Source organism: Callospermophilus lateralis, chromosome X, assembly GCF_048772815.1.
Source record: "Callospermophilus lateralis isolate mCalLat2 chromosome X, mCalLat2.hap1, whole genome shotgun sequence".
In the NCBI taxonomy this organism is placed as follows: Eukaryota; Metazoa; Chordata; class Mammalia; order Rodentia; family Sciuridae; genus Callospermophilus; species Callospermophilus lateralis.
This window is the reverse complement of record NC_135325.1, coordinates 92,620,936-92,693,024: the sequence shown is the minus strand read 5'-3', so window position 1 is coordinate 92,693,024 and position 72,089 is coordinate 92,620,936. Positions and strand designations below refer to the sequence as shown.

The window sequence follows — 72,089 nt, the reverse complement described above, 5'->3', positions numbered from 1 at the left end:
AGTTACTCGGGAGGCTGAGGCAAGAGGATTGCAAGTTGGAGGCCAGCCTCAGCAACTTAGTGGGAGGCTCTATGTAACTTAGTGAGACCCTGACTCTAAATAAAAAAATAAAAAGGGCTGGGGATGTAGCTCAGTGGTACAGTGCCTCTGGATTTAATCCCCAGTACTACAAAACAAAACAAAACACCCTTGGAATCTTAAAAGTAGACATTTACATGAATGTTTCAAAACTGCTATCAAATTTAAAATTTTGTTAAAAATCATGTGTGTACATATATACATACATATACACTAAATAATCAATGGTTGTTTATTTTTCTTGTTTTTGTCTATGTAATACTCTTTAATCTTACAAAGGAAATAATGATACCTGTAGGGTATCCAGTTGGAGTTCAGGTTCCATGTTTCCCTAATGACATCAAGAACAAGAACCAGTCCTGAGGAACACACCTGTGATCCCAGAGGCTCAAGAGGCTGAGGCAGGAGGATCCCAAGTTCAAAGCCAGCCTCAGCAACTTATCAAGGCCCTAAGCAACTTGGTGAGACCCTGTCTCTAAATAAAAAATAAAAAGGATTTGAATTATGGCTCAGTGGTTAAGTCCCTCTGGGTTCATTCCCTGATACAGAAGAAGGAGAAGGAGAAGGAGAAGGAGAAGAAGAACTGAGCAAGATAAGCACAACTAAGAGACAGAGCATAGATTTATTGAAAGTAAAAAAGACAGCTACACTCTGTAAAGCAGATTGGGGGAGGGGGAAAAGGAGGGGCCCTCAAGGACCCAAGTATATCTTTTATATGCTGAGCTGTGATTGAAGACCTAGCTGCATTTGTTCCCATTGGTTAATTTATTTTCACCTAACTAGAATATAGTTTCCATTGGTTACTTAATTTTCATCTGATTAGAATACAAAATTTATGGCACACCTGTCATGGTGTTAAGCCAAACCCTTGTGTGGGGGGGACTCTCATGGTAATAGGACTTATCTTTTTTGTGTGGTGCTGGGGATTGAACGCAGGGCCGTGTTCATGGAAGGCAAACACTCTACCAACTGAGCTATATCCCCGGCCCATAGGGCTTATCTTAAACAGAAATATGATGACTCATCTACAACTTGTACTCCAGCTGGCCTTATTCTTGGATCCTGCCTCCACCATCTTGCTATCCCTAAACTCCTACTTCAATAACAGTTTGAGGAATTAAATACAGTGGTCCCTGCTCCCTTATCTTGGGTTCCACATCTATGGATTCAAACAAACATGGATAGAAAATATATTTTTTAAATTTAATTTTGGGTCTGTGCTGCACATATACAAACTTATTTTTCTTATCATTGTTCCATATACAGCACTGTATAAGAACTATTTGCATAGATTTATATTGCACTAGGTATTATAAGCAATCTAGAGATGATCTAAAGTATTAGGGAGGATATACATAGATTTTATACAAATACTATGCTATTTTATGTAAGGGATTTGAGCACCTTCGATTTTGGTATGAGGGATGTCCTGGAACCAGTCTCCATGGATACAAAGAAACAACTATATTGACTCTGCTGATTTCCTCATTTGAACAACAGTTCAGAAATACTTATTTCCTGTTCTGATGGTCAACAGAGTACTTAGTGTTACAGAGCTTTTACACAATGAAAGAGATGTCATGACCCCTGATAGTCAATGATTTTAGCTATTGAGAGGTCAGAAAATTTTGGCAGTGGAGTGACTTTGTTAAAAAAGCACAAAACTAGGTGTCAAATCTAGGTGACCTGGATTTTATGTCTTCTGAATTTTGACTTTTGGAGAGTAACTTAACCTATGGAAACATTTTTTTTGGGGGGTAGGGGTACCAGGGATTGAACTCAGAGGCACTTGGCCACTGAACCACATCCCCAGCCGTATTTTGTATTTTATTTAGAGACAGGGTCTCACTGAGTTGCTTAGCACCGTGCTGCTGCTGAGGCTGACTTTGAACTTGCGATCCTCCTGCCTCAGCCTCCCTAGCCGCTGGGACTACAGGCATGCGCCAACACCCAGCTTTTTTTTTTTTTTTTTTTTTGAATGATACTAAGGTCTTGTATTTGGTGGGCAAGTGATCTACCACTTAGCTATTTTGAGACTTGAGTTATGCCCATTTGTAAAAATGAAATAGTATCTACTTGGTTATATGAGGGGGATAATGGATAAAATAGTTTTGATGTCCTTGCTAGAGAAGCCATGGAAGGTACTTGTTTACCCCAGCCCTACCCTAACTGCATTTAATGATGTCTGACTAGGAAGTATCAGCACCAATCTGATCCATTCTTTGTAAGCAGATAGAAATCTGAAAATGGCCTAATGTGTGCTCTGCCTTTGGATTTGATTTAAGCCCATGGGAACCTTCATGAGCATCATGCTTTAACTCTGATCCATTGACCCACCATTGTTTTAATTGACTCTGATCTGAAATTGGGGCTTAGGTCTAAATCTTTTTGCCTAGTTTCTGCTGGCCCCTTTCCAGGAACTGCTGACTACTTTCAGAACAATTTGTATCATCTTGCCCAGTTTTCCCAAAAGAATGACTTGGCCCTAATTGTCCTGGAGAATTTCCCTCCCCTGAGGCTTTTATATATCTCTTCACTGTGTCCCTTGGGTGACACTGACCCTGTTGTGCATCAAATTTAGGTTTATACTCTCTCCCAATTTTGCGGTAGACCAGCCTCCAGCTAAGGAGGGGGCTTTCCCAACTAGTCTTGCCCAGCCTCTTTTGTCTGCCTCATTCATGTTTACTCCTAGAGCTTTTTCTTAGGAGTTACAACATGCCCATTGTCTCCAGCAGAGATTACAGAATGACAAGGACCAAGTATAGAAGGATCATTGGCAATTCCAAAGCTAAGAGTATATTTTTGTTGATTCCACTAGAAAGCATTCAAATAAATCAAAATGAATTGTCTTTTTAGTGTATTTCTCTCACCAAGGAACAAAGTTTAGCTTATGCTTTCACTGAGTTAACAAATCAAGAAGAGACTATCTAGGGCTGGGATTGTGGCTCAGTGGTAGAGCGCCTGCCTAGCACGGGCGGGACCTGGGTTTGATCCTCAAGCACCACATAAAAAGAGAAAATAAAGGCATTGTGTTGTGTCCATCTACACCTAAAAAATAAATATTAAAAAAAAGAAGAGACTATTTAATGAACTTTAACAACTGAGACATGGTGCATAATTAAATTGTATTTTATTAACTAAATTGAAGTTACGGCTTGCATATCTACAAACAAAGGCACTGTATCTTTCCAAGATATTATGCTTGTATTATTTTGAATGGTTTCTCTCTAATATTATGGATATAATAAGAATACCTTGAAACTGGATCCATAGCATTGAAAGTTAAGTTATAGTATGGTAAAATATTTGCAAGTGATAGAAGATTCAGGGAAAACAAGAAGCTTGAAAAAAATTTCCTGGAGTTTTTCTTGTTTGTTTTTAATAAAGAAGACAAATGAGTTCATTGGAATTGCAATTTCAGGAAAAGGAAAAAACATTTTGAATCTAGATCTCCTTTTTCTTACTATGGTGTCAGCAAATTCTGATAATAAAATCCTCTATGTAGGTCTGATAAATACTTTCTGACAAAAATGATTACAAAAGAGCCAAAGTAGCTGATATCTGAAAGCAAATGCTAAATTCCCTAAACAATTAGTTTCTTCCTGTCTTTCCAAGTTCAATTCAGGGAGAAGCATTAACTATAGAAATGAATACAAATGAAAAGACAGGGTAAGAAATATCTTGGGGGTAAAACATAAAGTTCACATTGGAGAAAAGAATATATGCATTCCCCTTCTTCATTCAGACTTCTTGCTTTTTACTTGTTTATGTATTTAATGTAAAATACATCTTTAGAATCTGAAAGACTCTGTTAGGTCTGAACCTGTGTTCTGAAGCAAAGGAGATGATTTTTATCCTTTGGAATATTAGGTGCTATAGAAACTGGATCTAATCTTGTCATTCTTATTTTGGAATGAATAACTGACATTTCATCTATTCTAGAAAAGCATCCAAGGGCTGGGGATGTGGCTCAAGCAGTAGCGCGCTTGCCTGGCATGTGTGCGGCCCGGGTTCGATCCTCAGCACCACATACAAACAAGATGTTGTGTCTGCCGAAAACTAAAAATGTATATGTGACACTGAATTTTAACATCAAGGATTTGGGAAAATCAGAAGAAATTTAGACATCATCTAGTTCTTCTGGCTCATTTTACATATGAGAAAACTGACCATTTCTTTTTTTTGGTACCGGGAATTTATTTTATTTAGATACAGGTTCTCACTGTGTTGCATAGCACCTCACCATTGCTGAGGCTGGCTTTGAACTCATGATCCTCCTGTCTCAGCTTCCCAAGCCACTGGGATTACAGGCATGCGCCACCGCGCCCAGCAAAACTGACCATTTCTTAGGGAAAGTACAGAGTCAACTTTTGTTTGGGAACAGAAGGTTAGAATGGATGACTTCTGCGATTTCATTCAAAAATTTTTACGATTATAATTATTTTATGTGGTGGTGTTAGAGATTAGAACCCAGGTCCTTGAGCATGCTAAGTGTCCACTCTACCACTGAGGTACATCACCTGTCCCTACAATATAAATAAATATTTTTTCAAACAGAGTCCGTGGGAGCCAGAGCCTAGAGGAGAATTTAGGTTTGGGGACTTGTCTATTTATGACTCTTTTCGTACTTAAAGATATTTGAAACTTAAAATGATGATGCCTTTGGGTAGTATATTCTGAAGAAAACATAAATCTGCCACTCATATACTTACCTTTGGATTATCTTTTAGTTCCCAGTGTGGTGAGTCATATAGTAAAATAACATTGGCATACTAAGAGGCCATATCAGGAACTAATTAAAAGAGAAAGAAAGTCAGTCAGATGAACTTTATATTTTCCTCTGAATTTTTTGCAAATATAACCTTGAATGGTGATCTGCTTTAAATGCAAATTTTTTCATGACAGTTGCTACTTTTCCTGGATAAAGCAGAGCTCCTCCTACATAAAATCAAAGCTTAAGTTCTAGGGTCATTTAAAACCCATTCAGTAAAGAAGCTGTTTGTTGAGTTAGACTTTAGTGCTATTGCAGAAGAATTTGATTACAACTGGACACATTATTCACATAGAGTAAGTCTGAAACTTTAAATTGGGGAGGAATTTTGGGGTGAGAGGTAATTTGTTTTGAATAATTATTTTGTTTTCTTTATCTTTGCTTTATAGGTTCATGAATCTTTTTTGAGGCAAAAATTCTTTGATTTGATATAAAAATATTTTGGGGAAATATTGCCCTTTTGCATTAAGCTATTTTAATGGTTGCTAGATCATCATGTATAGACAGCAGTATTGCTTTAATTTTTATTTTTTAATTAGTCTTTCTTTACTATGAAATGTATACTTTTTGTAAGCAAGTCTGGTCCATTTTAGATGGTAAGGTTAGTTGCATTTTACAGTTCTCTGAGATTATTTTCTGTGTGATTTTTTTTCCCCTATAAATGGGAATGTTCCACTTTGTAATAACTTTTCTCCCTTAAGCCTAGAGATAACCACAGAGCTCTTCTAAAATAAATGATTTCATTTATCTTTGCATGATGTTTTGATTTAACTTACAGAACATACATGTCCTCTATATACATGATTTCATTTGTTTATATATTATGATTATGTATATAGTAGGGTTATTAAAGTAACAGTTCCAATTTTCACTGCTTTTACTCTGAAATGTTCTAGCACCTTATACCTTTGATACTTGTTTCCCCCTGAAAGAACACATAGTTAACACTTGAATATGAATGTCACTTTTACACACTACACTCACTTTGGGTGCTTCCAGATTAGTTTTCTTCTATTAATATGTAAGAAGGTACATGAAACAAAGACATCATCACCAAGGACTTACTGCCTATTTTTGATTGAAATATTATTTAACTATAGAATGTTATAAAGAGTTCAAGACAAGTAAGTAACACGGATGATTTATTATTATTATTATTATTTTTAATTTTACGTGGGAAAAGTACTAAAATCAGGACCAAGATATCTGTTTGCCAGGTCTCCTCCATATAGCTCTGCTAGCTTAGAACAGACACCCCACTCTTCCCTATCTTACTTTCTTCAGCTGTAAAAGAAGCCTGAGTCCTGACTGTGCCTAATGTTATGAAAGACAATAAAACTGTTAGAAATGACTAAATAGTGGGAACAAACAAAGGAGAGGCGAAATACATACAGGATTGATTTATTTCTTTTTGATGCTAAAATCTTACCTTTTGACCAAAAGATGATTTGGGGGTTAGTTTTTGAAAATCAGAGGAATATATCACCTGTTGTAACTTGGAGGAGCTGAGCGGGGATGGGTAGTTCGTTCCTCCTGATGTATTTTTCAGGGTCTTCAAGAAATTCATTAGGAGGTGGCTCCTGGCTATGGAAGCAGAAGGCACCTACCAAAGACATTCCTATGTGCTTCCTTAGCTGTATGATGGCAAGTGTTACTGCTTTCATTCTATTGATAAGAAAAGTGAGAGTTAGAAAGCTGAAGTGTCTTGCCCAGATCTATGTGGCTCTTTCCATCATTCCATGCAGCTTCTACAGTCACTTTGAGGTAATCATGAGAAGATAAGCTCTGTGGAATTATGTTTCAAATCTGTGTGTGGGTTCAAGATTTATGCTGGAGAGAAGGCTTGGTCTTTGTCCCCATGCCAATCCACAGTTTTGAGAAAAAGGAAAAAGAAGTTTTATTGCTTTGCTAGTAAAGGAGAAACAAGTTTTATTGCTTTGCTAGCAAAGAAGAAACAACAGGGGACTCCTGTTTCAGAGGCTGGGATTCAGCCCATCCTGGAAAACAGAGGGCTTTTAAAAAAGCTATTCAAGGGCTACATTCCAGGTGTGCCTGGCAGGGGGTCCCAGGTGCTCCCAGATGGTGTGTTAGGATTCACTTGTTGTGGAGGACAGATAAGGTAATCTTGTTCCCTGCCCCCAGGTTAGGGAGAAAGAAAGGGAGGAGAGAAAAAGAAAAACAGGTCCCTTTTAAAATAAGCAGCAAGGGCTGTATTCAAAAATGGACCTCTGTTAAAAAATTAAGAGTTGAATGGTACATAGTGAGCAAAATATATGATCCCTGAACTCACGGAGTATTATCTATTGGAGCAGAACTTAATCAGATAATCTCATGGTAAGTCTCTAAAGGGAAGGTAGTCAGTGCTTTGAAAGCATGTGACAAGGCCTCACTACACAGGTGGCAGCTCATCTGAGGTCTGAAGAATGAGTCACTGTTAACCAAGTCATCCTTCTACATGTTCCTACTTAGATTCTTCTTCTTCTTCTTCTTCTTCTTCTTCTTCTTCTTCTTCTTCTTCTTCTTCTTCTTCTTCTTCTTTTTTTTTTTTTTTTTGTGCTGGTGGTGGGGTGTCTTTTGGCGGTGCTGGGGAATTGAACCTTAGGGCCTTGTTAGGCTAGCATACTGACACTGAGCCACATGCCCAGCCCCCTCTGTTTACTTCTTAAGCCTCCTACTTACTGCTCCCATTTATTCTCAGGAAGTGGGCTAATCTCCTATTTTGCATAGAAAATAAAAGCCACCAGGTGTGCCTGAACCTTTTGTTCTTCCACCTTGTGTTTTAATACCTTGATTTGCACCTTCACCCATGTTTTTGTCCTATCTCAGAGGAAAACATATCCCTCCACCAGTCCAAGTTTAATCTCTGTTTCTGAACTCATGCCCTTTCTGGTTTTCTCAAGTATCTTTTTCATAATTACTCCCTTACTCTTCAAAATATTGTACCTCTTCCTCTGAGTTCTTTCCTCAGCAAAGAAAGAGGGGAGAGAGAGACACCTTTTCTTGACCTTGACTATACAACAAACTCCTTTACAACCCATATAACCAAGGTTCTATAGAAAAAGAGTCCAAGGCACCTCACAGAAGAAATATGAATGGTCAACAAATATATTAAAAAATGCTCAACATCACTAGCAATTAGAGCAATGCAAATTAAAACTACACTAAGATTTCATCTCACTCCAGTCAGAATGGCATTTATTAAGAATACAAGTAGCAATAAATGTTGGTGAGGATGTGGGGGAAAAGGTACAATCATATATTGCTGGTGGGACTGCAAACTGGCACAACCACTCCTTAGAAAACTTGAAATGGAACCATCATTTGACCCAGTTATTCCACTCCTCAGCATAAACTTAAAGGACTTAAAATCAGCACACTATAGTGACACAGCCAATCAATATTCAGAGCAGCTCAATTCACCGTAGTTAAGCTATGGAAGCAATGGAGGTGCTCTTCAATAGATGAATGGATAAAGAAAATGTGGTACCTATATACACGGAATTTTACTCAGCCATAAAGAAGAATGAAAATATGGCATTTGCCCGTAAATAGATGGAACTGGAGATTATCATGCTATGTGTGAAATAAGTCAATCCCAAAAGAAACCAAAGGTCGAATGTTCTCTCTGATATGTGGATGATAACATACAATAGATGTATTGCGGGGTGAGGAGTGAAGATTCACTGCATTGAATGAAATAGGAATGACAGTAGAATGAATTGGACGTAACTTTCCTATGTTCATATATGAATACCCGACCAGTGAAACTCCACATCATGTACAACCACAAGAATGGGAAGTTAGACTCTATATGTATGATGTGTCAAAATGGATTCTACTGTCATGTATATCTAAAAAGAGCAAATAAAAAAAGGGGTCCATGGGGCTGGGGATGTGGTTCAGTGGTAGAGCACTTGCCTGGTATGCATGAGACCCTGGGTTTGATGTCAGTGCTGCCAAAGGAACAGAAAACTGGTCTATAATTCAACCAACCGCCTTTACTGAGGCCACCAATTACTTCTTATTTTCAAAGGCAACAGACACATTTCAATTTTTGTCTTACTTTCCCCCATGCACTCTCCCCACTGTTTCACATTGCCAAGTACTCAGCTTTTTAAAAAATTTTCTAAAAATTTTTTCATAGTTGTAGATGGACAGAATGGCTTTATTTTATTTATTTATTTATTTTGATGTGGTGCGGAGGATCAAACCCAGGGCCTCATGCATGCTAGGCAAGCGCTCTACCACTGAGCCACAACCCCAGTCCAGTATTCAGCTTTTTAATATTCTCTCCTTGAAATGTTTTGCTTTATTAGTCTTCATGATATCAGCCTGTCCTGTCTTTCTGCTTTTCTGGTCACTAGTCTCATTCCTGAGTGAATTCAACTGCCCAAACATCTCTGTAGCTCTCCAGTTGTCTTCTCCATTTTCAATTGATCACTAAGGCCTGTTTTACCTTCTTACAATGTATATATTCTTTTTATTTATTCATTTTTTGGTGGTACAGAAGACTGAGTCTAGGGGAGCTCTACCACTGAGCTACATCTCCAGCCATTTTTATTTTTTATTTTGAGAGAAGGCCTTGCCAAATTGTTGAGGCTAGCCTCAAACATGCAATCCTCCTGGCTCAGAACTTGCTATCCTCTGCCTCAACCTCCTAAATTGCTAGGATTATGGGTGTGGTCCACTGCTCCCCACTGTGTTCCATCTTTTTTAAAAAGCATTATTGTTATCATAGTATGGGCCTTCATCTTCTCTATCCTGAACTGTTGAAAAAGCCTCCTAAGTTGTTTCTCTCTTTTTGCCCCTCTCAGATCTGTTCTCCTAAGGGTGGCAAAAACCATATTCCTAAAATTTGTATGTTTTAAACTGAGCTATTAGACATAACCCTCAGGTTTAAAACACCTTTAGTATGTATTTATTTTGTGTTTTCTTTTATAAATGTTTTTGGTTGTCAATTGACCTTTGTTTTATTTGTTTGTTTGTTTATTAATTGATTTTTATGTGGTGCTGAGAATCGAACTCAGGGCCTCACACATGCTAGGCAAGCACTCGACCACTGAGCCACAACCCCAGCCCTTCAGTACCTTTTTATAACCTTCATGATAAAGTCCAAAATCTTTTAACATGGCTCAGAAAGCATTCCTTCCTATGTACATCTCACACTCAGTGGCCAACACAAATGACTTGTAGATCCCTGAATGAGTTAAGCTTTATCAATTCTCTGTATTTGTTCAGTTGATTCTCACTGAGGAAAAAGCCTTCCCTCATCACCTTCTTTGACAAATAAATACCACGTCCTCATCTTTGAGATAGCATAGGTCTTGCTTTTCATAAGGACTCTTACGTGACCACGATTCCCAAGACCCAAGAGTACCTGTCCTCTGTGCTTCTAATTGCTTGCCTCCTTCCTGGAATTTAACCACATCTTATAATTGACATTAGTGTCAATCTAGTCCACAACTTGGGTCTGGCAGAAATTCCACACAATGTTCTTTAAACTATCTTCTATTCAATGTTCTTCCAGGAAAAGTAAGATATACAATTTTAGTCAACATTGGAGCAGCCTGTTGGGTTATACAAATATTTGAGGTCTTAGGCAACCCCAAAATACCAAGGAGTCCCTTTTGGTTTTGATCATTAATCTTCTGTCAACTTCCTAATATACTCTTTGATATGCCATTTTGTCTTAACCTTCTAATGGTCCTTTCATATTTGCGGTTCCTCTTCCTGTGCTATGCTTGGGGCACTGGATCATTACTAAGATGGAATTCCCCGAGGCTAGGGCACAGAACATCCACTGAGCTTTTGAAGCCTCTGAGCTTCCTCTCCCGTCCTCTCCCTTTCCTGTGTTCTTATGTGAATACATGACCAGTGTAACTCCACATCATGTTCAACACAAGAATAAGAAGTTACACTTCATGTATACATGATACGTTAAAGTACATTCTACTGTCATGTATAACTAAAAAGAACAAATAAAAAAGTGGGGGGATCCATTTGATTTGGTGGTAGAGTGCTTGCCTGGCATGCGTGAGACCCTGGGTTTGATCCCCAGTGCTGTCAAAGGAACAGAAAACTGGTCTACACATAAAACCGCCTTTACTGGGGTCACCAATTACTTCTTATTTTCAAATGCAACAGACACATGTCAACTTTTGTCTTATAAACTCTTATCTTGGGTCATCAAATGTTGAGCTTTTCCCTATTTTCCCTGTCACCTCTTGAATTCTTTTTGTCTGAAGTGTGTGTCCCTTTCTTTCTTTTCAGTACCCTAAAAGGAATTTTATCTGTTCTCTTGAGACACTTACTGACATTCCTAAGCATCATCTCTCCCATGAGCTTGAGTTTGTGAATTTTTGCATTTGGTCCTGGCAACAGGGGAAAAGGGATCCCATTATGTAAGGAATAATAAAATGGCTCAGCAATCTTTTTGAAATGAGGAGAAAAAGAGAAAAAACTTACAGCAAAACACAAGGCTTAGCTCAAAATGTTTCCTTATACTTGTTTTTTGAGATTGTCCTCTTTACTAAGTGGTGAGTACCTTTTATTTTATTTATTTATTTGGTACCAGAAATTGAACTCAGGGTAGCTTCACTTCTGAGCCATATCCCCAGCCCTTTTTATTTTGAGACAGGGTCTCACTAAGTTGCTGATGCTGGCTTCAAACTCGTGATCCTCCTACCTCAGGCTCCCAAGCAGCTGGGATTACAGGTATGCACTATTGTACAAGTTGATGAATACCTTTTAAAATATTAGTTTGATTCCCTAAGATTTCAGTAGAGGGTACAGAGGAGACTCACACAATCCAGTCTGGAGGAGCTAGCACAGAGAATATATAGAAGGAAACACCATCTGAACAAAATCTCAATGACAAGAAGTGATCTTAATGATTAGGCTGTGTAAAGCTTTGATTGGTATCAAGGCTTAGGACTTAAACAGGGTCCCACTTTTGAAGACCTATAAGGAAGAGATGAGTGTGAAAGTGTTAGTGGGTCCAGAGAGTGGGAAGCATTGAGTGCCATACAAAAGTGTTTGCATGATATTTTATAAGAGATAGTACAGCATGGAGGTTAAAGTCACAGAGTCTTAAAAGACACCATCTGGCTTTGAATCTTGGCTTGCTCATTTGTAGTCTCTCTGTGCTTCAGTGATTTATAGGTAAAATGTGATACCAGTATGTATCTCATGATCTCATGATATATATATATATATATATATATATATATATATATATATATATATATATATATATATAGAGAGAGAGAGAGAGAGAGAGAGAGAGAGAGAAAGAGAAAAGATTAAGTGATTTAATACCATGGGGTGTTAGAGAGTCACTGGCATTCTTTGAGTACATTTAATTGTGAGTTGTCATTAAATTATTCTCTAGAGGAATGGGAAGCCAGTGACTACATTTGGACATATTTGAGTTTTTAAAGGTTATGCCAGCTACAGTGGAGAAAATGGTTGGGCCCTGCTTATGGTAAGGTGGAAAATGCATCTGGAGGTTATTGCAGTTAATCCATCAAGAGATGTTGGTGAGTGGAGCGCAGTGTAATCCCAGAGACTCTGGAGGCTGAGACAGGAGAATCGCAAGTTCAAAGCCAGCCTCAGCAAGTTAGCGAGACCCTAAACAACTTAGTGAGATACTGTCTCAAAATGAAAAAGCAAAAGGGTTGGGGATGTGGCTCAGTGGTTAAGTGCACCTGGGTTCAATCCCTGATACCCACCCACCTCCCCCCCCCAAAAAAAAGAGAGGAAGAGATGGTGATGGCTAGGATAAAAGTAGTTGCAGTAAAGATGGAATGCTTAATCAGAAGGAATGGATGTTAGTCTAATAACTACAAGATTTAATAAATAATTGTCAACTCTACTATGAAGGAAAGTTTCCCGGTGGCAATATATTATAATGTTTAAAATCACAGGCTATAGAATCAGACTGTGTTTGAATCCTGTTTCTTTCCTTTCAGTACCTGTGTCATCTTGGGCCAGTTACTTGTCTGTGTCTCAGTTTCTTGTGTAAAATGGAGATAATAACATGAGTAGGTATTAACTGTTCCAAGGGGAACAACAAGAGATAAGAATACTCCAAGTAGATGAAGAACAGCATGTACATGAGCACTGTGGTCAGAGTACAGAACAGAAACAGGACAGCTTCTAAGAAGCAGCTGAAGGAAGAATAGGTGCTATAATATTTATAGCCTTGAGGACCAAGCCAAGGATTTTGATCTTTATCCTATGATAAGGAAGCCATAATCAATTTTTACCATGGAAATTGCATAATTAGATTTGCACTTTAAACACCAAGATATATACTCTGCCTGCAATGTGGAAATAGATGAAGCGGGGCTGGAGTGAATTCAGGGAGATGTATTAAGATGCTGTTGTAGGGGGCTGGGGTTGTGGCTCAGCAGTAGAGCGCTAGCCTAACATGTGTGAGACGCTCGATTCCATCCTCAGCATCACATAAAAATAAATTAAAAAAAAAAAAAAAGCTACTGTAGGGCTGGGGCTGTAGCTCAGTGGCAGAGTGCTTGCCTAGCATGTGTGAGGCACTGGGTTTCATCCTTAGCACCATGTAAAAATAAATAAATAAAATAAAAGCATGCTGTTCATCTACACCTACAAAAAACATTTTTTTTTGTTTTTAAAAAGAAGCTATTATAATAGTCTAGGCAATTATGAAATGATGGTGGAGATTCGGGTTAGAATTGAGGAGAAATTGGACATAAGTAGTTTCAAGGGATATTTGACAAATGGACAGGATTTGATTATGGATCAGATATGAAGGATGTAGATGTCGAGGGAGACTCTGGCTTTTGGCTTATACTGGTGCATGGATGCTGCAAGAGCACTTATTTTCAGATGGAAGGTCATAATTTTTAAAAAATTGTTCTTATTAGTTATACATGATAGTAGAATGTATTTGGACATATTATACATATATGGAGTGTAACTTCTCATTCTTCTGGTTGTACATGATGTAAAATTATATTGGTCATGTAATCATATGCACATAGGATAGTAATGACCTATTCATTCTACTGTCTTTCCTATTCCCATCTCCCCTCCCTTCCCTTCATTCCCCTTTGTCAAATCCAAAGTACTTCTATTCTTCCTTACCCACTTCCTTATTGTGAGTTAGCATCTGCATAACAAAGAAAACATTTGGCCTTTGATTTTGGGGGGATTGGTTTATTTCACTTAGCATGATAGTCTCCAGTTCCACCTATTTACCACAAAAGCCATAATTTCATTCTTTTTACGGCTGAGTAATATTCCATTGTGTATATATACCACATTTTCTTTATCCATTCATCTGTCAAAGGGTACCTAGGTTGGTTCCATAGTTTAGCTTATTGTGAATTGAGCTGCTATGAACATTGATGTGGCTACGTCACTGTAATATGCTGATTTTAAGTCCTTTGGGTATAAAATTAGGAGTGGGAAAACTGGGTCAAATGGTGGTTCCATTCCAAGTTTTCTGAGGAATCTCCATACTGCTTTCCAGATTGCACCAATTTGCAGTCCCACCAGCAATATATGAGTGTACCTTTTCCCCCACATCCTCACCAACATTTATTGTTATTTATATTCTTAACAGTTTCCATTCTGACTGGAGTAAGATGAAATATCAATATAGTTTTAATTTGCATTTCTCTAATTGCTAGATATGTTGAATATTTTTATATGCTTGTTGACCATTCTTGTTTCTTCTTCTGTGAAGTATCTGATTCCTTTGCCCATTTGATTGGGTTGTTTATTTTTATTTTTTTTTGTATTAAGTTTTTTGAGTTCTTTATACATTGTGGAGATTAATGCTCTATCTGAGGTGCAAGTGGCAAAGATTTCTCCCATTCTGTAGGCTCTCTCTTCACATTCTTGATTATTTACTTTGCTGTGAAGAAGCTTTTAAGTTTGATTCCATCACATTTGTTGATTCTTGATTTTGCTTCTTGTGTTTTAGGAGTCTTGTTAAGGAAGTCAAGTCCTAAGCCAACATGGTAAAGATTTGGGCCACTTTTTCTTCTATTAGGCACAGGGTCTCTGGTCTAATTCCTAGGTCCCTTGATCTACTTTGAGTTGAGTTTTGTGCAGGGTGAGAGTTAGGGGTTTCATTTCATTTTGCTACATACAGATTTCCAGTTTTCCCAGCACCATTTGTTGAAGAGGCTATCTTTTATCCAATGTATGTTTTTGGTGTCTTTGTCTAGTATGAGATAACTGTATTTATGTGGATTGGTCTCTGTGTCTTGTATTCTGTAGAAGGTCATGATTTTGGTATTTGGCATTTTGCATTTGAGGTGTGATTGAGATTTCCAATTAAAATGTTGAGAAAACAATGGAATATATAAGTCTGGCACTGAGGATAGTAGTTCAGGTGAGAGACAAACATTGGAAAGTCACTGGCACACAGATGATAGTGGAAACTATACGATGGATAAAATCACCTAGGGAGAATGTAGAATCAGAAGAGATGAACATCTTGGACCAAACTTCAGAAGTCTGTAATTCACTATTAGGTAAGTAAAGAATGAGTCTGAAAATTAAATGAAAAGAACGGCCAGAGAAGTAGAAGGAAAACCAAGGGAAGAGTGTTTCAAAAAGGGTAATAGAAAACAGGTGGGTGCTGTGAGAGATTACACAAGATTGGAATGGAAAATCTCGTTGGATTCATCACTGTCATTAGTTATACTGGTGAGAACTGTTTCACAAGAGTCATGGATTCTGGTTAGATGAGGGAATGGAGTGATGAAGAACAAGAGGGAAGCTTTAATAAAAATAGCAAGGACAACTCTTTCTGGAAATTAGGCTCTCAAGAAGATGGGAGCACTAGAACAATAGTTGAAGGTAAATATGTGGGTAAGGTAGTTTGTTTTTATTTTTAAGATTGGGGAGAAATGAGCACATTTCAATGTTAAGGGGAGGTCTCCTGAGATGTGTATATTCAAACATGCATTTTATGTATGTTGAAAATACAGAAGAAAAGAAGAAAAACAGTGTAAGATCCCTGGAAATGTGACCAGGGTTAGAATTCAAAATACATATGAGGATATAGATGATAGAAAATATACCTCCTTTATTATAGCAAGAGGGAAGAAAGAGTGGATGTGGGAAGTTTCTTGCTTCAAATCAGAAAGATGAGGGAATTTCCATCTATTAATTTCAGTTTGTTTTTAAAATGAGAGGCAAGGTCATGCACTGAGTTGCGGGAGAAGGAATGAGATGTTAAAAGAGGAGGAGAGGTTTGTCATTTTCAGGAATGGGATGAATTTCCAGTCTCAACAACTTAGTGAGGCTCTAAGCAACTTAACAAGACCCTGTCTCAAAATAAAAAAGGTCTGGGGATGTGGTTCAATGGTTAAGCGCCCCTGGGTTCAATCCCTGGTACCCCCCCGCCCCGCGCCAAAAAAAAGTATGAAAAGTATATGAATTTAAGTAGAGCTATGTAATAGGGCTTTTGAGTAGTACTGTAGGCTTATTTAAAATGGAATGTTATGACTTTAGCATAGAATTAATGTCTTGTGATATTTCTTTTTCTTTTATTTTTTGGTGGTGCTGGGGACTGAACCCCAAGCCTTGTGCATGCTAGGCAAGCACTCTACCAACTGAGACATATCCCCAGCCCTTGTGATAATTCTTTTATCAGCAATCACCTGGTGAGGTACTGGCATAAAGAAAGTCTAAGAGATTCATGCAGGGTGGGGATTTTTTTTTTTTTTTTTAGGAAGTTATGATATAAAATAGGCAGAAGAGCTGGGTGTGATGGTGCATGCCTACAAACCCAGCAATTCTGGAGGCTGAGGCAGGAGGATTGCAAGTTCAAGGCCAGCCTCAGCAACTTATCGAGGCGCTATGTAACTTTGGGAGACCCTGTCTCAAACTAAAACATAAAAAGGGCTGGGAATGTGCCTCAGTGCTTAAGCATCCCTGAGTTCAATTCCCCGTACCAAAATACAAAACAAACCAAAAATAGGCAAAGAGGCAAATTCAGTAATGTAGTTTGGGTTGAATAGAGAAGGGAAGAAGGCAAAATCTGGTTGATGGATTTTAAAAACAAGAGACAAGTCTGTGAATTGAAAGTTTCGCAAAGCAGGAAGATGTTCATAATGGCAATATTTGCAAAACAGCAGCCAGGAGGAAAGGAAGTTGTGGGAACATCATTTACCTTCCTTGGCTCTGTGTCTGCATCTGCAGATAAGTCATGGCAATAGATGATGAAGGCCAAGTACATGTTTGGGTTTGTAAATTTGTATATATATCTCATTATCTTTGGGTGGTAAGTATCAAGAAAACTAGTGGGGGTAAAATTGTGGAGTATGGGTCACTGTGGCGCACACCTGCAATCCCAGTAGCTTGGGAGGCTGAGGCAGGAGGATCATGAGTTCAAAGCCAGCCTCAGCAACTTAGTGAGGCCCTGTCTCTAAATAAAATACAAAAAAGATTGGGGATGTGGCTCAGTGGATAAGTGCCCCTGAGTTCGATCTCTGGTACCAAAAAGAAAAAAAAAAAAAAGAGTGGTGTGGTTCTAGAGGGTAGGAGATACGACATTCTGAGAACCCTGTGGATACTCAGTCAAAGGGAGCCAAAGCCCTGCTTTATAGCTGTGATACTACAAACACTTCTCTTCTCCCTTGGCATGATTATCTTGTTCATCCAGCAGAGGTCAAACTAATTCTGGAAGCTTCTTTAGCACTTTTGGAAGAACAGTGTTCACTGTTGACACAATTAGCATTGATTTAGTGCAAGAAAACTGGAACTCCAGGGCATTCTGATAATAGCCAAAACATGTGGGGTGAGCTGTCAACCACTGGAAAAGGTGGATACAGCATAGGATTCAAAGTGTTTCAGTACAATATCACAATGTCATTCAGAAAACTGTGGCAATAGCTGTTGATGGTAGAAGTGCTGCGACGCTGGTGAGCAGCTCATAGTAGCAGAACCACCAGAAGGTTCTCCAGCACATAGATACACTTTTTTTTTTTTTTTTTTTTTAACAACAGTAAGCACTTTAAAGGCCTCACAGGAGGATATTGAAGTAATATCACATTGTATTTTATCCCCTTGGCCTTTTGTGTTTATAATATTTACAAATAGGGTGGTTTGATATGTTTTATTTCCCAGGTACTTGGTCAGAGCTTTAGCCAAGGAGGTGCTGTAGAGGCTATTAATGTGACCTTGTGCAGATAGGCTACAGGAGCTTTAGACTCAAAGGTTATGTAGATGCTGGGGGCGGGCTGAGGCAGAAGGACTGCAAGTTCAAAGTCAGCCTCAGCAATTTAGGGAGGCCCTAAGCAATTAGCAAGACCTTGTCTCTAAATAAAATATAAGAAGGGCTGGGGATGTGGCTCAGTGGTTAATCACCCCTGGGCTTAATCCCTGGTACCAAAATGAGAGAGAGAAAAAAAAAAAAGATTATGTAGAAAAAGACAAGTTGGACCACAGAAGTGTATTCTTCTATTAGAAATTGGGGGGCAAAAGGATAAGAACTTTTAAAAGATTTTGGTACACAATGCTACATACTCCTCCAATTAGTTTTAAGTGACAGGTTCTGTTTTGATGAGAGAGCAGGTTATTTTTTTCTCACTTAACTGCCTGGGGACACGCTGATCTAGGGCTGCATGAAGAGCTTGCAGTTTACTGCACAAGGTCAACAGGGGCCATGCGCTGCTCTGAACTTGTTGTTCTGCCATGCCTAGGGTGTTTCCCTCATCTGCTTGATCAAAGGTGGCTCAGTACCAAGACTACATTCTAACAAGTAGGATGGAGAAAAGGGGAAAATGGGAAGGGGAGAAAAGATCCATTCTCTAGACCAAACTCACGAGATGAGTGATAACACTTTCATTTGTATATCTTAGGCTAGAACTTATTCATATGCCATGTATATCCAAAAGGACACTCAGAAACCTGGTGATCATTTTATGTGGCTATGTGCCCAGTTAAAACCTGGCAGTTCCATTACTACTGGAGGAGAGGAGAATAAATACCAGGGGGCAGCTAGTAATTTCAGTTATGCCATCTCCCAAAGTGATTGCATCGGTTTACATTACTACCAGTCACCTGACAGCAGACACACACTTTATAATAACTGTTTTTCGGTCTGCCCTGTCAGAGAATATTGGGTTTTGCCTGTTTTCCTATCTGCAGCATTGGATTCAAAATGCAAGGTTAGGAAATGCCTGAGAAACGAAGATCTGCACGAATGCTTGTGTGACCACATCAGCACTAATACAGTAAGCAAAGGTGAAGTTAGGCCCAGATTATAAAAATAGACTCTGAGGCTCCATTTTGCTAAGACTCTAAAGTCACTTTAGGAAGCATTGTCTGACTAGACTCAAAAACAGCTATCAAAACCAGTGAGAAAAGAGCTGGGGCTGTAGCTCAGTGTAGAGCAATTGCACATGTGAGGTGCTTGGTTCAATCCTCAGCACCACATAAAAATAAATAAATAAAGTTATTGTACCAACTGCAATTAAATTTTTTTTAAAAAAAACAAAACAAAACCAGTGAGAAAGTGGGTTGACGTTTTAAGAAGTTATAAAGCATCAAGCCTCTCCAAGCAGGAAATCCATTTCTATGACAGATGATAAGTCTGCTGAAAAACAGTGAAGCTCTGTCCACATATGAATAGGAAAGAACTTTTTCATAATCACTTTAAGAAAGTAAGCTTATGAGCCTGGGCGTGGTGGCACACACCTATAATCCCAACGGCTCAGGAGGCTGAGGCAGGAGGATCATGAGTTCAAAGCCAGCCTCAGCAAAAGTAAGGTGCTAAGCAACTCAGTGAGACCCTGTCCCTAAATAAAATATGAAAAGGGCTGAGGATGTGGCTTGGTGGTCAAGTGCCCCTGAGTTCAATGTCCAGTACACCCCCACCCCCTACAAAAAAAAAAAAAATGCTGGGTTTAGTCTTCAAGCAATGTATGGAAAATATTGTTGGAAAACCAAGAACAAATGAAAAATATTTTGAGAAGAGAAATTGCCTTGGTATTTAAAAAAATAAAAACAGCTAGTAATCCAAAATATATTAATTTCTGCTTAGTGGAAAAGAGAAGAATAGGTTAATTTCTTAAGGAAAAGAGAGAGAAAAAGCAAAAAGAAATTAGAAATAAAAAAAGACGAGAAATAGGCCTGGAGAAAGAGGGGCAGAAAGGAGAAGCAAAGAGCAAGAGACTGAAATCATGCTACTCTCCATGGTCTCCATTCCAAACAGCCTGCCTCTCTAAACCAAAATAAAAAAAAAAAAAAATTTGCCTGCAGATAAGCACTTACTGAAACTCTTTAGGGGTATGTTCAGCCATATTGTTTGATCCCTTAAAGTTTTAAAAATGCAATAAAGATTATATGTTCCTATCCTGCATTTTGAAATCAGAACTAGACCCAGAATTTCTCAGAATACAGTTAAAGTTGTTTCTGATGACTTTTGCTGCAGAACACAAATTTAGAAAAAAAAAAAAAGAAGAAGTGAAACTTCATATTATAAGGAGAAAGGAATGGTAGAGTCTGGAGAAATGACAGGGTTTCAAAAGTAATATTTTTTTAGAAATGCAAGAAGCTGAAGATAGCTTTGCAAAACAATTTGAACAGATGGGAAGTATTTATTTAAATAATTATTGGTGAAAGTAAACTTTGGTAGTTTCTAATTTCCCCAGACAAATACTTTCCTTGGCATGATACTCTTTTTATAAAGTACTCTGACATGTTTCCCTCAAATTAAAGAGGAATGGCAACAATCCAAGTATGGGCAGAATTGGGACTTCGTGTGAAACATTGTCCATACAGACATATATATTTTGTGGTGCTGGGGATGAAACCCAGGTTCTTGCACCTGCAGGAAAATTGCTCTACCACTGAGCTACATCCCCAGCATATCATTCCTTCATTAAAGAGGGAAGAACCCAGAGATATTTTTTTCCCAAGCTATAGCTCCTTATGTCCCTTCATAGAAAATTTCTCAAGGGAGATAGAATATGGTTTGGAAGCCTGCAAACCCGAATGCCCTCCCCTGGGAGACATTTTCATATGATGTGATGTTGGACTGAACTCTATTAATGACTGAGTTGGGATTATAGTAACGTGCCAGTATCTTTTGATTTATGTAATCCTTTTTTTTTGCTATCAGGGATTTGAACTCAGGGGCACAATCATTTTGATGTAAGATATCTGTGTTCAAAAACTGGTGGCTAATGCCTGTGATCCCAACAACTCAAGAGGCTGAGGCAGGAGGATGGCAAGTTTGAGGCCAGCCCCAGAAACTCAGCGAGGTCCTAAGCAACTTAGCAAGACCCTGTTTAAAAACAAAACAAAACACAATTAAAAAGGCATGGGGAATGTATCTCAGCAGTGAAGCATCCCTGGGTTCAATCCCCAGTACTAAAAAACAAAAAACAAAGATAGGGGTGAACTGTGATATTGTGATTTATAAGATTTTTATTTGTAAGTTTGACCTTTGTCCAGTTTCCTGGCACAGAGCTCCTAAGACCCTTCAAATCTCTTGAACAATAAGTATCTATGTTAATGGTATGGCTACTGATGATTGGGGGCTTCTAATTAGCCTCAACGTTGGGGCTATAGGAAACAAATTTGTTATAGAAACCAAATATATGATTAGAAATTTGGAACTTCCAGCCTTTCTCCCACAATGCCCCACCTTAAGGGAGGGGAAAGAAGCTAAGATTGAGTCCATTAACAATGGCCAATGATTTAATCAACCTTGCCTTCTTATTAAAGCCTCCATAAAATCCAAAGGTCTGGGTTTAGGAGCTTCTGGATAGCTGAACAGGTTTAAGTGCCTGGAGAGGGCATGAAAACTCAGCCCTTCTTCTCACACGCCTCGCTCGCTTGTCTTTTCCATCTGGCTATTTGTTTATATCCTTTGTAATATCATTTATATTAAATGAAGGAAAGTAAAGTGTTTCCCTGAGTTCTGTGAGCCATTCTAAAAAATGAATCAAACTCAAGGAGGGGATTGTGGCAACACTGATTTATAGCAGTTCTGTCCAACACAGGTCATTACCAAGGGCTTGTGATTGGCATGTGAAGTGGAGGGGCAGTCTTGGGGACTCAGCCCTCAACCTGTAGCATCTGACGCTATCTTCAGGTTGGTAATGCCAAAGTTAACTGGATTCAAGATACCTAGCTGGTATCTGCTGGAAAACTGAGTGGTTCCCACACATTTTGATGACCAGAGATGAAGTAATCTGTATTGTGCTGACTGTGTGGAAATAGGAAACACGTTTTGGCTTTTGTATATTCATTCTCTTCAGTTTTTACCTCTTCATTCTTTTTTTTTTTTGGTGGGGAGGTACTGGGGATTGAATTCAGGGACACTTGACCACAGAGCCACATCCCCAGCTCTATATTTTATTTAGAATCAGGGTCTCACTGAGCTGCTTAGTACCTTGCCTTTGCTGAGACTGGCTTTGAACTTGCCATCCTTCTTCCTTAACCTCCCGAACCACTGGGATTACAGGCATGCACCATGGTGCCTAGCCTCCATTCTTTTTTAAAAATATATATGTATTTTTAGTTGTAGATGAATGTAATACATTTTATTTATTCATTCATTCATTCATTTATATGTGGTGCTGAGAATCTCAAACCCAGTGCCTCACATGTTCTAGGTAAGGGCTCTACCACTGAGCCACAACCCCAGTCCCCATCCATTTTTTCTTGAACTCACTTGACTCTTAGTTTAACCCCTGATATCCACTGTATGGATTTCCTTACTAATGTCACCAATTATCTATATTTTGCTAAGCACCATAGGCCATTCTCAGGCCTCATCATATTTTACCTATCAACAGCTTTTGACATTGTCTATAACTCTATACTTGAAACTTCCCCCACTTGGTTTCTGAGATACCTCAAACTCTGAAATTTCCTCTTACTTCTTTGGCCTCTCCTTGGTCTCCCTTCCTCGCACCTCCTTATCTATTTAGCCTCTGGATATTTGAGGACTCTAGTCTATGGCCCTCTTTTCGTTATCTCATCTACACTATACCATAGGTGACTTCAGTTGATTGTATGGTTTTAAATACTGTCTTTCTGCTGATGACTCCCCAGATTTTATCTATATCTCTGATCTTTTCCCCAATCTCTGGAGTCAAGTATCCAGCTGTCTACTTATCTTCTCCTCTTGGATATTAGTTAGGCAGCTCAAATTTAACCATCCAAAACTTAACTCTTAACTATCATCCCTAGACCCCTTAAACAATTATCTCATTGCCCATGGCAAAAATAGAGGCATCATTTTGTGATACTCCACACTCAATTCACCAGTAAATTCTATGAGCATCTTCGCTGCTATCAACCTGGTCTGAGTCACTGTTTGCTCTAGTCTGGGTTATTCTGTCTATTTTTTTCTTCCATCCACATGATAGTTTTTTTAAATTGCTTTTATTATTTAAATACATACAATAGTTTTTAAAATGTAATTTTCATCATATCACTCTGCTCACAACTGTCTAATCAATTCCCATTTCACTAAAAATAGATGGTAAATTCATTACCACAGCCTACTCTCTGCCTATACTTGTGAAATTATCTTCTAACCTCTCCTATTTCCTATCCTACTGGTCTTGCTATTCCAGGAACTACTAAAATGATTTCTGCTTTAGGGTTTAAAAGTGTGCTTTTTCTTCTACCTGGAAGATTCTTTCCCTGATCCATTCCCTCATTGAGGTCTTTCATGTCACTCTCACAGAGAGGCATTCCCTACCCAGCCTTTCTAAAATTAACCTCCATCACCCTCTTCCTTGTTATCCTCTTATTTACCTTTACACAACTTATCTTATATGTTTATTGTCTGTCTCCCACACCAGAAATGAGGGTAGGTACTCTGTTTTGTTCACTGCTGTAGGCCCAGGACCTATGACAGGGCTTGGTATATAGTAGTGTCCCAAAAACAATTTTTGAATAATGATAGAAATATTTGTTTTTATTAACTGAAGGTCCTATATGTAATATAATACCACATTTCCATGTTCTTACAATCTATACTTTATGGACATAAAATAGCACATTTGTGGAATAATCTCAAAAGATTATAAAACCTGCTATTGCACATTTCATATTCTGTTTTTACTGAGTGTTAAGAGGGTGGAGCACATCCTACTACTTACTTTTGAAGAAATTACATGACGTGGATGTTTTGGGTACAGTACATGCTGTCTATTTGCAAGCAAGTATTTGGGAGCATCTGGGAGTGTGGAGGATTGTTGAACAAAAGAGATTGTTTTGCTAATTCCAGAGCAGCAATGCAGGACAGTGAGTGCATTGGTCTTCAGCTGGGACTTCATTTGGATAGAAAGTAAGGTATATTAATAATAAGAATTTGACTTGTTTTAAGGAATATTTACTAAGTGATGACCTACAGTTTTTTTCCCCTCAGGGTCATAAAAATTTATTTTAATGCACTGTTTTTTTAAAGGCTTGTTGGTGATTTGTTCGGTGGGATTATAAAATAACAAATCTCTGACCTTCTTGGAATAAGAACAAATTCTGAACAGTGTAAAATGCTTCATGAATTAACACTGTAAACTTGGATGTTGCCATGGTAGCACAAAACTGAATTATCTAGCTTTGACAGCACTTCAGGAAACTTGTTAGCTGGATGAATTCAGGATATCATACTGGAAAGCATCTAAATAATTATGGAGTAGAATGACTACTTATGTTTTGCCAAGATTTATTGAATATATTCAATAAATATCAACATATATCAATGTTAGTATACAATCTTAGAAGGGATACAAATATAATCATGCTATGTAAAACTGGATGTTATAATGATATTTGTTAAAAATAAATCCTATATGTATTTCATTTGTCTACACTTACTTTACCTTTCTGCATGTGCTTAAATGCCTTGTGTCTTTTGTAGGAAATTACTTATACTACTTGACTAATGGCAAACATGATAAATCTGTTTTAATGCTTTTTGTGTTTGAATGTACATAAAATCATCCTCAGCATTCTTTATAAGCTTCTACACTGCAGGATATGTTATTTTGAAAATGAAATTAGGTTTGACTCACCACTAGGTCATAGGCTGATGATCGCCATGTATCGATCTCAGCATGTTGTTAGGTCTCAAGGCCTGGCAGGTTCCAGATTCTTTGATTATGAGGTTGAGTCATGGCCATACTCCAGAAGCTATGAGTAGACATTAAACGTGTTGGATGGTCTCCTTGAAGCAAGATTTGTTATCCAGGAAGCCAGTGCTCTTGAGTCACATCCTGAAATGGTAATTGGATACACAGCAGATTAGCTGATGAAATTGAGAATGTTATCCTAGGGATAACTTATATGAGAGAAAATTGATCATCTCAGAATGAGACTAGTTGAAAGACAGTATTATATGTTAAAGGAGCATGGTCTTTAAAATCAGATATAGACATCTTTTCTTGTTTAAGTTTTATGAACTTGAGAAGTTTACTTAAATTTTCTGAGCCTCAAATGCCTCATTTGTAAAATTGTAATATTAAGATAATAATATCAATGTTTGGGAGACTCAAATGAGCTAATCCATATCAAGCACCTGATGCAGAGGTGGACATTTAATAAGGACTAAATAAACTATGATCGCTGTTATAATTTTCCAAAGTTACCTGGCAAAGCTGATGCCAGAGCCCAGATCTCCTGGTCAATGCTTTCCCCTGTGAGAACCTATTGGTTGATCATTTCACCTGCAGATGTCGGTTAAGTATTCAATCCTAGGGGCTGGAATGTAGGTCAGTGGTAGAGCACCTGCCTAGCACATGTGAAGTGGTGGGTTCTATCTCTAGCACAAAAAACAAAACAAAACAAAATATGTAATCATGGTACTATTCCATTTCTGTCTCCTCAAGTTCTCTTTCTCTATTATCCTAATTTCTTTTCTCCCCAAGCCCTGTTCTAAATGTTTTAGTTGATATTTTTAGATACTTTAAAAAGTGTGAATGGAAAGTATCAAATTTAGTAACACTGATTATTTTTTTATTACTTAAAAGTAACAGCAAATCATGCCCATGTCATTTTTATTTTTATTCATTTGTGTGTGGTACTGGGGATGGAACTCAGGGGAGTTTTACCACTGAGTTACATTTCCAACCCTTTTTATTTTTATTTTTGAGACAGGGTCTCACTGAATTACCCAGGCTGGCCTCAAATTTGTGATCCTTTTGCCTCAGCCCCCCAGAAGTTGGGGCTGGAGGTATATGCGATTGCTCCTGGTTTATGTGCCCCCCCCCACCTTTTTAAAGGAATCATTTTAGGGACTTTGCAAAATTTCATCATTTTCTAATTATTTATTTCTGCCACTTAGTCATTTCCTTTAAAATAGAATAAATTCAAAAGCCTATGATTATTTCAGATACTTCAGAGAAAACAACTTCTCTTCCTCCTTCTCCTCCTCCCCCTTCTCCTCCTCCTTCTTCTCTTTTGACAATATAGAGAAGAAATTTTCTAAAAAAAAAAAAAAAAAAAAAGCATATTGCCAGGCATGGAGGTGTATGCCTGTAATCCCAGTGTGGTGAGAGGCTGAGGTAGGAGGATCGCTGTTTCCCCTCCCTTTCAGACCATGGAGCTGCTCATTGGGGGATTTTTTTTTGCTCCGCTTATATGACCCAGCCAATCGGCCTCAAGAGCAGGAGGAGTGGGGGCGTTGAGAGGCTTGTGGGAAGCCAGTGGTGGCAGTTGGGCTCTGAGGTAATTCCTGAAGAGCTGTGTGGTTTGGCATGTGTGCTCTAAAAATAAAGTTCGCTTCTGCTTGATAAGTGGCTCCTGAATTGTGCCCAGCCAGACTGCGGCAAAATCCAGCCTCAGCAAACTTAGGGAGGCCCTAAGCAACTTTACAAGACCCTGTCTCAAAATAAAAAATAAAAAGGTCTGGGCATGTGGCTCAGTTGTAGAGTACCCCTGGGTTCAATCCTCACTACCAAAAAAAAAAAAAAGGTGTATTATACATTATTACCCTTAGGACATTTTTCTGTGCCTTATTTCTCTTTCCTTTCCTTTTTGGATGGATTCTACCAGCTGTGAGAACCTGTACTAGTCCGATAATCTCTCTAAGACCTAGTTTTACATTTTGTAAATATTCAATAACAATTTTATGCATGTTCAGATTTATTAAGACAATTCAACAAGTTCTTTCTAAATTATACAAAGCTCGACAAATGAAAGAAATTATTGTTATTAAGACAAAGATTGGAAATCCATATGCAACAAAATGAAACTGAATCCCTTTCTCTCGCCATGCACAAAAGTTAACTCAAAGTGGATCAAGGAACTTGATATCAAATCAGAGACATGGCGTCTGATAGAAGAAAAAGTTGGCTATGATCTACATACTGTGGGGTCGGGCTCCAAATTCCTCAATAGGACACCCATAGCACAACAGTTAATAACTAGAATCAACAAATGGGACTTACTCAAACTAAAAAGTTTTTTCTCAGCAAAAGAAACAATAAGAGAGGTAAATAGGGAGCCTACGTCCTGGGAACAAATCTTCACTCCTCACACTTCAGACAGAGCCCTAATATCCAGAATATACAAAGAACTAAAAAAATTAGACAATAAGATAACAAATAACCCAATCAACAAATGGGCCAAGGACCTGAACAGACATTTCTCAGAGAAGGACATACAATCAATCAACAAGTACATGAAAAAATGCTCACCATCTCTAGCAGTCAGAGAAATGCCAATCAAAACCACCCTAAGATACCATCTCACTCCAGTAAGATTGGCAGCCATTAGGAAGTCAAACAACAACAAGTGCTGGCGAGAATGTGGGGAAAAGGGTTCACTTGTACATTGCTGGTGGGACTGCAAATTGGTGCGGCCAATTTGGAAAGCAGTATGGAGATTTCTTGGAAAGCTGGGAATGGAACCACCATTTGATCCAGCTATTCCCCTACTCGGTCTATTCCCTAAAGACCTAAAAAGAGCATACTACAGGGACACTGCTACATTGATGTTCATAGCAGCACAATTCACAATAGCAAGACTGTGGAACCAACCTAGATGCCCTTCAATAGACGAATGGATATAAAAAATGTGGCATTTATACACAATGGAGTATTACTCTGCATTAAAAAATGACAAAATCATAGAATTTGCAGGGAAATGGATGGCATTAGAGCAGATTATGCTAAGTGAAGCTAGCCAATCCCTTCAAAACAAATGCCAAATGTCTTCTTTGATATAAGGAGAGTAACTAAGAACAGAGTAGGGACGAAGAGCATGAGAAGAAGATTAACATTAAACAGGGATGAGAGGTGGGAGGGAAAGGGAGAGAGAAGGGAAATTGTATGGAAATGGAAGGAGACCCTCAGGGGTACACAAAATTACATACAAGAGGAAGTGAGGGGAAAGGGGAAAAAAATATAAGGGGGAGAAATGAATTACAGTAGAGGGGGTAGAGAGAGAAGAGGGGAGGAGGGGGGAGGGGGGATAGTAGAGGATAGGAAAGGCAGCAGAATACAACAGACACTAGTATGGCAGTATGTAAGTCAATGGATGTGCAACTGATGTGATTCTGCAATCTGTATACGGGGTAAAAATGGGAGTTCATATCCCACTTGAATCAAAGTGTGAAATATGATATATCAAGAACTATATAATGTTTTGAACAACCAACAATAAAAATTAATTAAAAAAAAAGACAAAGATTAATAAAGGCAGAATAATAGGTCAGCAAGGATGGTAGAAATTGGAGATTAATTGTAAGTACCTAGTTATCAACAGTAGAATATAAAACCTGAATTGTTAGGAACAAATATGTAGGTTGAAGCTTATTTTCAAGTTTTACTTAGTGACAAAGTTCTCAAAAGCAAACCCTTAAGTATATTGAGTAATCTACTGTTCTCAAAGCACTTTCACATACTTAATCTTTAAGACAGCCCATGCCAGGCTTGTGTCATTACCTCCATTTTATACATGCAAATTGTGATGTAATTAGCTTCGAAGCATAGTGGCTGAGGCAGTGTGCACTACTGTGCCTTTGATTATAAGAAGCTCCTCGGCCGTAAATCTGTTACTTTATCCAAAGAATAATTAGTCCTGTCAACTTTTGCAATACTTGCGGTGATTCTAAATTTGCTTTAGATGGCTTTTAGCACCACCCATAACCTCCTCATCTTGTAACTTGTGGTATCTATGTTCTGGCCCTCTGGCTATTTCAGGAACACCTACCTAATTTTTTCAATGTGCTTCGTTATCAAACAAGAAGAAAAATAGTAGAGATTCTAATGAATATCTCTGAAGTGGAGAGGAAAGAAAAGGAGAGCCTGTGATAACTGCTTATGATAATCCAATTCTTGAGAAACCATAGTATTGGTAAGTACCTGGAGTTTCTCCAATAATGCAAGGATTATCCGGCCAATTTTTTTTTTTGGGGGGGGGGTACTGCTGGGAATGGAACTCAGGACCTCTCACGTGCTAGGCAAACACTCTACTATGAAGCTATACCTCCCTGACCCAGCTAAGTCCTCTGTGAGGAGATTAATTTACATGACTTTGAAGAGGTGGGAAAGCAAGGCTGAAAAGAGGAAATTGCTTTAGGTTTGCCATTCCAAAGGAAATTGCCATTGGGAAGCTGTCAGCAATAGTGTTGTGTGAAACTGAGTATGATGAAAATAGAAGTCTACTCTTCATATTTAGCCCTGTGTAGTGATGGCTATCAAGGGCTCTGGCACTAGACTAGATTCAGATCCAAACGTCATCATTTATGGTGTGTGTGACTTGACAGAAGTTGTTTACCTTCTCTATGTCTCAATTTCTGGTCTTTAAGATGAAACTAAAAATTGTGCCATAATGTCCAAGGCTGGCTGAACATTATATAGTGTTGTCTGAGTTAATATGTGTTTAGTGCTTAGCATCAAACAGTTCTTGGGATGCTGTGAATGCTGAATAAATGGCAGAAGGTATTATTATTATTATTATAGATATTTTGACTGTTGCCATTCAATCTCGTACCTTATGCAAGATTTATCTGGAATAGTATGTGGCAAAAAAAAAGTATTCAATCCATATATATTGAATTATTCCTGTGCCAGAAGTGTCACGATAATAAATCTGGATGGTCTGGTTTATGGTTTGTGTGGTGACAGCAGGTTGATGAAGGTTGGATGAAGGATGCTTTTGGTAAATTAGGACAGACTCAGGACAAGAAAATTTATTTATTCTTAGTGCAAAGGGTTCAAGAGACCTGGTTTTCAGTCCTAGCTCTGCACCATAAGTTATGTGAGTTTGGACATCTCTGGTTGTTATTTCCTCATTTTTTTATTAATATTTATTTTTTAGTTGTAGTTGGACACAATGCCTTTATTTTATTTATTTATTTTTATGTGGTGCTGAGGATTGAACCCAGGGCCTTGCATGTGCTAGGCAAGCGCTCTACCGCTGAGCCACAACCCAACCCTATTTCCTCATTTTAAAAAATAAACAGTTAATACCAGATGAGTGGTTGGTTCTTAAGTGTGGACAGGGAGGTATGGAGTATACCAGAAACTTCAAATCTCAGATGTCTGCATTTCCTTCCCCATCTTCCCTCTGTCTTCAGGTTTACCTCCCTTGCTCCCTGAGAAGATTCAAGTTTTCCTGGTAACCATACAATATATAAAGCCCCTCACTGGACTAGTGACACCCCTAGAACTCAGAAGCCAATGATATAATTTACATGAGCTCATTTGGGAAAGTCTAGGTTGGACCCTAGATGTAACTCAGGAGCTCCTTTTGTGGATCTTTCTATGAAGGACTCCAGAAGCCAGCTTTTCTGTTTCGTATGCTTTAATGTGTTGAGTCGATCCAGGAAATGCTTTTTAATAGTCGTAATCAGATTTCACTAGCCTCTATAAAACAGAAGCAAATGACTTTTTAACTCTCTACTTAGCGTTTATGCTGTACATTATGCAGAGCTATGAAAATTTTAAGAACAGCTGGAGAGAGGAGAGAGAGCTTGGTTAGGCTCTCTTTGATAGCATTTTAAGGGAAACTTGACTATATTAGTCCTTATAGGACATGGAAACATTTCTTTGTCCAATTTAATGCCTTGAGCCCAACAGAAACCAGTATGTTCATCTTAATCTCTGGGAGTAGCTCTGGGGAAGAGCTGTAATCTTTTGGTAACCAAATCTACCTAGTACTTACAGATGAATTAGTGGGCAGCTAGGGGCTAGTGAATGGGGAAGGAGAAAACGAGGAGAGGAATATTTGTTGAATCTCAGTAAGAAAAATGGAATCCTCTTGTGCTTTTATGAGGCTTAGAATAAAAAAAACAATAGCATGGTGTTGCTTCAGTCTGATTAGCTAATTGAAGGAAGACTTAAACACTGTGGTCCCAGAGGAAAGCTTTTATAACAGTGAGCCAAGCATTTGGGCCCAACATAATAAGGTGAAAGTATACCATGCTGGGAATCATAGGCTCTCTGTTGTACATCCAACTCTATTACTAATTTGCGGTATAATCTTGGGCAAGTTTATTAAGTAAGTATTTGTAGGCATGAATCCTTTACATTTTGATCACAGAAACAGTATTCTTCAAGGATAAAAGAATGATTATCTTATATTCTGTGGCAGTGAAATGTTATACTTTCTAAAAAGAGGTAATAAGGGCTGTGGATATAGCTCAGTTGGTAGAGTGCTTGCCTCACATGCTCAAGGCCCTGGGTTCAATCCCCAGCACCAAAAAAAAAAAAAAAAAAAGGCAATAAGCTTACATTTGCCCTTTAGAAAGGCCATCCTTTCTGTAGGTTGTGTGGACAAGGGGCTGGAGGCAGGAAAGACTGGACAAGGAGGTCTTTGATGATAAGATACTCAAGTGAGAAAGTAATAGTGCTAATGGTGTGCAAGGATTTGAAGGAGACTTTCAAGTTACTGATTCAGAAAACTGGGAGGATGGTGATGCTATCTCCTGATCCAGGAGACAAAGGTAAAAGTGGGACAAGTGTGAGAGAAGAAGATGATGATTTAATAGTTATGAAGAAATACAGCAAAATTATCTAAGGCTTTCTCAGTAGTCAGCTTCCAATGTTTTTTTTTTTTTTTTCTCAGAAGAGTGTCAGTATGTTTTCTATGTTGCTGGGCAGATGATTGCTATGGAGACTAATGTTGTAACTGCTCCCCTGCCCCATGCACCAATAAAAATGCTCTGATGGGCCTGACTCCTTCATGATAAAGGCTATTTGAAGTCATCTTAAAATGTCCAAAGCATGTAGAAAGTGTGAATGTGTATGGGTGAGGGGTTAAAGGTCTTCTTGGGTTTGTTTTGCTTTGTTTTTACTCTTATTAGAAAGATGAGACCAGAATTCTCCCATTCTGATTCCACTTGTGACAGACTTGATTATTTCTATTTCCACAGCTCAAGTGGGACAGATTTCCCAATTCTTGGTAGAAAGCACACAGAGAGCTCCCAAAAGTATTGTTCATCACATTAATTCACTTTGTTATTTGGAATAAAATATTTCAGTTTTGTAATTTTCTTTCCTAGAGAGAAGACTTCAAGATACTAAATCTTAGAGAAATGGCTTTCATTTGTTTGGATCTCAGATGCCTATTTATCTTTCTAATTTGCACAGAATTTAGCTCTACTTTCTCTTCAAGCACAGAAATAAAAGGTAAAACAACAAGTGAAATCGATGTTAATGGAGTAGTTTTAAAATTAGGGATATTAACTGTCTTTTCAATCTACCTTATGGAAGTGCATAACTGGTAGGTGGATTGTTCTTAAAAATTATTTCAGGAAACCAGATGTGGTGGCCCACAGTTGTAATCCCAGCTACTCAGGAGGCTAAGACCAGAGGATTACAAATTCCAGGAATCCCTCAGCAACTTAGTGAGGCCCTAAGCAAAATAAGAAATAAACCAGGCATGTGGCGCATACCTGTAATCCTAGCAGCTTGGGAGACTGAGGCAGGAAGATTACCAGTTCAAAGCAATTTAGTGAGGCCCTGTCTCAAAATAAAAAATGGCCTGGGGATATAGCTCAGTTGGCAGAGTACTTGTCTTGCATGCACAAGGCCCTGGGTTCAATACCCAGCACAAAATAATAGATAAATAATAAATAAATAGATAGATAGATAGATAAAATGGGCTGGGGGTGAGGATCAGTGGTTAAGCACCCCTAGGTTCAATCTCTAGTACCCTCAAAAAATTATCTCAGGAATAACAAAATAAACCAAACAAACAACAACAACAAAAAAGCACTTTCCATACCTCTTGTATAGTCTTTCCTAAAAAAAAAAGAAGGTTGGCTATCTGAAAACTTATTGCCTGATATTTAACCAACTCAAATCTTTCCTTGATCATTCTCCTTACTTTTATGAAAATTAGATAAATAAGAATATAACAATTTAAAATAATTACAGAAATTTTCAATCATGTTTAATGACAAAGATAATTAGAATAATGCACTTGATGAAGATTTCTAGCCATAAGGATCAAAATAACAGGATTCTCATTTCATCCTCCATAGAGATCTTCTTTATAGGTGCCTGGGGGGGTGGGTCTCAGGTCACATCATAATCCGTGCAACAATTTCTTTCTGTGAATTCATTTCCTCACCTAGATATGGATTATAAAGTGAGGAATTAAAATGAGAATGTGGCAGAAATGAGAGGAAATAATTAGCAAAACAGCAACATGAGGGCACTATTATGGTGCTACTAGATTTTTGGGGACAACTCTGAAATTTCATTAGGTTGGAGGATTCAGTTAACCGGAAAGTGGCAATAAGATCTGTTCTCCAAATTCTAAGACACTTATCCATAGAAGACATATTTTATATTTTTCCATTCCTCTTTTTTGTGTTTGCCATAATATTTTATGTGTATACTAAACACTGAATTAATACTAATTAGTTATTGCTATTAGAGACATTTATGTATTAAAATCCTCCCATCCTAGACCAAGTTCTAGTGTACATGACTGGGAAAACTCTATGTTGAATTTTTTTTTTTAAGTTGTAGATGGACCCAATATATATATTTATTTATTTATTTTTACGTGGTGCTGCCGGATGGAACCAGGTGCCTCACACGTGCAAGCCAGGTGCTCTACCACTGAGCTGAAGCCCCAGCCCTCCACGTTGAATTTTTTATTTCTGTACAAACAGTTTCCAGAGAATCAAAGTTACATTTTGGAAAGCAGCTATGCTCATCAATATTCCACTAATGCCACCCACCAAGGTCACATTTTGCTTTTGTGATTTCTCTTTTTTTTTTGGGGGGGAGGGTTCTGGGGATTGAATTTAGGGACACTTGACCACTGAGCCACATCCCCAGCTCTATTTTGTATTTAATTTACAGACAGGGTCTCACTGAGTTGCTTAGCACCTTTTTCTGAGGCTGGCTTTGAGTTCACGATCCTCCCATCTCAGCCTCCCAAGCCGCTGGGATTACAATCATGTGCCACTGCACCTGGCACTTATGTGATTTGTTAAAAGAAAGAACAACGATGTAGCAGTAATCTAGATTGAGATATAATTTATATAACATAAAACTCACCTTTTTCAAAAGTACTATTTAGTAGTTTTTAGTACATTCACGAAGTTATGAAATAACTACCACTATCAAATTACAGAATATTTTCGTCGCCTTCCAAAGAAACTCCTTAAACAATCACATTATATTCTCCGCTCCCTGTAGCCTCTGACAACCACTCATCTACTGTGTCTATGTATTTTCTCATTCTAAATGTTTCATATGAATAGAATTATAGAATATGTGGTCTTTTGTGACTGGCTTCTTTCGCTTAGCAAAATATAAATTCTTCCACGTTGCAGCATGTGTTAGTACTTCACTCCTTTTTGTGGCTAAATAATATCCTCATTGCATAGATGTACTGTATTTTGTCTATCTATTTATCATTTATGAACATTTAGAGATAATCTGTATTTACTAATCTTTGTCATAAAATACAAAGAAAAAGTAAAAATATTTTATTGATTTTATTTTAGTTAATCCTCCTCAGGATTTTGTGATAGTGGATCCTGGATATTTAGGTTATCTTTATTTACAATGGCAACCTCCACTGGCTCTGGAAAATTTTAAGGAATGCACAATAGAATACGAATTACAGTACAGAAACATCAATAGCGAAAGATGGAAAGTAAGTAAAGCATGTATTTACAATATTAGAGTTATCATTAGGTATTTTCTTGTGATTCTTCTGACTACTGTGTCTACTCTAATTCTCATATTGCAATAGTTCTAGTTAGTATAAAACAAACTACCATGTCTGTGTATATCTCCTATCTATCCTGCTAAATATGTTTTCGCCCCATCTACTGTTAAGACTACCACTGGAGGTACAGGAAAAAAGATACTTGGTCCCATGGAATATGAACTGGAAGAGCACTTGTTTCATCATATTTTATAATTACTTATTATTTTGGCCCATTTTCCATTGCTATAATAAAATGCCTGAGACTGGGTGATATATAATGAAAAAAGGGGTTTATTTGGCTCATAGTGGTGGAGGCTGAAGGTCTAAGATTGTGTGGCCCATTTGTTCAGTCTCTGTTGAGGGACTGAAGGCTGATGGCATTACAGTGAAAGCATGTGTGAAAGGGAGGGATCACATGGTGAGATAGGAAGCCAGAGAATGACAAGGGACCAGTCTTAACGTTTTATAATGTGACACTCTTATAGGAATTAATTGGCATCCTAAGAGAATTACATTATTTCCTTCTGAGGGCAGTGCCCCCAATAACCTAATCACATTCTGCTACACTCTGCCTTTTAAAGGTTCTACCACCTCCCAACATTGTCACACTGAGGACCAAGCTTCAAACACATGAACCCCTGGGGGGTACACTCAGACCATATTTATCCATAGTACTTATAGATTTAGACATGGATTTTATATATGCTACTGTATTGTGGGTTTTTTTCTCTGTAGGAGTCAAGCAACTTGACTCCAAGTTGTGTCCCACCAAAAACAACTTGGTTCTTTGCATGTATTGCAGTAAGTTCTAAATGAAAGTTGATTGAAATATGAACAATTTACTTCCTTGGCAATCACGTTCATTTGAAAATTCCTGTGGTAGAAAGCATCCTGTTACTTCCATAATTCAGCTAGGTAGTTTCAAGGGACAATTCAAATAAACAATTATTTAGCAACTTTTTGTACTAGCCACTCTGTAAGATATCAGGAATATAAGAATTAAATAATATATGATTCTCATCCTCCAGGAGCTTACAATTTGTCCATCTTTCTTCAGTTACCTCTGGGATTTTACTTTATGTGATTCCTGAAGGCTTCATATTGTATTGGAAGGGTCAAGGGTCAAATCATTTGCCATGTAATGTACATATGGTATGTGAAAATCCTCAAATTGGTTCCAAGCTGATTACAGACATAGAACCTTTTTTCTCTTCCAGAAGTTTTTGTTTTTGTTTTGAATTAGATGCTAAGATTCAAATAATCTTATCAAACAATATGATATACAGAGGTGATCTCTGCTGCAAATATTTCTGGAGCAATAGAGCAGATAATCACCAGGAGTATCTTAGATGTTGGGAACTTTCCAGGGTATCAATAACCTCTCAGTTTTATTAGTGTGGTTCACTATACCATGGCTGTTTCTAAGTTTGACTTTGTCTTGTCTTTTTATCAAACAGACCATCATTACTAAGAACCTGTATTATAAAGATGGGTTTGATCTTAACCAAGGGATTGAAGCAAAGATACACACACTTTTGTCAAGGCAATGCACAAATGGATCAGAAGTTCAAAGTTCATGGTCAGAAGCTACTTATTGGACATCAGAACAAGGTTAAAACAAGGCTCCCTTTTTACATTTAATGTTAGCAGAACAATCTACGTAGGGAATAACTTCCTTAAATCTTGGGCACCAGAACGTATATACGATAGATGCAATGACAGTGTGGCACAAAATAGAATTATTCTTAGTAGCGAGTGACATGCCTTTTTGAATTATTTAATTCAGTAAAGATGTTTGACAAAAACCTATATCTTGCTGGGTGTTGGTGGCACACGCCTGTAATCCCAGCAGCTCAGGAGGCTGAGACAGGAGGATTGAAAGTTCAAAGCCAGCCTCAGCAAAAGTGAGATGCTAAGCAACTCAATGAAACCCTGTCTCTAAATAAAATACAAAATAGGGCTGGGGATGTGGCTCAGTGGTTGAGTGCCCCTGAGTTCAATCCCTGGTACCCCCCCCCAAAAAAAAAAACCCTACATCTTAATACATTAATACAATCGCCAGTATGGGGGTCGTGTTAGTAAATGTGTATTTGCTCAACTCCTCACAGCATCATAGAATTATCAATTTAATATTTTGGCATCTATTAGTGTTAGTGAGCTCCAATAACTTCCTCTCAAAATATTCCCATTATGTTGATTGCTAAATGAAGTAGTGAAATAAAATTGCATAATGAATTTGCAAATGATTCATTATCATGTCTTTGAAGTATTCATAGTTCATTCATTTCTTAGGAAGTCTGGAAACTAAAATTCAGGACATGGTTTGTGTATATTACAACTGGCAATATTTAATCTGTTCTTGGAAACCTGGCATAGGTGCACATTTGGATACCAATTACACCTTGTTTTATTGGTAAGTATTTTTATAGTTGGAATTCCATGTTAGGAAAATATCTACCAAATCAGTCCACAATGTGTTTTACTATATTTCCACTAAATTAAGTTCACTGTATTTATCATATTTGTATTTCTGATGGTGTTGATTATAATTACTTGGAGTTTTTGCCTGGCGCAGTGGCACATACCTGTAATCCCTGTGGCTCAAGAGGATGAGGCAGGAGGATCTCGAGTTCAAAGCCAACCTCAGCAAAAGTGAGGTGCTGAGCAACTCAGTGAGACCCTGTCTCTAAATAAAATACAAAATAATAGGGCTGGGGATGTGGCTCAGTGGTCCAGTGTCCCTGAGTTCAATCCTCAGTACCTCCCCCCTAAAAAATTACTTGGGGTTTTCAATGGGAGTAAGTAGGTTTTGGCTGCAGATTCTATAAAGCATTCTATGAGAGAGATCATAGAATGTTATTTTTATACTTGATTAAATTTTGTATCCTTTAGACAGATAGAGCTATAATCTAAAATATTTGGGTGTATTTTGTATTCTTGCCTTTTTGTTTTACTCTTTTTTTGGAAGGGGGTACCAGGGATTGAACTTAACCATTGAGCTACATTCCCAGCCCTTTTTTATATTTAGAGACAGGGTCTTACTGAGGTGCTTAGTGCCTCACTAAGTTGCTGGCTTTGAACTCATGATCCTCCTGCCTCAGCCTCCTGAGACACTGGGTTTATAGGCATGCATCACAACTCCCTGTATTCTTGCCCCTTTAAAAATTAGTTATTAAACAGTATCCATTTTCTGGTTCCTTACCTTTATTAACTGTCACTGAGGCTTTTAAACTTAAAGCCATCGTTAACTCTTCTGTTTCCTTCTTTCCTTGCTTGTTTCATAGTAGCACGATCCCAGGTACTGATACTCCTTTGCAAAGTTGCACATCTACTTTTCATTCCCCATCTCTATCGTAAGAAGCTCACTTTAGTCTCCCCTCATTTCACATCTGGATGATTGTCATACCCTCCCAATTGATGATGGCTCTGCTTCCAATCCCTCCCCTTCCAGTCTGACTCCTTGCTGTTCGTTCTGCACACTGTAGCCAGCTTTATCTTCTTACATGGCCATTTTTATATGCCACCCCTGTGTTCAAAAACCTCTGGGAGCTACAGATTGCCCCCAGGGTGAATTCTAGCCTGCCATTCAAGTCTCTGCTTCCTTGTGTCACTGCCTTTCCAATAGTACTTTCTATTATCACCAATGCGAATGTACCACTCCATTTAGATCCATCTCTACATTGTTTTCTCACCTGTGTTTATGCCCTTTTATGCCTATATATGTGTTGCCATCTGGGATGCCCTCTGGATCTCTCTTTTACCAACTCCTATTCATCCTTCAAAACCTGTCTACTCTCCAATTTTATGGACCTTTTACTGATCATGTCAACTTCTGTTCAGGTTTTTTTTCTCTGAACTATTACTTTTTTAGCTCTAAATTATTTATTGTTTAGATGGTATTTAAAATTGTACATGTGTGCTTTGTCTCTTCAACTTTTTGGAGTTGGCAGGCATAAATTGTTTCTTATATTTCTTTTGACCATCTCCAGAGTGCTATGCTCACAGGAGATTAGCACTACATATTAAATAAATGAATGAAACAAATGATAGCATTGGTAAATTGGTAGGTAAGTACCAGAACTTATGCATTTACTAAATAAAATAAAAATCAAGAGAGGACACAGTGCTGCTGTTTGTGAGATTTAGGTTCAAATTATCATGACATCTTTCTTTAGAAAACTGTATGCATGACTAGGTATAAATTATTAATACTCCTGAGAACTAGATTCTAATCCCTGCTCTGGCATCATTTAACTTGTTGGCCTTGGGTGCATAATTTCCCCTTTGGGGGCCTCAGTTTCCTCACCCGAAGTGGATGGGTAACTTTTGAAGGTCTAAATTATTTGTTCTTAATTCAACAAATATTAGGCATCTACTAAGTTCCAAGATAAAAGTATGAATAACACAAAGGAACTACTCTCTTGAATGCAATGGATCATGTTCAATGCAAATTTAACCTCACTTAGTGGAATGGGGGGAACAAATACTAACATTTTAGAGAGTGGGGAAAAGTGGGTGGCCTGGGCTTCTCCACTGGCACAAAGTAAGTCTGTAAAAAGTCAGTCTTCCAAACTCTAATCAGATGAACTAACCATAAGACTACAATTTTGCAAACTCTGCCTGAAGTCAATATTTGGCATAAAATTAATTTAGTAGAGTCAAGCTCTTTTCACTATCATCTTATCAGCTTCTATCTTGACCCAATTTCAAAACAGACTTTGACTGCTTTTAAAGCAAATGTCACATTTTGCATTGCAAGTTATTTTTTTTAGGAAGATAAACCAGGCATTTATTGCTTTAGAAATCAGTATGGAACCGCCCACTCGTAATTCCCATTAACAGTATTACCGGAATGAGGTTAACTTTAAATGACATTTCTTATTTAGGAGAATGGGAAAATTAGACATGTACTTGCCAAACAACTTCTCCTTTTCTTCCCCCCACCCACAGTTGACTTTCTGAGATTTATATCTTAATGTGTTTTGTATACTCAGAGGATTTTCATTCATTTTATTTTAAAAAAAAAACCAATATTTTGTAAGCCTACTTTTTGATGTGCTTTCTTTCACAATAATTTTCCCAGTAAAATATTAAAAAGGCACCATCATGCATGATTATTTATATAAACCCTAGGATTTCTTAGTAGGAATCTTATTCTTTCATTCTCAAATCCTGTTGGTGAGTCAACATGATGTAATTACATGAGTAAGAATCCTCGTTTCATCTTTGAGATTGTGTGCAGGCTACCATCAGATTGTAAGCTCCATGAAATTATAGTCTATGTCTGCTTTCCCTACTGTAGCATGCAACATATACTAGGTGCTAAATATTTTGTACTTGTAGCATGCAACATATACTAGGTGCTAAATATTTTGTTATTAATTTTTTTTATTCACACGGTTTTTTAAGATAATTGAAAATGAAGCACCATGATACTAGCAGGTACTGTTAAACACAATTCTTGCAATACTTCTTTTTACAGGTATGAGGGCTTGGAACATACATCACAGTGTGTTGATTATATCAAGTCTAATGGAGTAAATGTTGGATGCACTTTTCCCTCTTTGGAGTCATCAGACTATAAAGATTTCTTTGTCTGTGTTAATGGATCATCAGAATCCAAGCCTATCAGATCCAGCTATTTCATTTTCCAACTTGAAAATATAGGTGATATAAACAAACAACTTCAAATTCTTCTTCTTCTTCTTTTTTTTTTTTTTTCCAATCACTTGAGGGAGAGAGAGAGAGAGGCAGACAGGGAATGAGAGAAAGAGAGATGAAGAGACTCATGGAAGTGCAAAGCCAGAAAAATCCAGGCAGTCTAGTGTATGAGGAAATATGGAAAACAGGAAATACAATGAAGTATACAGCATCATTTTCATTTAGAAATCATAATTTATTTCCCAGCATCAAAGAATTTGCATATGGTACTTAGTTCAGTGTGTCAGAGTAATTATGGAATCTCTTATTCCCAGGCCATGATACGCAAATGGTTGGCTATTTTCTGAGTCTGTTCTCAGTTCTAACAGTGAAAAGAGTGACAGGGAGTCAACCAGAAGTAGGTTTGAATGTTGAATCAACCACTTTCTAGTTGTGCAACTTTGGGCAAGTTTCTTAACATGTGTTTCAATTCCCATATTAGTAAAATGAAAATAATAGGTGACTACCTCATAGATTTAATGTGAGACGTGAATGAGATCATGTTGCAGCATCCCTGTTACACTGTCTGATTGTCATAAGCACAACATAAGGGGTTAGCATTTAGTACAAGTTGTGGTAGTACTGGTTGTGGTTATTGTTTCTTAAGCTACAAACTGGGAAAATTATCAGAATGGTTTGGATCTTCTAACTTTTCTCTTGGGTTTAAATATTTATCAGCATAAGATATATTAAAAAATGAGTTCCAAAATAGCCAAGTTTCTCAATAAACTCATTTTGATTGGCAAGTGATTATGATTTTAATTCATATCATAGGCAATAAATAATCTTGAGCCACCTCCTTTAACCCTGGAAGTTTCTGATACTAGATGTCCCCACCTTTGGATAAGGTTCTGATTTTAATAACCTCCATGTTAAAATGGTTTCCTTCTGCTTTTCAGTTAAACCTTTGCCACCAGACTATCTTAATCTTACTGTGAAGAATATATTTGAAATTAACCTGAAATGGAGCACACCTAAAGGACCCATTCCAGCTAAGTGTTTCATTTATGAAATTGTGCTCACAGGAGATGAAACTTCCTGGATGGTATGAACATTGAATTTATTTAGGAAAGTCAAAACATAGCATTTTTTACATAAATTAGGACACTTGAGAACACAAATCATTTACTAGCCACAAAAAGAATGAAACATGACATGTGTCTTAGTTTAATTTCCAGAAACTCAAATCTAGTGGACAAAAGAAAGATGTTTCCAGTCTGAAAGCATAATCAGTCATACTGATTTTAAAACAATATTGGATTTTGGAGATAATCTAGTCACTTGTTTCCAATTTTTATCAATAAATGAAAGTTACCAAGGGACTAAAATGGATTGTGAAGAGGCCTCAGGTAAAAATAAACAAACAAAAAAACCCAACACAGACAAAAAAAAAAACAATTATTTTTTGGTGGACCAGGAATTGAACTCAGAGGGGCTTAACTAATGAGCCACATCCCCAGCCTTTTTTATATTTTATTTAGAGACAATGTCTTGCCAAGTTGCTGAGGCTGGCTTTGAACTCATATCCTCCTGCCCCAGAGTGTGTCACCATGCCCAGCACAAAAACAATTCTTGAGGAAAAACCATGAGGTCAAAATTAGAATATGGCACTACTCCAAGGGACTGGTTTAACCAGGGAAGAGGGGCTTAGCACAGGGGAAGTAGGGAAGAGTTCTAAGACAAACTACCAAACAGCATCAACAATGTGGTATTTGTTGTTTAACCCCACATTGTTATATGCTAATTTTATTCATGGTTTCCAATTTATAGAGTGGTGGGAAAAAGTAAGCCACTAATTCTAATTAATTCATTTCGTATACAGAGGAGAAAACTAGTTGTTGAATTGACTTACAGGTCCCAGAGAGGTGAATTGACTTCACAATCAAATTACACAGCTAGAACTGTAATCAAGATATGATTCCCAGTTGACTTAATCTACACTACATTATGATAAGTTACAACAAATGAAAAACTGTTATTTTGGAATAGGGAAAAGCTTTCAGCTCTTAGAAATGCAAAATTGAAGTAATTACTTTAGTGGGTTTTTTTTTTTCCCTGTGAAATCACCCAGTTTGAGATATTCTTGTATCTGCAATGATAGTTTCATGTCAATCCAAGCACTATTACACATGTCTTATGGAGTAAGAACAAGAGGAAAAAAAACCCAGCTTTATGTATATGAACTCTATAGTTTCCATAGAAACCACATTTACATGATGGTTCTGTCTTTTGGAAACTCAATAGATGTAGCATCTTCCAGTTTATAGGAACAGGGAGATTTCACACTAGTCTATTATAATAGGCATTATAAACACCAAGGAATTTTGCCCTCTCACACATGCTGTCTTTATCATCACTTTAATTAAAAAATTAAAATATAGATAAGGAAGGAAAGAAAAAAAAAGATTGAAAAAACCCCCACCATACAGAGAGATAATCACTGCTAGGATTATACCTTTCTATTCTTTTAATGCATATATTTTCTTAAAAAAAAAAAAAGCCAAACCCACATTGAAAATGACAGATAGGATTTCTTTAATTGAAATTAGATCAAATAATGACATCTCATTTTTTTCCCTTGGCTTTTAGACCACCACAATTGAAAATGAAATCCACATCCCGAGAACATCAAATGAAAGCCAACAACTCTGCTTTTTAATAAGAAGCAAAGTGAATATTTATTGCTCAGAAGATGGACTTTGGAGTGAGTGGAGTGACGAAGAATGCTGGATAGTAGGTATGAGCTAAAATGACAGTAACTAATTAACTGTAGCTGCTTGTTAGCAAATTAATTTTCTCTCAATGTATTTTGCAGTTATGGAGAGCAATGTCTCCTGCGTAGTCTATCAATGGAGAAGAAAAGTTAGCAAACATCTCAACCAAACACAGATTTCTTAAAAGGTCTCATATTCATGTAGAAATAGAAGTCTTGTTATGCACGATTGTGTTGGGTTTTTGGTACCGGGGATTTAACTCAGGGCCACTCTACCACTGAGCCCTATTTTGTATTTTATTTAGAGACAGAGTCTCACTGAGTTGCTTATCGCCTCCTGTTGCTGATGCTGGCTTTGAACTCATGATCCTCTTGCCTTAGCCTCCCTAGCAGCTGGGATTACAGGCATGTGCCACTGTGCCCAGCAACAATCTTGTTTTTTTGACTGTTGGTAAAGAGAGTATATTTATCATCACTATAGCAAAAAAATTAAAATATACGTAAGGAAGGGAAGAAAAAAATTATTTTTTTGGTCAGGGAGGGCAGGAGACTATAGTAATCAATATTTTCTTATGCTTTCAGATTTCAAGAGAACAGAAATCTTAAAGTAAGGCTAGGTCTACGCCTAAGAGATATTTTTCTAACAAGAAGTTATGATTGGTAAAATACATATTCTAGTCACCTACAATACTAATTTAAAGTGACATAAACATTCAAATTATATAGCAGTATAAAAGAAAAAGCCTAGAAAGTGAAGCAAAATATGGTAGTGTTTCAGAATATATTAGCTTAATTAGTAGAAATTACTAATAATGATTCAAAATTGAAAGAAATCAACTCAGCATTGCTCTTCCAGGAATATAAATATTGATGCAGCTATAAATACATATACAGATATGCTGGCCGCCTTTCTACATAAATCATACTTTTTTTTGTTTGTTTTTGGTACTGAGATTGAACCCATATATGTTTAACCACTGAACCACATCCCCAGCCCTTTTTTATATTTTATTTAGAGACAGGGTCTCACTGAGTTGCTGAGGGCCTCGCTAAATTGCTGAATCTGGCTTTGAATTTGAGATCCTCCTGCCTCAGCCTCCCGAGACTCTGGGATTACAGGTGTGCACCACCACACTTGGCCCATGCATCTCCTTTCATGTGGTCCTTCTACAGTGGAATCTCTGACTATTGTCTCTCTATGAATATAGTGATAGTATTGTTCCTTTTCATTCGTCAAACTTATTAAGCAGTTATTGTGTGTCAGATTCTTTTCAACCATTTCATGTCCAGCCATAAAGAAATCCAAACATTCGTGGAATTTACATTTTATTCCCAAGTTGGGGAGACAGGCAATAAACAAAGAAGCCAAATACATAATCACTAAGAGTTATAGAGAAAAAATAAGCAGGACAGGGTAGAACTCAGTTAACCAAGAGTTATATACAGAATCCGAAAGAACAAAGTTGTAGTTGGACATAATACCTTTATTTTATATTTTATTAGCTGTTGGTGGACCTTTATTTATTTATATGTGGTGCTGAGAATCAAACCCAGTGCCTCACATATGCTAGGCAAGCGTTCTGCCACTGAGCCACAACCCCAGCACCTATTTATTTATTTTTAAATATTTATGTTTTAGTTATAGTTGGACACAATATATTTTATTTTTTTATGTGGTGCTGAGGATCCAACCCAGGACCTCATGCATGGTAGGCAAGTGCTCTACCTCTGAGCCACAACCCCAGCCCCGTATTTTATTTATTTATTTTTATGTGGTGTTGAGGATCAAATTCAGGGCTTTGCCCATACTAGACCAGTGCTCTACCGCTGATCCACAACCCCAGACTCAGAAAGAACATTTCTGATCTTACATTTTTCATTTTTGCCACGGCTGTTAGAAATCTGGAGACTCTGTAATGTTATGTTCTGATGACATTTTGTCATTAGTCAGTCCATTGTATAAAATGGATATGGCAAATTTTTAACCAGATCCTTCAAATATATATACTTTTGTGTGGTTTATACACAATCTTATCAGTAATATTTATTTATTTATTTATTTATTTATTTTGGGGGGAATACCAGGGATTGGACCCAGGGGTACTCAGCCACTGAGTCATATCCCCAACCATTTTTTGTATTTTATTATGAGACAGGGTCTTGTTAAATTACTAAGGGCCTCTCTAAATTGCCGAGGCTGGCTTTAAACCTGTGATATTTTTGCCTCAGCCTCCTGAGCCACTGGGATTACAGTCATGCACCAAGGAACCTGGCTTAGTAGAATTTTAATGAAATTAGGAACAAAGAATTTCTTGAGAATCATGTTGTCTTAGTTCTTTAGGATTTTTGTTTGTTTGGTTGGTTTTGGTACTTGGGATTGAACCTAAGAGCACTGTTCCTCTAAGCTACATCCCCAGACATTTTTATATTTTATTTTGAGACAGGGTCTCATCAAGTTGCCCAGGCTGGACTTGAACTTGATTTAACATGGTGTATATTACTCCAAAACAGGTGGGAGATTCTAGTTGGGAAAGGACAAACTGTTTCCTTTTGAGTTTGTCTCGTGATTTCTTGCTATTCAGAACCATTAAAACCTCATTTCTAAAATAATAAAACAGAAAAGAAAAACCTTGGCTTTCCCTGTAGTCTCTAAAATGTGAGATAACGTTAAAAAAAAAAAAAAAAAAAAAGGACAAATGTAATCTTGAACCTGGCATGGTGGCCTGTGTTTGTAGCTTGTAAGAAGTTGGAGACTAGCCTCACTATATTGTCAGACACCTTCTCATTAAAAAAAGAAGGAGGAAGATGACCTTGAAAGTTTAGCTCCAAAAGCAGAGGCATGGGGAGCGAGGCTGTTTGCAGGGGGCAGTGCAGTAAGCATCTGTACAAGAAGGACTTTAACAAGTTTTGGCAGAGCCACAGTTCACTGTCATTTCTTTTCTTTCTTTCTTTTTTTTAAATTGTTGATGAACTTTTATTTTTATTTATTTATATGTGGTGCTGAAAATTGAACCCAGAGCCTTACACATGCTAGGCAAGTGCTCTACCCCTGAGCCACAACCCCAGCCCTCACAGTCATTTCTTTCTTTTTTTTTTTTTTTTTACTTTTTTTGGTACCAGGGATTGAACTCAGGGGCACTGAACCATTGAGCCACATCCCCAGCTCTATTTTGTATTTTTATTTAGAGACAAGGTCTCTCGAAGTTGCTTAGCACCTCACTTTTGCTGAGACTGGTTTTGAATTTGCGATCCTCCTGCCTCAGCCTCCCCAGTCCCTGGGATTACAGGCATGCGCCACTATGCCCGGTTCACAGTCATTTCTTGAAGAGCATAATTTACTAGGAAACACTGAAATTGTAGCCAGACAGCTAATAAGGACATTTAGTTAAAGTCTATTACCATCTTTTTGAAAGTAAGCATTTTAGTGATGCCAAAAGTATAAGTGTTCCAGCGAGTGAAAAATGTGAAGCTTAACTCAAAATAAAGCAAGTGTGAACGAGACTCCTCTAGATGAGGGGCCACCCAAATTCACAGAATCTTTTCTAAAACAGGGAGATAGCCAGGTGTGGTGGCACATTCTGATAATCCCAGGCTGGGTCAGAAGGATCTCAAGTTCCAGGCCAGCCTCAGTAAATTTGGAGAGACCCTGTGTCAAAAAGCTGGAGATGTGGCTTAATGGAATCATGGCCCTGGGTGCAATCTCTAGTATCTGCTCCCCCCCCCCCCCCACACACACACACATACACACAAGGGGCAGGGAATAAAACCAACTTTTCTAAAAAAGGGAGATGTTCATTGTTGGTACAGTAAAACACTGCAGGACAGGACTGTTGTTGATACTAATATTCAAATGAGTCCAAAGAAGAAGAAAAATGTCAAGCCTTCAAGTTTTAAGGTTGGGATAGTCCAAGTTATCAGAGGATGAGATAAATCACTTCTGGCTATGAGTAAAGAACAAAAGGCTATAGTGGAGACTGAATCAGAATGGGTTTATGAGAAGAAAGAACAGTTTGATGCCCAGATTCTACCAAATGCAAAACTCATTTTTAAGGTGGAATCACTGAATGATGATTGAAATAGCAGCATTTCAGATCTAAAGACAGCAACAGTGATAAAACTTGGCCCTAAAATTTATATAGGTAATTAGAACTCGTTACTTTCATAAAGAAAGGGTCACCTAGAAAATTCAAGGAGTTAAAATTTGTTTACTGGATCCCAACTTTTGAGAAATGTAATCCCTTATAAATTCCTGAAGTGTAAAATATTTTACTGTAGCTTTGTAAAATATTGATTAAGAAGAACTGTTTTTCTTTTATCTCATGCTGTGAGCTAAGAGGCTGAATAAAAATTTATCTACTGTTAAAAAAAGACTAGCTCCATTCCTCATGCACACATATATTTTTATTGAAGACGAGCTCCTGCTCCTTACAGCATCAGGTGATATAAGTAAACATTTGATTTGCTGAGAGTTAAAAGATTTACAGAATATATTTGTTTAATCACTTGACTAATATTTTATCCTATTTACTTATTTAATACTGGAGATTGAACACCAGGGCATTCTAACACTGAGCTCAATTCCCACCCCTTATTATTTTTTATTTTAAATTTTGAGATAGGATCTCACTAGGTTTCCTGGGCTCTCCTCAAACTTTCAATCCTTATGCTTCAGCTTTCTGGGTTGATGGAATTAAAGGCATGCACAACCATGCCCAGTGCTATTTTTTTTTTTTTTTTTTGAGAGAGAGAGAGAGAGAGAGAGAGAGAGAGAGAATTTTTAATATTTATTTTTTAGTTCTCAGGGGACAGAACACCTTTGTTTGTATGTGGCGCTGAGAATCGAACCGGGCCGCACGCATGCCAGGCGAGCACGCTACCACTTGAGCCACATCCCCAACCCCGCCCAGTGCTATTTTTAAATGAAAATTCACAAGGTCAAATTTTAAACAGAATCATATCAGGAAATGCACTTAGGGTAGTTATTTTTCTGATGGAAATTAAAAGAAGTCATAGTTCAGGGGCTAGGGGACAGTGCTCAGTAATAGAGTAACTGCCTAGCATGCCAAGGTCCTAGGTTCTATCTTTGATACTAGCCAGAAAAAAGTCACAGTTCAATAAAGTAATTGTTCTGTATAAACAAGTAGTTCACAAATGAATGGAATGGTATATACTAAAATACCACTGTGGCATCTACACACTGACAAACACAGCAGGGGCTGCCGGGTTGCAAAGTGTAATGCAGCTCTTCACCAGTAACTAGAACTTTATTTATAAAATAATTTGATTTCAAAAATTAGTTATAAGGGGCTGGGGTTGTGGCTGGGGCTGGGGTTGTGGCTCAGCGGTAGAGCACTTGCCTAGCACATGCAAGGCCCTGGGTTCAATCCTCAGCACCACATAAAAAATAAATAAAATAAAATAAAGGTATTATGTAGAACTACAACTTAAAAAAGAAAGAAATGTTTAAAAAAATTAGATATAAGCCTCTAACAGTCTCCCTTTTGTGTGATTTTTAATCCTAGATGGCGTTCGGACGAAAACTGTGGTATTTTTTGTGATACCATTTATTTTTGTTTCATTTTTTATTTTATTAATAACTTGTCTGCTTTTGTATAAACAGAAAGCTGTACTAAAAAAGGTAAGTTGTGTAACATTATAATGTTTAGATTGAGACAGTAGATAACAAAAAAAAGTCCTTTGTTTTTAACTGGTGGGCCTATATTATAGCTTTGCCTCCTTCCTGTGGGTATATAATTAATGCTGTATAGATTATGAAGTCTTCAGAAAAATACAGTAATTCCAAAAATTGACCTAAAAGGCTACATTTTGGAATTTGGTGTGTTAGTTTTATCAAAATAGGAGAATCATGTTTAGAATATGAAATACTATTTACTTCTAGATTAGTGAACATTGAAAGAGTTACAGGGAAAACAAAGGATTGGGAGAAAGTAGAGTGATGGAAAATGGTCATAGAATGAAGTACACTACTAGTGTGGGTCTAGGTAGGAGACGTGTCAAAATGATAAAACATGCAGCCTGCCCTTGGAACTCATGCACTAGTAGGGGGAGGCAAAATCCATGCAAAAACATAACCTGTGATACTACTTTTTTTTTTTTGGTACTGAGGATTAAACCCAGGGGTACTTTACTAATGGGTTCTATCTTCAGTCCTTTTTGGTGGGGAGAGAGAGGGCACCAGGGATTGAACTCGGGGGCACTTGACCACTGTTTTTTTTTTTTTAGTTGTAGATGGACACAATACCTTTATTTTGTTTATTTATTTTTTTATGTGGTACTGAGGATAGAACCCAGTGCCTCACACGTTAGGCTAGCGCTCTACCACTGAGCCACAACCTCAGTCCCCTATTTTGTATTTTCTTTAGAGACAGAGTCTCATTGAGTTGCTTAGCACTTCTTTAAATTGCTGAGGCTGGTTTTGAACTCACGATCCTCCTGCATCAGCCTCCCGAGCCACTGGGATTACAGGCCACCATGCCCGTCAGTCCTTTTTTTTTTTTTTTTTTTTACTATTTTATTTTACTTTATTTTTTATTTTGAGACAGGGTCTAAGTTATAGAGGTTCTTTGCTAAATTGCTAAGAACTTGCAATCTTCTTGCCTCATGCTCCTTAGTTGCTGGGATTACAGGTGTGAGCCACCAGGCCCAGTCTCTGAGATAACTTTAAATAATTGCTATTTGAGTTGGACTGATAATGTTATAAAATTTCAGAAGAGGAGGGGATCACTGTGGGTTGGTGGGCTTTAAGGAGAAGTTGTAAATTGAAGGGAAAAAAATCTTAAAACTATAAGTGTGCATGAAATGCTTCACTTTGCTGAATGCTTTGGTTTTTTTTCTCTGAATTATTGATGATTTATTAATAACAGAGCTCTTTCTAAATTTCAGATTTTTCTCACAAAAAAAGAAGTTTTTTCTCATCAAGAGACACTGTGCTGACTTATCAATTTCTAGTTATATGGCTGAAGGTTAAAACGAGTTTTATTAAATGGAACTTCAAATGTTGATTACATCTTACTGTAAAACTTTGTTGCATCTAAATAAGTTTTAGAGTACTAAAACCCTCAGCTAGTAGTAAATTTACTGGATTTTATGAAGTTTTTGTTTTCCTCATAAATCTGTAGTGATAGTGATGCACATAGAGAAGTCAAGGGATAGCTGAAATTTCTATTCAATGATGTATTAATAAAGTGATGTGATTTTCCAACTTGCCCTGAGTCTGGAGATATTACAGAGTTTTGAAAAATGAGGTTGTTGTGGTTTTTTGTTGTTGTTGTTGTTGTTGTTGTTGTTTACTTATTGTTTTAAATTGTACTCTGGACAAAAATATTCACCACTAATAAGATCATTTGGCTTTAAAAGTAACTTGAGAAGAGGACCAGTTGGAAGCAAAAAGTTTTAAATACGTTCATAGTCCTAAGTATGTGCTTCATATTTCATGAAAGAAAAAAGTGGGAAGAATGCAGTGCTTTAAGGCTGAAAATAAAGAAATGGCTAGGGATCATATTTGAGAAATTCAGAGGTCATAAACTACAAGGAAAAGCTTGGGAATTTCCCATACTAAGAGCAGACAGCCTTTCCTAATTTCAGACGGTGTGGGGTTTTTTGTTTGTGTTTTCTTTTGGTTTGGTTCAAGGACCAAAAGGCAAAAGTCTGTGAAATTGGTAAGAATCCTTTTAAAAGTACACACAAACTTCAGAGGCTACCTCAGTGTAGACTACCGAGGTGTAGACACTTGCTTTAAAATTTAGGGAATAATGGACTACAGATTACAATTAAGAGCCAGGTTTGGGGGCTAGGGTTGTAGCTCAGTGGTAAAGCACTTGCCTAGGACGTGTGAGGCACTGGGTTTGATCTGCAGTACCATATTAGACAATCAATCAATCAATCAATCAATCAAATAAAGGTATTGTGTCCATCTGCAACCAAAAAAAAAAAAAAAAAAAAAAAGAGCCTGGTTTTAGTTTGGACTATTTTCTATTTAATATTATTCAGAGTAGAGTAGGCATCACCTGGGAGCTTATTAAAAACTCTCCAACCAAGATTTTCTCAGCAATCTGAATTTTAACTACATCCTCCAGTGATTCATTTGCACATTCAACTTGAAAAACATGGATATATAAATATATATAAAATATATAAAAAATAGTATTTTAGAATGAAAATTGCTAAAATAATTTAATGGAGAGATAAGCTCGTAAGCAGGGCAACAATTGTATCATTGCCATTGATCATCTGTAAAAGGGAAAAGTAACTAAAATGGAAATGTAAACCACAATATTTTTTTTTAACTACTACTTGTAATCAATGATATAATGCACCACTCTTTCTGTAAGTAGACCTGTCATTATTAAACATTAAAACCCCTATGGTAATATGAATTAAGATATAATATGATAGACAATTGCTGTTAAATCAGGGCTTGCCAAAATTGTTGTTGGTATGCTTAGGGAATATTGGGGAAGAGAAAGGGATGTGGAGGAGAGAGGTCAGGGTCAAGCAGAGAAGTGGCAGGCAACTCCATTCTGGGGTGCTGAGTGGGTTTTCAAGAGCTAGTATTCTAATTCCCCTGTTTAGGGCATGCATAATAGGCCCTTCTCATCAAAGGATTTCTGGAATGACTGCCATAATTCTAGAAGTCCCAAACAGCATTACTCTCAACAAATTGGATGTGAGAATCAATATCCATTGAATCTTAGAAAAGGTTCCCTGGAATTCCTGACCTGCAAGCCTGTGTAGGTTTACTAACCCTGCAATAATGTGAACCCAATCTTAATGAAGTTGAATTTTGTGAACTGCCTTTTTTTATTGCATTATGATGGAATTTTAAGAAATTGAATTTTTCCCAAATGCTAGGTATACAGACAGTACCCTAGGTCATAGTCCTAAGTCATCTGTCTTCTGCATCTGGGGCTGCTTCAGCCCTTTACTTGGTACCCTTCTCCTAGGACCTCCCAGATCCATCAACTAAAGTATAACACCTATCACAGCAGGAGGAGTCCATCAGAACCTTACTCCAGGGCTGAGATGAGCAAGGATAGTTTCATGGGTTATGTGTCCTATGTAATTACAAAGGACCCCATGGTTGGAATAGCCCCAAACATGGTTAATGATTTGCCATGTTGAAATTCTTAATACTGTTTGAAGAGAAGGCCCCATATTGCTTTCTCTACTCTGCCCTGCTAATTATGTAGCCACCTCTGAGAGCATCAGTTCTGATTAGACTGTTTAGACTATACCATTAAAATGTGAACATCACCCATATTTTTTATATTGATAAATTAGAGATTGTAAACTTAGAAATCACTCTGATCATTTCATTCATTCTTCCATTCATCAATCCATCTTAAATCCTATTCAACATTTATTACACATAGGCCATAATTCAGACACTCTGCTAGTGTAAACATATAGCTATCCAGACTGAGGGTCATCTGCATGAAGGGGAGAGAAGTGACATTTATCACATCTGCTATGAGTCAATTCTGTGTTAGGTGCTTTATATATGCTATTGTTATGCACCACATAATGACATCACATCATATATGATGGTGCTACCATAAGATTATATCACCTAGTGATACTGAAGCCATCTTAGTTTGTGTAAATGCACTCTATGATGATCACACTACAAAACAAATAACCTGAGGATTAATTTCTCAGAAAGTATTATTCCGTTTGTTTACTGACACATGACTGTATTTTAATGATCTTTTTATTCTTACTATAGAGTGGTGTTTAGTTCTCATTATAAATGAAGAAAAGCACAGGTTAAAAATTTTGTATTAGGCTGGGGATGTGGCTCAAGCGGTAGCACGCTCACCTGGCATGCATGGGGCACTGGGTTCGATCTTCAGCACCACATAAAAAATAAAATAAAATAAAGATGTTGTGTCCACCAAAAACTAAAAAATAAATATTAAAAAACTCTCTCTCTCTCTCAAAAAAAAATTGTCTAAAGTGGAGCTGGAATGGGAATTCATTATTATTTTCATCCTTGTAATAATCCTAAGACATTCTTTCTAAAAAGAAATTTTTTGAAAAAGCACTTCAAGATTAGTGACCTGATGATCTCTGGATTCTATTTGCCATAAGAATAACCATAATAATAATTTAAAAAAAAAAAAAAAACAACCAAATATTTAAATTCTGTAGATATTGTTCCAAAAGTTTCCATTTAATAGAGGAGAATTTATTCAAGAAAATCTATTGAATCTTAGTAAGAACAGCTAGAGTTTATGACATTTGAGCCATAAACTATTCTCCCCACCTCATCCAGCTGAGTGAAATGAAACCTACTCTAGGTAACTGTAGCCAATAGCGCAGGGCCACCTTTTCCCATCTTCCAATATAAGGGTATGGTTTCTCTCCAGAAGGACTGGTTACCAATGTTCCTTATACATTCCAGCTCTATACTGCAGAAGCTCTATTCCAGAAAGAGAGGTCTGGCCTTTACCCACATACCACTTGTACGACAGACAGTTTATCCCATGCATAGCAGGCCAAGAAAACTGAACCCCAATAACTGTCACCTCAGCTTGATTGTAGGTAGAGGCTACACCCAGTGAAGAAAGGAGAAACTAAGAAGACCAGGGATGCATTCCATGTCCATAGTTCTGCCTGTAAGAGGTACCACTATAGATTCCTGCCCCTATTCACAGAACAATAATACAGAGTTTCTGCCAATGTGGAGATGAAGCCATAAGAACAGAAAGCTTTGTAGCTCTCCTTAAGGGAACTGTCATTTTTTCAAATAGAGAATGGGAAAGTTCAAGTCTAAGACCCATATTTAGAAAAGGCAGATCTTTCTAGTGAACAGTTAGGAGGATATTGGTATTCTCATGACAGCAAATGAGAAAAAAAAAAAAAAAAAGGTAGATCAAGTTAAAAGAGAATGCAGCTAAGAAAAGCCACCTTGATATTGGTAGTAAACCTCAATAACAGGTCTCAAAGACTGTCCTAACAGTGGAACAGCATTTAATAGTACTACCCTGTGGAACAATTTATGCTCCAGGTCATTGTGGAAAACAATGGAGTAAACAACTAGTAATTAGTGTAGGCTAACAACTGGGTATGAGGCAGGCAAACCAGAAACTTAACAGGGAGATCAAAGAAAAAAAGAGTATTTTAGTCAACTGTTTTGCCACTGTGACCAAAATACCTGATAAGAACAACATAGAGAAGGTAAAGTTTATCTGGGGCTCACAATTTCAGAGGTCCCAGTCCATAGATGGCTGATTCCATTGCTCTGAGCCCAAAGCGAGGCAGAACATCATGGCAGAAAGGTGTAACAGAGGAAAGCAGCTCAGGACATGACAATCAAGAAGGGGAGAGAGAGTGGGAGGAGCACTCTATTCACCAGGGACAAAATATAAACCCCAAAAGCACACCTCCAATGACCCACCTCCTCTAGCCATACCCCACCTGCCTTCAGTTACCACCCAGTTAATCCCTATCAGTGGATTAATCCACTGACCGGGTTACAACTCTCATTATCTAATTATTTTACCTCTGAACCTTCTTTCACTGTCTCACACATGAGCTTTGGGGGGACACCTCAAGTCTAAACCATAACAGAGAGTAAAAGAGAGCTGAGGGTATAGCTTAGTGGTAGAGCACTTGTCTAGCATGTGCAAGGTCCTGGGTTCAATCCCCAGGGAGAGATAAAGAGAGAGATGGGAAAGGAGAGGTCAGAGCAAGCTCAAGGCTGTGCCCTCTGAAGAGCAACATTGGAGGCTATACTTGGGGGAAGGAATGTACTTTATTAAAAAATGAATCAAGTACCTAAACAAATAAACAACAAACATTGAGGAGATCAGAATAACTATAATATATTATCTAAAATGTCTGGTTTTCAACAGAAAACTATAAAATATGCAAAGAAATGGGAAAATGTGACCCATACACAGAGAAAACAGGCAAAAGAAACTACAGTTGCCTTTTAGGGATTCTGGTGGTGGGTTTAATAGACACAGACTTCACTGCAGCCATTATAAATATGTTTAAAAAAAATAGATGAAGCCTTCCTTAAAGAAAGGAAGATATGAGGATACTGTACCATCAAACAGAGAATATAATAATATTATTTTTGATATACAAAATGGAAATTTTAGATTGAAAATGCAATAACCAAAATGAAAAAGTTACTAAAGGGGCTAAACATTAGATTGGAATTTACAGAACATTAAGTGAATTTTGTAAAAAAGAAAAAAATTGAAAATAAAAGGAAAAAAAGTGAATTTGAATGTAGAGTTTTTTGTTTTATTTTTTAAGTTGTAGATGGACACAATACCTTTATTTTGGTTATTTATTTCTTTTTATGTGTTGCTGAGGATCGAACCCAGTGCCTCACACATGTTAGGTGAGCACTCTACCACTGAGCCACAACCCCAGCCCCCTTGTTTTTGTTTTTTAATACCAGGGATTGAACCCAGGGGTGCTTTACTGTGGAGCCACTTCCCCAGCCCACTTTTTATGTTTTGTGTTGAGACAGGGTCTCACTAAATTGCTCAAGGCCTTGCTAAGTTGCTGAGGCTGGCTTTGAACTCATGATTCTCTAGCCTCAGCCTTCTGAGCTGCTGGGATTATAGGCATGTGCCACTGTGCCCAGCTGTAGAGTTTTTTTTTTGTTATTGTTGTTTTAATCTGAAAAACAGAGAGAAATGGCAATTTAACAAATATAGTTGGATTTCAATAACCTACTTTCAATAATGGGTAGAACAACTAAAGAGAAGATCAATTATGAAACAGAATACTTGAACAATAATATGAACCAACTCGACCTAACACACATCTATAGAACAATTAACCTCTAACTAACTGATGGATCCAAGAAGAAAACACAAGGGGAAATTGAAAATGTTTTGAGAAAAATGAAAACAAAAACACAATATATCTGAATTTATGGGATGCAGTCAGAGTAGTGCTGAGCAGGAAAAGCATAACTATATATTTGTTCATTAAAAGCGAAAAAAGCTGGGGGTGTTGGTGCATACCTGTAATGCCAGTGGCTCAGGAGGCTGAGGCAGGAGGATCTTGAGTTCAAAACCAGCCTTAGCAATTTGGTGAGGCTCTAAGCAACTTAGCAAGTCCCTGTCTCAAAATAAAATAAAAAGGATTGAGGATGTGGCTCAGTGATAAAGCACCCTGGGTTCAATCCCTGGGGCCAAAACCAACCAAACAAAAAATCCCTCTAATTCAATAATTGAATCTTTCACTTAAAATATTGAAAAAAGCGAGATGATGGCAAATAGAGTGCATCACCCCCCCCCCGTGTACTGCGTCACTGCGCAGGTGAATAACGAGTTAGAACAGCCAAAAGCTATCTTGTTGGGAATTTCCAGCAAAATTGGGGTGCACCGAAACCTAGAGGAAGGATTTCCATCGCCCGAGGATCGGTTACTGGGGCTCAAACGCGAGTGAACCGTATGCCCAGAGATTCAGGCTGTTTGATCGGCAGCCTGCCCCGCTGCTAGAGACTGCAGCGTGCCGGGAAACGGTGTGTCAGCAACGCAGAGGAACGGTGCTGCAGATGCTGTGGGGTCCCGCCGGCTGTGTCCTCACTGTGCTCCAGGCTGAGTTCTGGGCTTGAGACGGGGGAAGGAAGCAGTCCAGTTCTGTCCTCCACACCGGACAGCCCACTGAGGAAGCCAGCGGCCACCATCTTGGAGAGCTGACGTCACCATTGCCAGTTTTTGATAGATTGCAGCACGTTCAGCGATAGAACAGGTGTGTGTCATTTAGCCCATCTCCCATACAGTGGGGCAATCGCATAAAATCTCTCCCCGGCTTTCCGGGGCATGATTAACAGAGTGAGTGTGAATAGAGGCATGGGGAAAGGTAAAGGCACCTGACCTCCAACTCCCCCCTCCCACCAGGGGCGAAAACGAAACCTGTCTCGCTCTCGGAGGAGGGGCTAGCGGAGGGAATCAAAACAATAGGAGCCGGTTCCCAATAGCCGCGCTACACATCCAGGAAACTGCAGGCCCAGAGTGTAGCTTGAACTGCTGAGAGGTATCACACTGGGAAAGGCCTGGCTGACAGGAGAAGTGAGGTGACTAGAGATCAGGAATAAACCTAAGCTAACAGGTTTTGAGGGGGGGGGGCACACGGATTGTTTCCTACAGCTAGAGGGCAAAATCTTGGCCCAGAAGGCACAGCACCACCTACTGGAAGTGAAGAAAATAGAAGCCTAACAGTGCCCTTTTTTGTTTTTCTTTCTTTTTTAAATTTTTAAGTTTTTTTAAATTATTTTTTTAATTGTAATTTTTATTTTACTGCATTTTATTATTCTTTTTATCATTTCTTTTTATTTTCTATTCTTTTCTCTTTCTTTACTCTCTCCCTCTCTCTTTTTTGGTTTGCTTCCTTACCTTTTCCCCATCTTTCCTCATAAGCATGTCCACCAGATTATGTGGTGGACATGCTTAAGATTACTAAATGCAAATAGATGAATACTACAAATCGGTCTATAGTCCACCTAAGCCCTTAACTACACCCAAGTACTCCTGTCTATTCTCTTGTTAATATCCACCTGCATTTGAGTAACCCCCCAAAGAAGCTAACATATACTAACTTCCATACCATCAAATCGCCCTACCTCAACATAAAATCCTAAGTTCAAACCTCAATTCTCTGTATGCCATCAAAATCTGTAGGCCTTTAATGAAACTAATGAATTTACCTTAAATCACAATTAAATCCAACATCTCTAAACATTGTCTCCCCACACAAAGGAGAGATATTGGAACTATAAAAACCAAAACAAATTTAAAGGAGAAAACAGAAACAGCAGTCAAACAGAGTTGGAATGTAACGTGAGCACCATGAAAAAACAAGGGAAAAAAGGATTACAAACAATGCAGGACAACTCAAATTCACAGGAGAACCTAGAGGCTTCAGAAAAATGGACAGAGAAAGAACTCAAGGCATACCTAACTCAGATGGAACGGAATCTTAGAGAAGACTTTAGACAGCAAGTCCAAACAATGAAAGTATACTTTGAAAACGAATTACATAAGAAAATTCAAATGGCAAAGAATGAGCTCTACCAGGAGATAGAGATTTTTTTTAAAAATCAAACAGTAATCCTAGAAATGCAGGAAACCATAAACCAAATTAAAAAATCAAACGAGTATATTACAAATAGACTAGATCAAATAGAATTCAGAACATCAGATAATGAAGACAAAGTTTATCAACTTGAAAAGAATATAGTCAACACAGAAAGGATCCTAAGAAATCACGAGCAATCCATCCAAGAGATATGGGATGTCATAAAAAAACCAAACTTGAGAGTCATTGGGTTAGAAGAAGGTGTAGAGGTTCAAACCAAAGGAATGAACAATCTATTGAATGAAATAATCTTAGAAAACTTCCCAGATATGAAAGATGGAATGGATTGCCAAATCCTGGAAGCCTACAGGACCCCAAACATACAAAACCATAATAGACCAACTCCAAGACACATAATTATGAAGATATCCAACATACAGAACAAGGAGAGAATATTAAAAGCTACGAGAGAAAGGAGGCAGATTACATTCAGGGGTAAACCAATTAGGTTAACGGCTGATTTTTCATCACAGACATTGAAAGCGAAAAGATCCTGGAACAAGGTACTTCAAACGCTGAAAAATAATGGATTCCAACCAAGAATACTGTATCCAGCAAAATTAAGCTTCAGATTTGACAATGAAATTAAAATATTTCATGATAAACAAAAGTTAAAAGAATTTTCAGCCAGAAAACCAGCACTGCAAGGCATTTTGAGCAAAACACTACAAGAAGAGGAATGAAAAACAGCACCCAAAACTAACAGTGGGAGGTAACTCAGTAAAGGGAAGAATAAAAATAACCAAAAAGGAAAAACTAGCCATATTAAAATAAATAAATAAATAAGCATGACTGGGAGTACAAACCATATATCAATAGTAACCTTAAACGTTAATGGCTTAAATTCACCAATCAAGAGACATAGGCTAGTAATCTGGATTAAAAAAACAAATCCAACAATATGCTGCCTTCAGGAGACTCATATGATAGGAAAAGACATTCACAGGCTGAAGGTGAAAGGTTGGGAAAAAATCATACCACTCACATGGCCCTTGGAAGCAAGCAGGAGTGGCCATACTCATATAGAATAAAATCAACTTCAAACCTAAGTTAATCAAAAGGGATAAAGAAGGACACCATATACTGTTAAAAGGAACCATCCACCAACAAGACATAACAATTATCAAAATGTATGCACCAAACAATGGTGCTGCAACGTTCATAAAACAAACTCTCCTCAAGTTCAAGAGTCAAATAGACCACAACACAATAATTATGGGTGACTTCAACACACCGCTCTCTCCATTGGACAGATCCTCCAGACAAAAGCTGAATAAAGAAACTATAGAACTCAATAACACAATCAATAACCTAGACTTAACCGACATATATAGAATATATCAACCATCATCAAGTGGATACACGTTCTTCTCAGCAGCACATGGATCCTTCTCAAAGATAGACCATATATTATGCCATAGAGCAACTCTTAGTAAATATAAAGGTGTGGAGATAATACCATGCATCTTATCTGATCATAATGGAATGAAACTGGAAATCAATGATAAAAGAAGGAAGGAAAAATCCTACATCACCTGGAAAATGAACAATATGTTACTAAATGATCAATGGGTTACAGAAGACATAAAGGAGGAAATCAAAAAATTCCTAGAGATAAATGAAAATACAGACACAACATATCAGAATCTATGGGACACAATGAAAGCAGTTTTAAGAGGGAAATCCATTGCCTGGAGTTCATTCCTCAAAAAAAAAAAAAAAAGAAAAAAGAAAAGAAAAAAACAACAAATAAATGAACTCACACTTCATTTCAAAACCCTAGAAAAGGAAGAGCAAAACAACAGCAGAGGTAGTAGAAGGCAAGAAATAATTAAAATCAGAGTGGAAATCAACGAAATCGAAACAAACAAAAAAAAAACATTGAAAAAATTGATAAAACTAAAAGTTGGTTCTTCGAAAAAATAAATAAGATCCACAGACCCCTAGCCATGCTAACGAAGAGTAGAAGAGAGAGAACTCAAATTACTAACATACGGGATGAAAAAGGCAATATCACAACGGACACTACAGAAATACAGAAGATAATTAGGAATTATTTTGAAACCCTATATTCCAATAAAATAGAAGATAGTAAAGATATCAATAAATTTATTAAGTCATATGATTTGCCCAGATTGAGTCAGGAAGATACACACAACTTAAACAGACCAATAACAAAGGAGGAATAGAAGAAGCCATCAAAAGACTACCAACCAAGAAAAGCCCTGGACTGGATGGATATACAGCGGAGTTTTGCAAAACCTTCAAAGAAGAATTAATACCAATACTTTTCAAGTTATTTCAAGAAATAGAAAAAGAGGGAGAACTTCCAAATTCATTCTATGAGGCCAACATCACCCTGATCCCAAAACCAGACAAAGACACTTCAAAGACAGAAAACTACAGACCAATATCTCTAATGAACTTGGATGCAAAAATCCTCAATAAAATCCTGGCGAATCGAATACAAAAGCATATCAAAAAAATTGTGCACCATGATCAAGTAGGATTCATCCCTGGGATGCAAGGCTGGTTCAATATATGGAAATCAATAAATGTTATTCACCACATCAATAGACTTAAAGATAAGAACCACATGATTATCTCAATAGATGCAGAAAAAGCATTTGACAAAGTGCGGCAGTCCTTTATGTTCAAAACACTAGAAAAACTAGAGATAACAGGAACTTACCTCAACATTGTAAAAGCTATATATGCTAAGCCTCAGGCTAGCATCATCCTGAATGGAGAAAAACTGAAGGCATTCCCTCTAAAAACTGGTACAAGACAGGGATGCCCTCTCTCACCACTTCTATTCAATTTAGTTCTCGAAATACTAGCCAGAGCAATTAGACAGACAAAAGAAATTAAAGGCATAAAAATAGGAAAAGAAGAACTTAAATTATCACTATTTGCGGATGATATGATACTATATCTAACAGACCCAAAAGGGTCTACAAAAAACTACTAGAACTAATAAATGAATTCAGCAAAGTGGCAGGATATAAAATCAACACGCATAAATCAAAGGCATTCCTGTATATCAGTGACAAATCTTCTGAAATGGAAATGAAGACAACCACCCCATTCACAATATCCTCAAAAAAAATAAAATACTTGGGATCAACCTAACAAAAGAGGTGAGAGATTTATATAATGAAAACTACAGAACCCTAAAGAGAGAAATAGAAGAAGACCTTAGAAGATGGAAAAATATATTCTGTTCATGGATAGGAAGAACTAACATCATCAAAATGGCGATATTACCCAAAGTTCTCTATAGGTTTAATGCAATGCCAATCAAAATCCCAACAGCATTTCTTGTAGAAATAGATAAAGCAATCATGAAATTCATATGGAAAAACAAAAGACCCAGAATAGCAAAAGCAATTCTAAGCAGGAAGTGTGAATCAGGCGGTATAGCGATACCAGATTTCAAACTATATTACAGAGCAATAGTAACAAAAACAGCATGGTATTGGTACCAAAACAGGTGGGTGGACCAATGGTACAGAATAGAGGACACAGAGACCAAGCCACAAAACTACAACTTTCTTATATTTGATAAAGGGGCTAAAAGCATGTAATGGAGAAAGGATAGCATCTTCAACAAATGGTGCTGGGAAAACTGGAAATCCATATGCAACAAAATGAAACTGAATCCCTTTCTCTTGCCATGCACAAAAGTTAACTCAAAATGGATCAAAGAGCTTGATATCAAATCAGAGACTGTATGCCTGATAGAATAAAAAGTTGGCTCCAATCTACATATTTTGTGGGGTTGGGCTCCAAATTCTTTAATAGGACACCCATAGCACAAGAGTTAATAACTAGAATCAACAAATGGGACTTACTCAAACTAAAAAGTTTTTTCTCAGCAAGAGAAACAATAAGAGAGGTAAATAGGGAGCCCACATCCTGGGAATAAATTTTTATTCCTCACACTTCAGATAGAGCCCTAATATCCAGAGTATACAAAGAAGTCAAAAAATTAAACAATAAGATAACAAATAACCCAATCAACAAATGGACCAAGGATCTGAACAGACACTTCTCAGAGGAGGACATACAATCAATCAACAAGTACATGAAAAAATGCTCACCATCTCTAGCAGTCAGAGAAATGCCAATCAAAACCACCCTAAGATACCATCTCACTCCAGTAAGATTGGCAGTCATTATGAAGTCAAACAACAACAAGTGCTGGCGAGGATGTGGGGAAAGGGGTACTCTTGTACATTGCTGGTGGGACTGCAAATTGGTGTGGCCAATTTGGAAAGCAGTATGGAGATTCCTGGGAAAGCTGGGAATGGAACCACCATTTGACCCAGCTATTGCCCTTCTCGGACTATTCCCTGAAGACCTTAAAAGAGCGTACTACAGGGATACTGCCACATCAATGTTCATAGCAGCACAATTCACAATAGCTAGACTGTGGAACCAACCCCGATGCCCTTCAATAGATGAATGGATTAAAAAATGTGGTATTTGTACACAATGGAGTATTACTCTGCACTAAAAAATGACAAAATCATGGAATTTGCAGGGAAATGGATGGCATTAGAGCAGATTATGCTAAGTGAAGCTAGCCAATCCCTAAAAAACAAATGCCAAATGTCTTCTTTGATATAATGAGAGCAACTAAGAACAGAGCAGGGAGGAAGAGCAAGAGGAAAAGATTAACATTAAACAGAGACATGAGGTGGGAGGGAAAGGGAGAGAAAAGGGAAATTGCATGGAAATGGAAGGAGACCTTCATTGTTATACAAAATTACATATAAGAGGTTGTGAGGGGAAAGAGAAGAAAAAAAAAACAAGGGGGAGAAATGAATTATAGTAGATGGGGTAGAGAGAGAAGATGGGGGGAGGGGAGGGGGGACAGTAGAGGATAGGAAAGGTAGCAGAATACAACAGTTACTAATAGGGCATTATGTAAAAATGTGGATGTGTAACTGATGTGATTCTGCAATCTGTATTCGGGGTAAAAATGGGAGTTCATAATCCCCTTGAATCTAAAGTATGAAATATGATATGTCAAGAGCTTTGTAATGTTTTGAACAACCAATAAAAAAATTGAAAAAAGCAAACTAAAGCTAAGTCAAGCAGAAGATATAAGTATTAAAGAACAGAGCAAAATAAGTAAAGAATAGGAAAACAGCAGAGATAATCAATAACCAAAAAGTTTTATTTGAAAATATCAATAAAATCAATAAATCTTTGGTTAGAATAACTAAAAAGGAAGTAAAAAAGAGGGGGTTAGGGTGAAGGACGGTAGTTGGGAAGGGGAAACAACTCAAATTACTAAAATCAGGAATGGAAAAAGGAGAAACTGCAACAAACTCAAGAGAAATAAAAATTATTATAAGGGAAGACTGTACCAGAAATTATAAAACCTCAGTGAAGTTGCCAAACTCCTAGAAAATACAAATGACTCAAACTGACTTATGAAGAAATAAAAAATATGAATAGTAAAAAAAAAAGAAAAAAAAAGGAGAGAGAATTTATCATTTTAACTTTTTTCCCCTTTTTTCTCCCCACCAAAACCTAGGTCCAGATGGCTTCCCTGGTGAATTCTACCAAACATTTAAAGAATAATCTATACCATTCTAGTCAGCTTTCTGTGGCTGGGACAGAATATCTGGGCAACAAAGAAAAAAACAGAGGAGGAAAAATTTGATTTGGCTCATATTTTCAGAGGCTTTCAGTCCATGGTTCTGTCCTTTTGACATGTCTGCATCATTCTTTGAGCATTTCCTTGCTTTTGGTTCAACAAGATATTCTGGGTCCATCTTGTACTTTTCTTGCCCTAATCAAATTACTTTTTTCTCCAAGAATTCTTTCTTTCATTTTTCTTTTCTTTTCTTTTTTTTCTTATAGCAGGGATTGAACCCAGGGGCAGTTAACCACGGAGCCACATCCTCAGCCCTTTAATTTTTTTTAGTTTTTTATTTAGAGACAGGGCCTCATGGAATTGCTGAGGCTGCCTTTGAACTCGCAATCTTCCTGTCTCAGCCTCCTTAGCCACTGGGTGTGCCACCGCACCCACAAGAATTTTCAATTTCTTTCAGCATAAAATGGAATTTAAAAGCTGCTGTGTATACTCATTATTTTTCCAGGCCCTACCATTGGACAGTTTGGGAAATAGATATGTAGGTGTGTATGCGTGCTTGCGTGCTTGCGTGCGTGTGCGTGTGTGTTGTGTGTGTGTGTGTGTGTCTTCTCCTCATTCTACTCAAGCTCTGATGTCACATAATGCTGGACTTCCTCCAACCCAAGTGAATGCCATCCTCAGCATACTCAGACTGTGACCGCCCATGCCAGTCCATTCTTTCACAAATATACCTCCCTGATCCTGCTAGCCTTTGATACCCAGCCTGCCTCCTTCTTGTAGATTTTCTCATCAAGCATACAGGTTCTGACTCTCTGTACCAGGGCAATTTAGTATTTGGATACTCCCGACTGAACCGAATCTTTGCATCAGGCTGCTATGACCATGACCTCCTAATCCAACTTGGGCACTGACTGTTCATGCCAGGACAAGTTCTAGCATGGACACCCTATTTACCCTGATCAGGCCGCAACATGTCCTTATAACCTGCCTGCTCCCATCCACCTTTTGAGGATTTCATCTTGACCTCCTTGAGTTCTGATTCTCCTCACTAGGCTGCTCTGGCTACAGGAGTATTCACCTCGAACATCTCACTCCAGGCCACTATGGTTCCACTCTCCCATCCCTTCATGGAGCCCTACCTTGATCTTTCCCACATGATGCCTTTATAATGAATTGTTGAACAAGAGGAATAAGAGGAAAGGAGTGCTTGATTTGAATTTTGAAGTAGGGACGCCAATCAAAGGTAGATGAAAGGGCTGGGGATGTGGCTCACTGGCAGAGCAGTTGCCTACCAAATGTGAGGCTCTGGGTTCAATCCTCAGCACCACATAAAAATAAATATACAAAATAAAGGTATTGTGTTCATCTACGACATATATATATATATATATATATATATATATATATATATATATTTTTTTTTTTTTTTTTTTTAAGTAGATGAAGGGAATTTGAGCCAGAGGATAATATGTATGAATTATGGGGCATAGAAGCATAATTTCTTTCTTTTTTTTTTTAGAGAGAGAGAGAGAGAGAGAGAGAGAGAGAATTTTTCAATATTTATTTTTTAGTTTTCGGTGGACACAACATCTTTGTTTGTATGTGGTGCTGAGGATCGAACCTGGGCCGCACGCATGCCAGGCGAGTGCGCTACCGCTTGAGCCACATCCCCAGCCCCTAGAAGCATAATTTCCTAAGTTTATATTTATCACCAGATAGTTACCCCACACATCACAATTTATTGAACTCTTTTTTCTCCCATTTGAAATACCTTCTACCTTTTATCATATGTTTCATTCATGTGTGTGTAGTTGGGTTTATCTAGACTTTCTTTTCTTTCCTTTTGAGCTACTCTAGTCATAGAGCAGTATCTCTCCATTTAATCGTGAAACCTAATAATACATTTTTTTAAAGACAGACACACACACACACACAGAGAGAGAGAGAGAGAGAGAGAGAGAGAGAGAGAGAGAGAGAGAGACAGATTTTTTAATATATATTTTTAATTTTTCGGTGGACACAACATCTTTATTTTATTTTATGTGGTGCTGAGGATCGAACCCAGCGGCCCTCGCATGCCAGGCGAGCACGTTACTACTTGAGCCACATCCCCAGCCCCCATAATACATTTTAATATCATAAGGATAGCCATCCCTCTTCTTGTTTTGGAAATCTCTCTCTCTGTCTTTCTCTCTCTCTCGGTTTTTTTGTTTGTTTGTTTGTTTTTGTTTGTTGTTTTTTTTTTTTTGTGTGTGTGTGTGTGTGTGTGTGTGCAATACTGGGGATTGATCCCAGGGGTGCACTTATTACATTTTTTTTTTGTGCATATATTTTAGAATTCGCTTGTTTCATTCTCTACCCCAATTCTACTGGTATTTATTTATTGATATTCATTGTGATTATAGAACAATTTGGTCTAAAACTGTGTGTTTTCCTACCTAAAAAAATGGGTGCCTTCCCATTGCATTTCAAAATTGTTAAAACAGACATTGCATGTTTCTTGTTAAACTTATTCCTAAGTAATTATCTGCTTGTAGCTTTTGTAAATGGTATCTTTTTTTCCCATTATAAATGTAACTGTCTGTTAATATATAAGAACTCTCTCTCTCTCTCTCTCTCTCTCTATATATATATATATATATATATATATAGGCTATCTTGGATCTTTTATTCTTTCGTATTATTTTAGGATTTTTTTCTAGTTCGGTGAAGAATGTTATTGGTATTTGGATGGGGATTGTCTTGAATCTGTAGATTGCTTTTGGCAATATGGCCATTTTAATAATATTAATTCTGCCAATCCATGAACAAAGGCTGTTTTTCTATTGTATAGGTGTCTTCTGTTTCTTTCTTCAGTGTTGTATAATTTTCCTTGTAGAGGTCATTCACTCCCTTGATTGATTTTATTCCTAAATATTTCTTTTGAAACTGTCGTGAATGGATTTTTTTCTAATTTCTTTCTCAGCAGGTTCCTTATTGGTGTATAGAAAAGCTACTGATTTTTGTATGGTGATTTTGTATCCTGTTACTGTGTTGAATTTATTTATAAGGCCTAAAAGTCATTTGGTGGAGTCTTTAAGATCTTTAAAGTACAGGATAATAAGGGATTAATTGACTTCTTCCATTCTTATTTGTATACTTTTTAATTCCTTCTCTTTCCTAAGAGCTCTGGCTAAATTCCAAGTACTATTATGAAAATAGGAGTGGTGAGAATGGACATCCTTGTCTTTTTCCTGATTATAGAGAAAATGCTTTCAGTTTTTCCCCATTCAATGTGATGTTGGCTATGGGTTTTTCATATGTAGCCTTTATTATGTTGAAGTAAGATACTTCTATATCTTTAGGGCTTTTTATCAGGAACAGGTGTTGAATTTTGTCGAGGCTTTTTCTGCACCTATTGAGATGATCATATGATTTTTATCCTTCATCCTGTTGATGTCATGCATTATGTTGATTGATTTGTATATGTTGAACTATCCTTGTATTCATGGAATGAAATCAGCTTGATCAGATGTATGATCTTTGGTGTGCTGAAGAATTTGGTTTGCAAGTATTTTACTGAAGATTTTTACATCTATGTTCATCAAGGTTGTTGATCTGTAATCTTTTTTCTTTTGCTGTTTTTCCATCCCTATCTGGTTTTGATATAGGGTAACACTGGCTTCAGAGGATGAGTTTGGAAGCATTCCTTCTCTTTCCATTTCATGAAATAGAGGAGTATTGAAGTTATTTTTTCTTTGAAGGTCTGGTAAAATTCAGCAGTGAATCCATCTGGTCCTGGGCTTTTTGTGAAGACTTTTTATTACTGTTTAAATCTTGTGGTTGGATATGTTTAATTTTTTTTATATCCTCTTGGTTCAATTTTTGTAGATATTTTTGTGTCTAAAAATTTGTTCATTTCTTCTAGATATTCCAACTTATTGGAATATAAATTTTCAAAGTAGTCCCTAATAATCCCTTGGGTTTTAGTGGTATCTATTGTAATACCCCATTTTCATCTCTAATTTTATTTAATTTGGGTCTTCTCTCTTTCTTTTGATTAGATGAACTAACAGCTTTTCAATCTTGTTTATCTTTTCAAAGAATAAACTCTTTGTTTCATTGATATTCCACACCATTCTTTTGGTTTCTATTTCATTATTTTCAGCTATGATCTTTATTATTTCTTTCCTTCTACTGGTTTGGATTTGGTTTATTCTTGCCTCCTTAAGAACTTGAGATACTTCATTAGGTTATTTATTTGAAATGTAATTTTCAAACAAACAATTTATAGCTCTGAGTTTTTAGTACTTACAGCTATAGACTTCCCTCTTAGAACTTTCTTCACTGTATTCCATAGATTCTGGTATGTTGTATTCACATTTTCATTTGGTTCTAGGAGGTTGTTTATATATTTTTTATTCTCACCATTGTATTCAGTTCTCAAAGTATATAGTAATTGTTTTCTTGAATTCTCTAGATATAAACTTATCTCATAAGCAAATAATGTAGACATTGCCTCCATGACTGTATTTTTTATTTTTTTCAGAACTGAGGGTTGAGCTGAGGGGCCCTTTACGACTGAGCTTCATCCCTAGTCTTTTTGATTTTTAATTTTGAGACATGGTTTTCCTTAAGTTGCCCAGGTAGGCCTCAAACTAAAGATCCTCCTGCCTCAGCCTCTTGGGTAGAGTTCACTGGGATCACAGGAATGCACCACCAGGCCTGGCCATCACTTACTTTTTAAAACAAACTTAAAATCTGTAATAGTTTTAGATTCACAAAAAAAATGCAAGAGTGATATGCAGAGTTCCCATATATCTCACACATTATTGTTACTAAAGTCCATACATTCAGACCTCCTTAGTTGTTTTTTTTTTTTTTTTTTATTAGCTACACATGACATTACAATGATCTTGGCAATTCATACATTTGAATCAATTGGGGTATAATTTCTCATTTTTCTGATTGTACAGATTGCTTTCAGAATCACATTGGTCATACAGTCACCTGTATACATACAGCAATCATAATGTTTATTTTATTCTGCTGCCCTTCCTATCCCCCCTTCCTCTCTTCTCTCCTCCCATAACATCTCTCTATCCAATCTAATGTGACACACTTCTTTTTTTTTCTCCTCACAACATCATACATGTATTCTGTATAACGATGAGGGTCTCCTTCTATCTTCCATGCAATTCCCCTTCTCCCTCCTTTTCCCTTCCTCCTCCCTTCCCTATTTAGTGGTAATCTTCTCATGCTCTTTCTCCCTATCCCATTTTGAGTCACCCCCCTTATATCAGAGAAGACATTCAGCATTCGTTTTTTAGGGATTGGCTAACTTCACTTAGCATAATCTGCTCTAATGCCATCCATTTCCCTGCAAATTCCATGATCTTGTTATTTTTTAGTGCTGAGTAATATTCCATTGTGTATAAATGCCACATTTTTAATCCTTTCATCTATTGAAGGGCATCTAGGTTGGTTCCACAGTCTAGCTATTGTGAATTGTGCTGCTATAAACATTGATGTGGCTGTGTCCCTGTAGTATGCTGTTTTTACAGACCTCCTTAGTTTTTACCTACTATTTCTCTGGCCCAAGAACCCATGTAGAGTAAAATATTACATTGTTTAGTTGTGCTTCTTTGGACTTCTCTTGATTCTTTCAATTTCTCAGACTTTCTTTGCTTTTGATGGCCTTGACAATGTTGGAGAGTACTGCTCAGGAATTTTACAGAATGTGCCTCAGTTAGGATTTGTATTTTTTTTTTCCCTCATGATCAGTCTGGTGATATGTTTTTTAGGGGGGAGGAAGACCATAAGGGTAAAGTGACATTTCCATTACACCATATCAGAGCTCCACACTACCAGCATCACTAGATCACTAGTCACTGTTGATGTTGATGATATATATAAAGGTGAAATTCATTGTGGTATATTCATATAGGTGCATACCTAATTTGATCAAATTTTTTTGGTGCTGGGGCTGGGGCTGTAGCTCAGAGGTTGAACGCTTCTTGCCTAGCAAGCATAAAGTACTATGTTCGATCCTCAGCACCACATAAAAATAAAATAAAGGGACTGTGTTCACCTAAAACTAAAAAATAAATGTTAAAAATTTGGCAGGGGGAGTTCTGGGAGTCAAACCCAGGGCCTCATACATGACAGACAAGCACTCTACCACTGAGCCACATTGCCAGCCCCAATTTGGTCAATTTTATTCAGAAGTTCCTTCCTTTTCCCATTCCTCCCCCCTCTCCTTCTATCCCCTTCCTCTACTCCTCTTATCTCCCTTGTAGCTCTTATTGTTGCATTTTGACCATTTGGAATTCTTTTCTGTCTCCCTTTGACATATTCCCATCATTATAGGGCTTCCCTCCACCCACAGTATTTCCTCTTCCATGTTTCTTCCCTAAATCTTTGAAATAATCATTTCTCTGAGGAATCTGTTCCCTTTTATTAGAAAGGAGTATTAGAAACCAAGATCTGGCCACTAGATGTATTTGTTGCTACCTGCTCGTTTCTTTTAGGTTTTTGAGGATGTCATTTATTTTGGGCCCTTTCAGATAATAGCACAAAGAAATAGATGCACGTATACTCATTAGTGTACATACACAAATATTTCTATATTCAACCATCCATGTGTATAAAGGTTAAACACACATTCCTATTGATATATACCCAACAGTAACCTCTCACCCCATGGATCATTGTTACCTTTCCTTTTGTTTATCTGCTGCTTCCCATTCCAACCATGAAGAACCTGTCTTCCACCATTTGCCATCTACCTGATTGTTCAAATACAAATGGTGGTGTCAGCATTAAGAACCCATACCCCTATGAGAACAACATCATTGACTAGAGTGCTCATGACAGTTTATTTTACAGACTCCACTCATTTCTAGTTACTTAGGTCAGCCATGTTATTCACCATTCTCTTCAGTGAGATTGTTTCCTACATTTATAATACAGACATTGTGTTGTCACATTCTGCATTCCATATGAGATTCCCCTGACCTAAATGATTTCTTCAAATGTGCAAATATTAAGGTTCATACTTTGTGCTGTACAGTTCTATAAATTTTGACAAATATATAGGGTCATGTAATTACCCAACAAACTCATACCAAATAGTTTCACTGCCCTAAAAATTCTCCTGTCTGTCACCTATTGAATCCTCATCCCATTCCCTCTGGATTCCTGGCAATTGCTGATATTTTTACTCCATGGTTTTACCTTTTCTAGAATGTCACATAAGTGAAATCATGTCATATGTATCATTTTTCAGACTAGCTTATTTCACTTAACATGGTGCATTTAAGTTTTACTCATGTCTTTTTATGGTTTGATAGTTCATTTTTTTTTCACTGCTGAATAATGTTCCATTATGTTGATCCACAAGTGAATTTACCCATTCAGCTCATGAAGAATACTTGGTTGTTTCCAGGTAGATTTTTTTCCCCCACATATGAATAATGCTGCTATGAAATTTGCATGCAGGTTTTTGTGTGGGCATAAGTTTTTGCATTAGTTGGGTAAACACCTGTGAACATCCTTGTTAGATCATATGTTAAGACTATGTTTAGTTTTATTAGGAATTGCTAAACTTATTTCCAGAGTAGCTGTACCATTTTGCATCCTCATCAGCAATGAATGAGTGTTCCTGATGATCTGCGTCCTCACAAGCAGTTGGTATTGTCAGATTTTTGTGTTTGGATAATTCTCATAAGTGCGTAGTAGTGTTTCACTGTTTTAATTTCATTAGTGTACTTTTTAAATTGGGATACTATATTTATACAAAATAACGAAATTAGTTGGTACATATTTGTTCATGCACATGATATAATCATGTAATTTGGTCAATATCATTCCCCAGTATTTCTCCTTTCCCCCTCCTCTTCCCTCCCCCTGGTCTCTTCCCTTTACTCTACTGGTTTTCCTTTTTCCTTTCATGAGATGGC

The 72,089-nt window shown here is 37.4% G+C and overlaps 1 protein-coding gene and 1 pseudogene across 1 annotated transcript; both read left to right on the top strand.

Moving 5' to 3' along the window:
- Window positions 1–29,087: 29,087 nt before the first annotated feature.
- Il13ra2 (interleukin 13 receptor subunit alpha 2) lies at window positions 29,088–50,378 on the top strand. The gene is made up of 10 exons (XM_077107492.1): window positions 29,088–29,170; window positions 32,322–32,448; window positions 34,788–34,939; window positions 36,454–36,607; window positions 37,289–37,409; window positions 40,479–40,663; window positions 41,596–41,741; window positions 43,286–43,433; window positions 48,932–49,047; window positions 50,313–50,378. Exons 2-10 carry the CDS (start codon window positions 32,355–32,357, stop codon window positions 50,361–50,363), a joined length of 1,167 nt encoding a protein of 388 aa, XP_076963607.1. The 5' UTR covers window positions 29,088–29,170; window positions 32,322–32,354; the 3' UTR covers window positions 50,364–50,378.
- On the top strand, window positions 46,709–47,484 carry LOC143639322 (peptidyl-prolyl cis-trans isomerase FKBP3 pseudogene; annotated as a pseudogene).
- Window positions 50,379–72,089: the final 21,711 nt, after the last annotated feature.

What these genes read in the sequence shown, in the direction of transcription:
- Il13ra2 (XM_077107492.1), top strand. Translation starts at nt 32,355, where the DNA reads ATGGCTTTCATTTGTTTGGATCTCAGATGCCTATTTATCTTTCTAATT. An exon ending in TTTCCAACTTGAAAATATAG is followed by an intron (nt 40,664 to 41,595) that starts GTGATATAAACA and finishes TCTGCTTTTCAG; the next exon opens with TTAAACCTTTGCCACCAGAC. An exon ending in GAGATGAAACTTCCTGGATG is followed by an intron (nt 41,742 to 43,285) that starts GTATGAACATTG and finishes CTTGGCTTTTAG; the next exon opens with ACCACCACAATTGAAAATGA.